Below are 72089 nucleotides of genomic sequence, written 5' to 3' on the forward strand. Positions count from 1 at the left end.
CAAACGTCTGAAGCGGTACTGGGCCTTCAACTGGGACCGTGTGCTTTGGTCAGATGAGACAAAGTTAGAGCTTTTTGGCAACAAACACTCTAAGTGGGTCTGGCGTAACAAAAAGGTGAGTATGCAGAACAGCACCTCATGCCCACTGTGAAGTATGGGGGAGGATCGGTGATGCTGTGGGCCTGTTTATCTTCCAAAGGGCCTGGGAACCTTGTTCGGGTGCATGGCATCATGAATGCTTTGAAATACCAGGACATTTTAAATCCAAATCTGGTGGCCTCTGCCCGAAAGCTGAAGATGGATCGTCACTGGGTCTTTCAGCAAGATAATGACCCTAAACATATGGCCAAGTCTACACAGAAATGGTTCACCAGACACCGTATCAAGCTCCTACCATGGCCATCTCAGTTCCCAGACCTCAACCCCATTGAAAACTTGTGTGGTGAGTTGAAGAGGAGAGTGCAGAGGAGAGAACCCAGGTCGTTGGATGATTTGGAGATTTTGTGCAAAGAGGAATGGTCGAAGAACCCTCTTTCTGTTTTCTCTAATCTTGTGAAACATTATAAGACAAGATTAGGTGCTGTTTTATTAGCAAAAGGGGGTTGTACAAAGCATTTACATCAGGGGTGCCAATAATTGTGGCACACATGATTTGATGTAAAATAATTATTTCTTAATGTGGGATTTTTTTCCTTCTAAATAAATGCACTTATATTAAAGGTTGGATTTTACGCTTTTATTCATTGTGGTCCTATATTATTTGGAAAAAAAAATAATTTATCAGAAGCTAAAGAACACATCTTAACCAGGGGTGCCAATAATTGTGGAGGGCGCTGTACATCTTGAACTTTTACAGAAGACATCCAAAAGAATAAGGCCACTATTACCCAATATTTACAGAACGTCGTGGTACTTGAGCGGAGGAGACTGCGAGCGAGCAGAGTTTTTACTAAAAATATGAACATAAGGCCATCTGTCAGGTCGCTGAGACAGATCAAGAGAGGATGTGCCAAGGAATGCTGGGAACGAGCAGGATTAGGGGCTGACCCCCTTCAACCTAATTCCCCCCTTACCCCCCTGCACTCCATCCCCATCCACCCCCCCTCCCCATCCATCCCTAATCGATCTCCATACCCTGAACGTGGACACTTTCTGAACCATGCAGGAGGGACACCAGTCACAAATTCCAGCTTTAACAGGGGCCAGTGCTTCCTAAAGCCCATGGAGCCGTCCCCCAGGCCCCTCGTGGGCATTGTTTCCTCCGGTTCCACCAGGACACACTGGCTGTGTGGGAACCAGGTTGAGCACACATGGGCAGACAAGAAGGCCTTGACCTGGGCTCAGGCAACTCATATAAATTCCTCATCCTTCTGCCTTCATCCTTCTTGAATAGGTGCTTCGAGTTAAACAGCACATGAAAAAAAAGGCCTGCAGAGCTGTGACCAAATGCTTCAGAAAAAAAACACGTCAAGTGAGGAAAATCTGAGGACTGAGACTGTTCATGGGTGACTGTCAGTCTGACTGAGTAACTACTGTATATCTAAAACTGGATTTCTGGTGAAATCTTAAAAATGTGTTGTTCAATCAGTTACACACAGATCATATGACCTTCATAGATGTATCTAAAAGAACTACAAAAGAAACCATATGGCAAATATGGTTCAGCTAAGGTTAAAGCCTACACTTAGAGGATTGCTTTGCTGTATCAAAAGACTGGGTGTACATACCGTAAACTAATGTGACCACACTAATTAACTAAAGAACAGGGGAAAAGATTTCACACATGAGAAAGGATAAAATAGTTCAAATTCCTTTAACTTTGCTGAAAAATAACAAATAATCCATTTCTGTGGTCATAAAAATCACACTGAGATTACACCAGTACTCACCAGTACTACAGCTTTTGAAGATGTAGATGCCAGGCTGACGTCAACAAGCAATTCGAGATCAAAGCCAACATGGCATCCCTCGCAAACAAAAACAAAACGAGCCCTCTCTTGGACAACCCCGGGCCTATCTGGAGGAAATGCACAGGGCCCAGATTATCAAAGTCACCAATGCTATCAAACATCTATAATAGGGCTTGTCAAAGAATGAGGAAGTTGGAAAAAAATATGAGGGAAAGATTGCTATAAACAGCAACACCAATAAACAAAAAGTGTAGCATCAACAGTGGATGACATGTAGAGGTTAAAAAAGGACATGCAGTTTGCAAGACCTGCTGTAACCTATGAGTGAGAGATTGAAGTGAGTGAGTGAAACATGGAGAGGATAATACATGTTTAACAGTCTGGCTTCAGTCCTATGCATTCCTTAACATTTGTGAAGGGGAAATTCTTCATTTCTTTAGCTGACCAAATATTGTTTGACATCCAAACGTAATGAGTTAGTCAACCAATTTACCCCCTCTCTGAAAACAGGCACAGAAAAGCATTACTCCCTAAAGGGAAAATCAAAATGCAAAGCAGAACGGCAAATTGATGGCTTGTGGTTTATGTTTCCCATTTCATGACAACGATTAACAGTAAATAAAGGGAGTATCAAGTTTATGATCAGCGAATGGGTCAAAAGTTTTGCTTTAATACAAGGCCCAGAAGAACTATGTTATGACCTTTCTTCCTGTGTTGGTAATGCGATTGAAAAACGTCAAAACAAAGACGACCCCTGTTAAAGCCAGAACCACCACTCTGAACTCTGACCCAGCAGTCAAGAGTAGCTGGAATCTATTCATGCGCAAAATGCTTAGAATAGCACTTCAAACTCCAAAACTCAGCCCAAGTACTTCAGTTTGCCAAACATATAACCGCTTATCAATTTCATCTGATTGTAGAACATTACAGAGAGATTCTTTTCTCTGATATTTTTTTTTCTCAGACGGACTGTCACACGTCTATAATAATCGAGTGTCAAACCTCATTGTAATTCTTGGTCATGAGTGAAAGCATTGTATTAGAGCACTTGCCAGACTTCAGCTGAAGTCTCCAAGTCCAGGGAGCCAAAGAGATGGAAAGTTATTATCTGCTCAAGGGTTCAGTGAAGAGAGCTTCCCTCTAACACTGCTTGGCCTGCTGGCATGGCACCTGAATAGACAGCAGCAGTGCCATGAAAAATCAATTAAGAATTTCAGCAGCTTACTTCACACTAATTACCCCTTCACATCCTAAAAAAACTCTGCTGAGTGACAGCAGTTGAGGGCGAATCCTATGACTATTATGCCCCTTCTTCACACAAATTAAGTCCAGTCTCATCAGAATGATGGCAGGAAAAGGCCGCATAATGTGACTTGCATCCCTAAGCATTCCGAAAAGCCCTTGATGAACTTGAGGATTGAGGTCGCAGAGAGACCCCCTGTGGATAGGAGCTCTCCAAATGACTTATTTACCCGTTGGATTCTCTGTTCAAAGACCTGTAGAACAATTAACTTGTCATCGGGATGGACCATTCCAGACAGGGTATTGAGCACATTACAGATATCAGCAAAGTAAATCATGAAGACCAACTTTAGCAAGATTTCATATCAGATATCTGGTATATATCAGTCCACTTCATGCATTGCCAAAGGCTACACTCTAAGAAAAAAAGGTGCTACATAGAACTAGAAATTGTTCTATTGCATGATTCATATGACACCCCTAAATGTTTTTTTAAAGCCTAAATGGTTATATATAGCACCCCCTTTTTAAGAGTGTGCATTAAGAGAATAAAATATTGCATTGCCATGTAGCCAAAATGTGTGGGCTAAACATAGACTACTGTAGTCTAGCTAGGCCCTAGATAGATAGATAGATAGATAGATAGATAGATAGATAGATAGATAGATAGATAGATAGATATAAATACACTGTAAAATATCATGATTTAAACTCGACCAGAGCCTGTCTGTGCCGCGAGAGTGCATCTCACATCTTCAGTGCGAAGCGCGCGCCCAATCCCCAGCCTACTTGTCGTCCCGAGTGTACCACATTGTATAAATAGTAAGAAGCGGCAACTGTTTCAGAACAGACCGGGTTGGTGAAAAAAACGAAGCGGAGGGGGAGGAGAACGAGTCTAGTGACACCGTGAAATTGTATTAAACATGCCATTCCTCCCTCAGAGCACTTTCACGCTGTCTAAACTTCGTGCTCTCTGGGTGTCTGGTGTTTCGGAAGTTTGAAGCAGGCGAGCAGGCACCTGAAAAGGAAACGCGCTAACATACCAGTAAGGAAGAGGCTTTTCATCAACGAACATCATCACTCTCCCGAATGATTCTTCTGGCCATCTTCAGCCTGAAGTCTCGGATAAAGTGATGCCTGTTTTTATCTTTGGGAGAAAGGGCATTTGAGAAAGTGCAACGGAACAACAAGCCTTGACGAGGAGACTATAAACAGACCGGCGTAGCTCCGGATTCTTACATTTTCCTAAAATGCACTTGTTTGGATTATCTGTCTTGTTCGCGTATTCAACATTCCTATACACAAACCTTGCTATTGACACAAGTCAAGACGATTATGATTATGACCAGGATCAAGGAGATGTCACGGTACGTTTCTTTTTATTCCTTGGCATATCATAATTATTGTAGCACAGAAAGTTATACAAGGATCTTTAAAGTTATCAAATGTGCAATTGAACTAAAACCAGCTGTGAAATACTGCATAGTCAGAATGCTCAGATGACAGATGGTTCCAGAAATGTCTCAGTTCAAGACAGTGTATATTTTCATCGTGAATTAATTTGTATTTTATTCCGTTCAGATCAAAGGTATAGGCTTATTAGAGGATAAAAGATGACATCAGAATAAGTCATATAAATGAGTGGACACAGGTGTCACTGGGTCAACAACTGTGTGTGTGTGTGTGTGTGTGTGTGTGTGTGTGTGTGTGTGTGTGTGTGTGTGTGTGTGTGTGTGTGAGAGAGATAAAGATAGAGGAGAGAGAGAGAGAGAGAGAGAGGGTGAGTGTGTGTGTGTGTGTGTGTGTGTTCTCTCTGGTGGAGGCACTGGAGTATGAGGGAGGGAGATGAAGAGTAATCTGAAACACGTGGCTATTTGATCATGCAATACACTTAATTGGTGGGATTAACACTGCTACTAGGTCCCTTTAGAAGGCCTGTGGTAACCTCCTGGAAGGTCAGAAGAGATACAAAGCCCTCTGCGCTCTCTCTCTCTCTCTCTCTCTCTCTCTCTCACACACACTCTCTCTCTCTCACTCACTCACTCACGCACACACACACACACACACACACACACACACACACACACACGAAAATAATTTTGAAATCCAGCTAACAATGAAATGGTAAGCAATGAAATTAAAGTTAATGAAATGATCCCACATACCATGAAGTTTAAAGCGATCCGGCAAACTGTTGATACATTTCCCAATTGTATACTTTGTCTTTATTACTCTGTTGCGCCAGCGGTTTAATCATGGACTTGGTCTAAAATTAGACTCACTTTTCATGTTTTCCTAGCTTTCTTAACCCCCCTGGAGTCTGAGTAAAATTCGATAGTAATTAAGATTAATTTGGTTGGAATTCAGGGAGTCAGAGCTAAAAAATGTCATACAATAATACAACAAAAAAATCTCATAAATTCATAATTGTTTCTTTTCAGTCCCTCCGAGACACATTTATCTTATGATCATGATGGGCTCGTGAAGATTTGTGCAGTAATTGGTGCAGGGGCCCAAAACATATGTGGTTGTTAAGAGCTTCCTGTGCAGGACCATTGACTCTCTTCTGGAGGCTGGAGACCAACTCCCATAACTCATCTCGTGTCATTCAGCGTCCGTCTCTGGCGTGTATTTCATTTGTCTCGCCTTAAGCGTCACGCTAGCGTTTGTCACTCCTCACCTCCATGAAATCAAGTCCTCTCTCTCTCTTAAAAGATGTGCCGGAACGAAGCATCCTCTTTGAAAAGCCCGCAATGAGGAAAAGTCAAGCAAGTCCTGAGCACTCCTGGGATTGGATGGAGACAAGGAGAGTAAAAGAACCCCCCCCATTACAAACAAGGGAAAGAGAGAGAGAGAGAGAAAGAGTAAGAGTAAGAGAGAGAGAGAGAGAGAGAGAGAGAGAGAGAGTCCCAATGGAATGATCTGTGTGATCAACAAGGCAGTAAATTGTAGTTAGCTCTCTGAGGTGTATGGTCCGACATCAGCCCTGCTATGGCAGTCGCAGAGAGACCCCTGTGTGTGGGGTGGGTGCATGCCTGTCACAGCCGTCTGGCCCGGACCTGAGATTTGTATTTAACACCAAAGTGTTGAGTGCTTTGTGGCTGTTTAGCTTCAAATGGCCTAGCAGGGTGAGGGAGGGAGCATGCTCGACTGTCTGTGGTTGAGGCTCTGGTAGCCCCCTGTGTTTGCGTTATGGTCGGCATAGACACGGCCCAGGCGCCGTGGTGACGGAGCGTGTCGCCATGGGATGTGCCTCATTTCTGTCATGCACCCTTAAACCACCCCAGCACAATAGAGCCGTGTCCTTATCGGGAGTCGATGCTGTACGAGTGCCCGGGGTGTCCAAACTAAATCCAGCCCTGTCTGAAACTTGTGGTGCCCCTTACTTCAGGTACATCTGCCATCATAGATGAAGCAGGAAGGAATGTTGCCTCTTGGTTAGCTGTTTGTGGAGAATGGTGAGAGGAGGGAAGGAGGGGGTGGTGTGAGTAGTCCTTCTCATCCCGTCCATCTCCCTCCATCTCAACACCACCCAGGTGAAGCCCAAGGAGAACAATCACAGGTGGAATGGATTACCTGACATCTGCGTACCTTATCTCTGTCCAATTGAATAGCCCATCCACCTGCAAAAAAAAGCCTTTCATCTGCCTAAGTGTGCGGACTTATCAGACAAGGTCCTATTTCACCAGAGCTTGCCTCCCAGACAGGTTGACCAAGAGAGGAATGAGGAGCAGTAGGGGGTTGGGGCTGGGGCTAGGGGGTGGGGGGCTAGGGGGTGGGGGGATCAGGGTGGGCACTCGAATGAGCTGATGACATAAGCCAGGGGGTGTGCGCTGCGCCGGAGCCTGTGAGAGGTCGACAGTTCAGGCGTCCGCTGAGGGAAGAAACTGTTGCAACTGTGGTATTTCAAGAGCTATTACGTCTGTGAGCAAACTGATATGTTACTTGCATTAGGAAACAACTAGAATTGCAAGTATGTGGGTAGAGTGTAACAGAAACATGCCCTTTTCTGGGTTTTTCTTCCATTAGGGTTATCTACTGTATCAAAGGACAGACTGGGTGGCCCTCATTATGTTCACGCTACTCAGTTTATGTGTAGGGCTGTTATTTCAGCAACGCTTGAGATTAGAACAGGGTAAAGTTTTAATACATACATTTAGGACAATTTACAGCAACTTACATGTTGTTCTCTGTTCCAACCTCTGGATTGGTCCCCTATGCTGACCCCACCACCCCCGCCCCATGTCTCTCCTCTCCCTCTGTATCTGAATGAATGGTGAGTGCCTCAAGCATGTGTTGTGTGTGTGTGTGTGTGTGTGTGTGTGTGTGTGTGTGTGTGTGTGTGTGTGTGTGTGTGTGTGTGTGTGTGTGTGTGTGTGTGTGTGTGTGTGTGTGTGTGTGTGTTTGTTGAGTGTGTGTGTGTGTGTGGTGTGTGTGTGTGTGTGTGTGTGTGTGTGTGTGTGTGTGTGTGTGTGTGTGTGTGTGTGTTTGTAGGTGTGTGTGTGTGTGTGTGTGTGTGTGTGTGTGTGTGTGTGTGTGTGTGTGTGCACGTGCACGTGTGTGTGTGCATGTGCTAGTGAATGATATCTATTCCCTGTCCTTTGAGTGATCTATGCATTGTGTGTAAACAAGCAGAGGACAGAGGAATGTGCCTCTGACAGTGTCCCAGCAGTGGGCCGGGGACAGCTGCAGAGTCTAGCTTCAGCACCAGTCCTCTCTCTCACACTCTGGCCAGCTCACTGCTCACACTGCCATCAGCAGGTGGTAGCGCACAGCAAAGCACAAGCTCTCTCTCTCAGACTCTCTCTCTCTCCCTCTCCCTCTCTTTCTCTCTCTCTCTCTCTCTATCCATCCTTCTATCTCTCTGGCCGACTCTGCCTCTTTCCCTCTTCCTCTCTCTCTCTCTCTCTCTCTCTCTTTCTTCTATCTCACTGGCCATCTCTCTGTCTGTCTGTTTGTCTCTCTCTCTCTCTCAGTAAGTTAATAGGGCCATTAATCCTATGCATAGTCCAGGGTGCCATACTTTTTCTCTCAAAAAACCCCTCTCCTATAGGATTTCTCTCCTTCACTTCTCTGTAAATGCCTTAATGCTTCCAGGAACGTGCTTGAGCACAGTGAACTCTCATGGTCTATTTGTGGGACTAATGGTTCTTGCTGGACACCTCATCACTGCTGCTAGTTCTGGAAAATCTAGCTCACTTCTTTGGGGCCACAGAGTTTCAGAGCTGAAGAATGTAGTTATGTTTTGCCATATTATGAAGGTGGCTGTGCAGAGAAAATTGTTGGATGCAATGTCTTTCTGTCTGTCTGTCATGCTCTTATTCACCATCAAAGGACAAAGCATGCATAACGTAGATGTCACAAGGCTTAGATAAGCTCTTGGACATGTTTATAGTTGTTGCAATGCATTACAGGGTGCATTTGCATTTCAAAGTCTCGTGGGCTTTTGGGGTCTGATTGATGCCATGCATCACATTGGGTCCAATCCTATCAGCATAATTTGGCAAGACTGCAGCTCTGTAATCTGCTTCTTTCACCACATTCTCTTCATTGTCTTCCTGAAAGAAACGGCATCACATGCTACAGGTTATCTGCCAATAAGTGAACTTTTCATTGTGTATGGAGTAATGCACAATAATGCACAAAAGACTGGCTGAAAAGATGCTTAGCAAACAGTGTGCTGTGTACAGAAAGTGCATTGCATGGTCTAGATGTCTGATTGAGCATTGCTGTGTCTCCAATCTAGCTTTAGTCTGATTCAGTCTTTCCTAAATCTTCCCTCAGATAAACATAGTGGTATGCTGAGGAGATGAGATAATGATAGGGAGAGTGAGAGAAAGACAGAGAGAATGACAGCAAGAGAGAGAGAGTGAGAGAGAAAGAGAGAGTGAGAGAGATCAGTGTTTTCCTTAATGATGCTGCTGGTTGAATAGAGATAAGACCGGCATGATTCATGCCCCACATATGCAGATGATTCCTTTTGTGGCATGGACCCATTTTGAGGTTTGTTGTTAGCGGGGAATAGTTCAGAGCAGAGAATCTCTGTGCTCCCAAGGCTGACTCTGATTAATCACAGACCACAGTGTAAAACCCTGTCTCCAACACTTCCCTTAGTCCACAGATGAGAAATTGTATCAAGACAGGGATGAACACAGCAGAGTGGATTGAGCGTCCCAAAGTGTGTACACACAAACACATGCACGCACCTACACACACACACACACACACACACACACACACACACACACACTCACATGCACATGCACACACACACACACACACACACACACACACACACTCACATGCACATGCACATGCACATGCACATGCACACACACACACACACACACACACACTCACACACACACACACACACACACACACACACACAGACACACAGACACAGTCACACACACACACACACACACACACACACACACACACACACACACACACACACACACACAGCCTCCTGGAGTGTGCAAAGACACCATCTCTGCTGCCCAGAGAGAGGCTGATGGGATGGCTGTATGATTTGGATTTGACCATCGTTGCATGTTTTCGCATGGGTCATTCTCAGTCAGCACATTTAGGTCTGACAATAACTATTAAAATAATGTTTTATAGTAAAGTCCACATGGTCCTTCAAAGCTGTGGAAATGTGTTTTTCTGGTGGTTCTTCTGGTTTCTACTAGTGGCTATTTTTACAGATGATGGTGGGCCACCATCCTCACGGCTGCTAGACAAGTTATGGACCTCTGGTAGAATGATTGGTGTGTGGTATATTTATGTGTGTGTGTGTGTGTGTGTGTGTGAGTGTGGTAGAGATGTATGGATAGTGGCTATTATACACAAAAATCATTCCATCTACTCTGATGCATTTATGAATGCCATCCTTCTCCACTGATATTTTGTGGGTCCATATCCATAATAAAAACACATGTTGGTGAGCTTTAGCATCTGGGAACAAGACCCTTACTCAATCTTGCAGTAAACAATAAACTCAGACGCTGTGAGCCCCTTCTTAAAATTCTGAGGTGGGAGTCCTCCTTTATTGAAAATGAGTGCATCAGGCATGGCAGTTTCACCATAAAATAGATGCCAAGTATCACCGCATTCTGCATTTGAAGACGAATGGCCCCAAAGCAGCAGCTATGACAGGATTTCGTGTCATAAGTACTTTACTACCTCTTCAGTGTGCTGCCAGCAGCTTCAGAGCCCCGCGCCACGCCGCGCGAGTTCACAGCCCAGAGAGTGCGCTACGCTATGCTACATTAAGATCTGTAGATCCCCGCGGCCCTGTGGAGGTACGCCACACTCCGGCCGCTTTACAGCTCCACAGCAACCCTACGCCGAGCCGGAAGGCTGCCACGCGCCTGGTTAATCACGCCGTAAACATGCCCTCTGTGCCTCGGAAAAGCCACGGGTACCAGAAGCAACAGAGCGTCCTGCGAAGAGGGTTTGGAGAGGAGGGGGATTCATATTCAAACTGTGCATTAGTGACTCTGAGAATAAGATAAAAAAAAAGCTGTCATAAACTCCTGACACTAGTCATGAACTCTTTTTTCTTTTTTTTCTCCCCTTCGTGCTTGTGGAAAGGCGCAGAATGAATCATGAAAGGCTGATTCAGTTTTTGGAAAACCTTTGGCAATGACATCCCCAGTCACAATTGTGGGGATTCTTCTTTTTTTGCAATATACTCATGTTTACTGGGTAATGGATATAGCAGCCATAACAAAGAATGGAAAAGCTATTTCCAGGAGCCTGGATTTAGGCCGCGAGAGGAGAGGAGAGGAGAGGAGAGGAGCAGAGGCAAGGAAAGGGAGGAGGTGGAAGTGGCGGTGAAGGATCATGACAGGATGAGCTGTAATGTAATGCTAACATCCACGGGGAGGGCGCTGGAGCCTGCCTCGATGCAAGACGTCTCAATCGTCACAGGACAGGGGTGGACAGTTGCTATCACAGTGTGATGGATGACAGCGACTCCTCCGACGCCACCACAGAGCGAGCGAGAGAGGAGAGAGTGAAATGAACTGACCACTCAGTTGGAGTTCAGGGGCAAAATGCACTTCTCTCTTTCTCTCTCTCCCTCTTCCTCTCCTTCACACACTTTTCTCACACTTTCTCTCTCTCTCTCTCTCTCTCTGTCTCACTCCCCCCCCCCCATCTCTCTCGCTGTTGACGGCAGTTCTTTTAAGGTCAGGGTCTTAGGGTCACCCTGCAGGCTCTCACATTTCAGATCGATGGGAGCCCTGGTGGCACCTTGCCTCCTCTGTATCCCATGTCTGAGACCCCCCCCCCCCCACACCCCCCTCCTCCAATCCCAGACAGACCCCCATGGAGCAGCTGTGTGCCTCCTCCTCCTCCTTCTTGTCCAGAGGCCTCGTGTCTCAGCCATCGTACTGTAGGTCGGTTAATGTGCTGTGGGCTGGTCTGCTGGGACAGATATTTAAAGATGAAAGGGACGCCTGGAGCACATGCGGGCTTGGACGGGCCCCCGCGTTTGCGCAGAAACAGCGAGGTGCACTCTGCTCGAACCGAGACCCCCCGCCCCCCCGCCCCCCATCTCCTCCTCATCTCAGCAAGACATTTTCCATCTTGTTCTGCTGACTTGCCTGTTGTCTTCAGAACACGGATCTGAGCGCTAAACGACCATGGCGCTCTCCTGACAGGCACCTACAGGCTTTCGAGCAGGAAGGTTTCCTTCTGTGAAAAAACCACGGCGACCACTCAGACTCCTCTTCCTGGTGCCTTTGAACTGAAGCGGGTATTTCCTACCATCCTCTGAAAAAAAACCATCATCCCCCGTTTATTTAATGTATCTGCAAAAACGATTGTGAGGCAAAACGGAAAGAACGGATGGAGTAAACAGAGAGATACGTCTGGCGGTGGAAGGGAGGGATAGAGAGGGATTAAGGCTGAGAGGTTTCCAATATGGCATGGCCTGCAGTGACAGAGGCAGAGTGATTTCCAGCGTGTGGTGGTTTTTACTTCTGTTTCCTCTTTCCTCTGTTTCAGCTGGTCCTCATTCAGTCTCGTTGGTTTTAGAAAACAAAGCTGATTGGTCTTGACTGGCCTTTTAGCTCAGGACTCTGTGCTCTCGGGGTTCCAGGTTGCGCTGACATCACCAGAATGCTAGCTTATTGTTATGACTCACGAGGTGACGGCAGTGATGCTTGGTCTGTTTTTGTTTGGCGCTACACTGTAAGAAAGTGGAAAAAATCCACTAGCTTGACTGAAAGCAAGTCATAATTGAACGGAAACAGTGATTTTGCCACGTGACAATCCAATGCAATGTGTCACTGCGCTTTCTAGTATCGTCGGGTTGACAGACATGCATGGGCTCAGGGGCACGAAGACGGAATTGGGATTCCCGTGGGAGAGTGATGAGGAATCGGTCCACTGCTGTTTAAGAGCATCTGGAATGCCAGTGATGCAGAGGATGCGTGATGGCTCCGTGCCCTTATCTCCTGTGCATGTCTCCTTCCTGTGTGTCAGAGGAAGTGAGAACAGCCACCTCAGTCTGATGTCTACTGACCCCTGCTGTCACTGGAAAGAGCCAATGATGTGGACACTGATGCAAGCCTTGCGTTTTCTCCATGAGATGAGTTTCCAAAATGTATCAGATGGGACCATTTAGGATAGTTTGCCCAGTCTTTGACTAAAAGCCTCAGTGGAGATCTCCCAGGGGTCAGCATTTGGATGGTTAGCTTCAACCAATTAGAATGCAGAATGGCAAAATGGCATCCCACTTTTGGCATTGGGCCAATTAGATGAAACACTGCTGGTGGACACAAAGGTGTGTTCTTCAGAGAATCGCCTCTAGATGTCATGTAGAAAAACCCCATGTATTTTGGACATTCAACGGCAATTTACAATAGAATAGGCTAGACAGTGCAAGTGAGACACTGCCTCGTCCGCTCAGTGCACCTCACCTTTTAGTAGTTATAATTTAAAGCAATGCATATAGCTCTTTTATTTTAAGTGCAAACATTTCAGTGCTTCACTGAGAATGAATCTTTGACATTGCTGATGAGTGCCTGGAACACCTGGAGTTGTGCTGTATAACATTGTTGGTTTTTTTAGACCAGTTGGGTACCCCCTTAGCGCTAAATAGGTACCCAGTACATCAAAAAATAGACAAAAAGGGGAATTCCTACTTTGTGTTGTTTGAATAAATGTTGTTGCTTTTTTAAATCATGCTACTACTTACTTATTTGTAAGTTGTTGCACGCAAGAGTAACAACTTTGCAAGTGTTGTGTGGGGTGTGTAGGGAGTGTGGATGTCTCATGGATTTCAATCATGAAACAGAGGACTTGCTGTTTTAAGTCAAAGTCAGATCAGGCAAACTAGTTCGGCAATTACATTTAACATATTCCAGAGCACTATAATATATCCTGTCTGTATTTACACCATGTATACGTCTGCTCAGGTCTTTAACTGTGCACCTGGTCGCTTAACATGTTAACATTGGATCGTAATGTTTTTCCAACTTGTGGTAGGTGGTAATTCTTGTCTGGCACACTTGCCACGAAGCCCAGGGGCCCACTTGGGGCTGTGGCTGATGAATTCATCCTGAGTGTCACCAGTGATAGAGCAGTGAACATTTCCTGTGTTGCACAGCTGCTGTCATATCTTTCCTCCCTGAGTCATTGTCCTGTCATGATGGGTCTCCCAGAGAGCATACTCATGGACAGAGAGGGCTTTTCTAATGCTTTTTATATGTCCCAAAATGGTAAATTATAGCTGTATTTGGTCACGAACGCATCCTGTTTGCTTGATAGTCAGGACCCAGGTTTAATCGTATCGTAGACCGCTGTCATGTCATCAGAGAGTCAGCTATGACTCACTCACATCCAAATGCCATGTTGTATATATTGGATAAAAAAAACGGTTTATGTTTCCTCAGAGTATTGATGAAATGTTTGTTTGCATTGTTTCTCTATGTGCTGAGTTCAGAAACCCTGATGTCAATAATTTTTTAGTGAATGATGAGTGTGTTTTAGTGAGTGATGAGTTTGTTTGTCCTTTCAGGTGGTAGCCCTTCAACTTGTTAGGTCCATAGTTGGTTGGAAAAATGTGCGCTGTTCATGTTTTCAAGGTTATTCGACCATATATGGCACCATGATTATCTCAATTTAATGCTATAGTTAATCAGTAAAAATAACACATTGTGTTGAAAATACAATGAGATCTTGGACTATGTAATGTCTGATTGCACAAGCCACACACACAGATGTAGAAACTGAGGTGCACATGTAAAACAGGCATCCATGCACACTCTCTCAGCCACACACACACACACACACACACACGGATACACACTCACACACCAGACACCCCATTGTTTCTGGCGGGAAACCGACTGGTTATCTCAGGAACCACTGTAAACAAAGTCATGGAAGAGGCCCAACACAATAGGCGCATTACAGTTTCTCTCTCGCTCTGTATAGTTTGAGTTTCCTGCGCGAAATAGAGGGGAGTGCATGTGGGAAGCAATGCCTGCTTCCTACAACGAGTGGATTCCTCCCTTTAATGTGAGTTTTTGTTGAGAACCGTTTTCTTGGAAGCCAGAGATTTCCATGTCAATCCCACACAACACCCCAAATAAATACAGCACTAGGCTTGGGAACATTTTTCTTTTTTTCCTCAGAAAGTGATTGGTTCAATAGTTTAAGGCCCTCTGTACTGTGCAATGCCATAAAAGGCAGGATTTGTCTCCGGGCATCAACATGAAGTGAGGGTGCTAGTGGAGATGACATAGGAGAAGAAGCTAAGCTGGTCACAGCAAACACATCTATATTTGAGACCCCTGTCCCCGGTCTTTTGGGAAATATGTGTATGATGTGACTGGCATGGGATTGGTTTTACTGATTCCATGCGCCAGATGAAAGGATCTGCTGAGGTGAAAGCCAGCCTGACCTTCTCAAAGTATGTGATTGCCGTTATGTTTAGCAGAGTGCCAGATCGCTGTTCTCATTCCTCTCTGGGGATTGTCTGTTGGTGAACGACGGATTACTGCTAATACACTGTTCTTTGTATTTCCTCTTGAGGCCCTCAGTGAAGCACTGTATATGTTCTTACTCCATGGTCTGGTGGCATATTTATTATTTTTCATAAAGAGAAGATTTTTACTCAATGTTTTTTTTTCTTCTTTAAGTCCGTGTTGAGGTTTTAGAATTTAGTTTTACATTTTCTGTGATCCGACTCTAAAGCCTTGTGACCTCTGTTTTCCATGTACTAACTCTTGATGTACGACATACAGTAAGTTGCACAAAAAAGATCATTATTCGTGCTGCATGCAGGGTAAGGGTCTCTTTGCAGTATGTGCCATTTGCAGCTCACATCGAAGATTACGGTCGGTAGATGTGGTAATACTAAGAAAAATGCAATTGCCTGTTGTTCGCTGGTTAAACAGCCCAACAAAAGTCATTTTCAGTGACTGTTATTTTTGCGGTTTGTCTCACTCTCATTGTTCAGTGAATGTTCAGTGGGCCAAGCGCTGTTTTGCCACCGTCGTTGGACGGGGCCATCGAAGTGAAAGGAATCGGCCCAGAGGTCTTGTTTGAAGATCACTGCACTAGACCATTCATAGGGGTCACATGTAATTGCAGTGAATTATGGCCTCAGGGAAACCTGACACTACTCTTTAACCGCAGTGTCAAGGACCATGTCACAGTCTCACAGACAATAAATATACATGGTTAGCTGTGCTGAAGTTGGATATTGAGAGTCAATGCTGAACATGTTGAATTGGATACCCTTCAGCACATGCTTCTTAAAGTAATGCAATACATCCTACTTCTTTTAACAAAGTGTAAATGTGATCACTGCAATTCATCGGTGTTCTCACTTAACAAGCACATTCATTTTCAAAAAAGAAAGAAAAAAGTGGACATCGTACTTCTTCTCTACTGTGGTATCATTGCTATTTGCTGATTACTGTAAGAGAGAGGTGTCTTGTGCTTGGCTAGAGAAGAGAGCTGTCAGATGCCTTTTAGGTCAGATGGTGTCAAGTGTGGATTGACTTTTGTGCTGCCTTGGCTCGAAATGAGAATGAGGCTCAAGCACTGTCGTTCCTAGTATTCCTCATAAACAAAGACTCAAACATGTGTAACTTCTCAGAGGACCTGGCGTTTGATGTTGCGGTACGCAACAGATTGCAGGCTTCAGACTCCTAGACAAAGCCAAGAGCTTTATCAATGTATGCTGCTCATTGAGTGTTTGTGTCTTTAGGCTATGGTTTGAAGAGGCACTTCCAAACACTTTTGATATATCATGAGTAAACACAGTGGTCCCAGCAGCAGGAGATTATCCCGTAGGGGAGGTAATAGTAGTGTATTCATCTCTCTGTGGTCTTCAGCGGTCAAGAATAATAAAAAGTGATGAACCGCTCTGATAAAGATTGTTTCACCAAGACCTCTCTGGGAGGTATGTTATAATTTCTCTCTCCTTTTCTACATCTTTCTGACCTCCTTGTTGATTTTTCGACACCTAAGAGACAAATTAGGAGAGGAGCCCTTTTTATCGTAGGGGGGGATCAGTCACAGAGGTAACTGGGCATGCTTCCTGGAATGTTCCACACAGCAGTATCGCTTTTCACCGGCGACTCCTGGCTGATCGCACTCAGCACTCGTGTTTTCACACTTTATTTATTCCTATCCCCGAGAGATGGGTGCGTGTGTTTGTGTGTGTGTGTGTGTGTGTGTGTGTGTGTGTGTGTCTGCATGTATCCTCAAGAGATGCTGTGCAAGTGTGTGTGTATGTGTGTGTGTATCCCCAAGAGATGCTCTGTGAGTGAGTGTGTCCGTATGTGCGTTTGTGTGTGTGTGTGTGTGTGTGTGTGTGTGTGTGTGTGTGTGTGTGTGTGTGTGTGTGTGTGTGTGTGTGTGTGTGTGTGTGTGTGTGTGTGTCTGTGTCTGTGTCTGTGTGTTTGTGTGTGTGTGTAAATGTTTGTGAATGTGTGTGAGTGAGCGGTTGAGTGAGAGTTCATGCATTAGCAATGCTTCAGACAGTTCCATGTTAGCTCCCTGGCAGGGACCCATGACCTCCTCCTTGGCTTTCCCTCTGAGTAAAGCAGATCTGACTGAGAGAAAGAGAGAGAGAGAGAGAGAGAGAGAGAGAGAGAGATAGAGAAAGAAAGAGATAGAGAGAGACAGAGAAAGAGGAGAGAGAGAGAGAGAGAGGAGGCCGTCCACCCCGGAGTATTTGGCTCCAGCTGCCTCTGCTGCGCTCTGTTCTGCGCTCACCAGGGATTAGCCAATGGCACCAGCACGGAATGGAACATTATGGCTACAACATTATTTAGGTGTAAACACATCACAGGCGCATCCTGATTTGGGTGGAAGGTGGTCGAACCTAATGACTCTGGAGGAGCTCCGTAGTTTGAGTTACTGGAAACTGGCATTTGTTGACCACACTGATTCCTACACACTGCTGATTCCACGACTACTGATTCGTACTCCCTTATTCCACTACTCAGCTACTCTTATTTCACATGACTTTATTATGTAAATGCTCTGCCAATTTGTAACGGGCAGGTATAAGAACCAAGTTGCTGACAGGAAAATGTATAACAACTCAGCACAACATTAAAGTACAGTATGTATTAATTTCAGCACACATATTATGACAGACGAGATCATGTCTATGAAATACATCTGTCACACCAAATACTCTCTGAAAGAGTGCAGCAGCTCTCTAAAATGCATATGCCTTTGTGTGCTGCCTTATCTCATGTTTAAAGTCCATCCTTCAAGGTAGCCTGGCCAGGTCAGTTCAGGTTCCCCCTACAAACCCTAGGTGATGTTTTATTGCCTAATGACAGACTGTGTGGCTGGTTGTAAGTATGCCAAACTGGGGAGGGGTGTGTGTGTGTGTGGGGGGGGGGGGGGGGTGTCTCCATAACACATATGGCATTAGCAGCGCGGGGCCCTCACCTAGGCTGGGTGCCTGACCGTTGGCTGTTGTCTCACAAGCTGTTTCCTGTCCCCGCAGGACTACCCCGAGCCCGACATGGAGGAGAGGTTACGGTCTGTGTCCAGCGTGGATGAGCTCATGCGGATTGTTTACCCGAGCTACTGGAGCATGCTCAAGTGCCGCTCCAAACGGGCCGCAGCCCGCTACCCGCTCAAGGACCACGTCTCCGCCGAGACCCGCTCGGACGAGCCACTCACATTTGCGGCAGCTTACTTCAACTTTGACATTCTCAAAAGTGAGTAACCATCCATCTTTGTTTGCCTTCTTGCCTCATTTATCACATTAAGGATGAGGCTAGTTTAATGTTTAGAGGAGACCCTGGACCCTTGGTGTAATTTGTTGGCTTAATGTGGATTGTTGTTATACATGAGATGGACACGTATTTGGATAAAGTCTTGAAGTCGTCTCCAAAAAGACTTAGATAGTTTAAATGCATGTCAGCATTTTAAACACAATGATGTATCACAATATTTATCTAAACTGCTAAAAATATGTCTAAGACTCAAGGAAAAATGTGCAAGTCATTACATTTGCTGTTTAAATATAGTGTTTGCCCTTTTGATTCTTGCCGTTTTAATGCATCTTCTATCTTCCTGTCTTGATTTCTCAAAATGCGCCCATACAGGTATTGAGACAGAGTGGAGAAAGACCCTGTGCATGCCACGCGAAGTTTGTTTAGATGTGGGGAAAGAGTTTGGGGCGGCTACAAACACCTTCTATAAACCCCCCTGCGTGTCTGTCTACAGATGTGGTGGCTGCTGCAACAGTGAGGAGCACCAGTGCATGAACATCAGCACCTCCTACATCAGCAAGACAGTGAGTCTCACACTGGACCACACGCACAGCACGTACACCATGCACACACACACACACTCACTAATGAGCACGCACATATGCATTTGTGTGTGTGTGTGTGTATGTTTCATTTCATGTGTGTAGGTGTGTGTGTGTTTGTGTGTGTGTTCATCAGTTGTACCACTATGAACATCATTCAGCATGTGAAGATAAAGACATATCTCATGCACCATATGCCATGTATGAGAAGATATATGTGGAAAGCCCGACGCGTGCAAACAGACACATGTGGCCCTTGCGCTGCTTACCCCTGCCCTATTGATTGCCGTGGTAGTCTTCACAGCAGGCCAGTCGAGCCCCGCATGTGTGTTTATCGAAGGAGTTCACCCAGAGTTCTATTGATTTACAGGGTCGCGCACACACTCGGTGGCGGGCCTGTGTGGCGAGGTCAAATCTCTGAGTTATTACCCACCAGGCATCTCCTAATTGGCGTCCCTCTTTTGGGTGGGCTGACCCCAGGAGGCCAGTGCTGCCCCCCCCCCCTCCGCCCCAGTGCTCTCTGGGTGATTTAGAGCACGGCGCCCCCCCGCCAGTGCAGGGTCCCCACAGGAAGTGCTCCCCTGGCCAAGGTCTTGCCATTGACATTGTTGGTTTTTGTCTAAGCCAGGTCCGGATTTATCGAAATCTCCTTTTGCCCGTGCAAAGGTTGCCTCGCGTGTGTGTGTGAGCAGCACAACAATGGGAAATGTGGTGCTGGTTTTTGCATATGATATAAGTCCTCTACAGTATGTCTAACATTCCTAAATAATTCAATAAAACATACTGCCCAACTCAAGTCACTAGAATAGGCCATGTCAGCCTGTGTTGTTTTAAAAGGTACTTTTTGTAAAGGGCATAGCAGACCAAAAGCTCTGTTTTCTATTTACTTGAGCCATACAATAAATACACATCATAAAGTAAACACAGAAAGCACAGATGCCCGGTGAGATATCACTCATACACAGCAAAACATTTCTGCTCGGTATTTCATTTGCATTGATAAAACATATGGACTACATCAGTTGTATTTTTCAAAACGGCCCTTTTTCAGTGGATGAGGTCACTAGTATTTTGAGACCAGTTTCCAAGGACAAAAGCACAAACCCATTCTCCAAGCCCAACAGGATAAGGTCTCTCCTGACACAATAGATGCCAGTGTCTGCAGCTTTAGCCCAGAAGATTCTGACAGGCATGAAGTTAATCTTCATTTTAGTCACTTGGTTCCCCCATTTCTTTTACAAATACACACACTCACACAAAGACACGCACAAACACACACACACACACACACACACACACACACACACACACACACACACACACACACACACACACAGGCATGCACACACACACACACACACACACACACACACACACACACACACACACACACACACACACACACACACACACACACACACAGACACACACACACACACACACACGCACACACACACACACACACACACACACACACACACAAGCACAAGCACACACACACACAAGCACACACACATCACGCCTGTGATTGTTCGACATCCTGAAACGGGTGTGATAAAACACGTTTTGCGACGGGAGGGTTATTCCTGTGCTCTGCTGATCTTCTCAGCAGTCACCTACATTGTAACTTAACTCTTATAGGCCGACCCATAAATCAGGTTACCTGTCCAAGCCTTTCCCCCCCTGTTCTTGGACCGGGGCAGAGCAGCCTCAGATCCGCCGCACCAGGCCAGTTTTTACGAGCCTCCTGAGTCCAGTCTCAGCGGGAGGATGCGCGGGCCCTGCTGGGCCGACAGTAAATGTCCGCATGAGGTCCGTTTTTTACAGCGCCGTCCACTCCGCAGCCCCGTCAACACACTCACTCACTCACTCACTCAACACTCCGGGTGAATCTGAGAGGGCATGGCCCGTCAGGACACAAGCAGTGAAACAACTCGTGCTCCTCACCAGTCAAGACACACCAGACCAGACACAAATAAACAGATAAACAGATAAACAGCACCACAGGGTGGCTCACTGACCCCCTCCAGGCCGGTGTGAAATATGTAACCTATTGTGCACCTTTGTACAATTCAGATTTCCTGTCTTGTACCCAGACACCTCCCTACACACAGGTCTTTGATGGCGTGAGTTTAGCTGTTTGCTTTTCTATTGTTCTTGATTAGCCGTGTAGGTGTAAACTAGCGGTCAGCAGCTGATGGGGGCTACTGTGCCGTCCGGGCGGTTTGCACAGCCTGTCTGATGGAGGCCATTTCTTTTCATGTGTGCAGCGGCGGTGAACGAGAGGGTGTTGCCTGTAGATGGATGTGTGATTAGCCTCTTGTGACGCACCTTGTGCGTAAATGTTGCCTGTTGGCAGAGACGAAGAAAGAGAGAACGGCAGGCAGAGAGAGAGGCAGAAAGAGAAAGTCAGGGAGTGTGTGTGTGTGTGTGAGAGAGAGAGGCAGTGATAGAGAATGAGAGAGAGAGAGAGAGAGAGAGAGAAATGGCCAGGAAAGCTCCCCCACTTCCCCTCCCCCGCCCAAAAGGAAGAATGGATTCTGGATGTGGAATTGTGGAATTAGAATGCCAGATCTTTCTCTTCAAGAGCCCTCAGACTCTTAACCTTGAACACGCATGCATGCACACTCAAACACACGCCAAAGTCACCAGTGTGTGCCTCGATCCACACACACTCAGAGAAACACACACACACACACACACACACACACACACACACACACACACACACACACACACACGCACGCGCACACACACACACACACACACACACACACACACACACACACACACACACACAGAGAGACAAATGCCCAATGAGATGAAGGAGTTCTGACTTTGGGAATTGGAGTGGGATGGCGTGTGCCAGGTCTTTGGGGCTAAATATTAAATCCAAACCTAAAAGGCACTGCTCTTGTGCCAGGGCATGCCAAGCTGTGCAAGCTCTGAGGCCGTGCTGCCGTGGTACAGGAGTCGCCCGGACAGGGTGGCACAGACAGATGGCATAATCACACCCGGGCACTGGGACATCAAGCTACTGAGAGAGGAACCGTTGCCTCTGCTGTAATATTAGAGGAGCACAAGACAAGATGTTACATTCCTAGTCCAAGTGGTTAGGGGACCTGACAAACTGGCCAGATTTCCCATGTCACATGCCGTAATTTCACTGAAGATTAGAAAAGGCACAGTTTTAAATGGAAAAACTTTTTTTTCCCGATAGCTTAAACACTAAAATCAAAAGTATTCCAGTTAGCAAGACCTCACACTCAAGGAGCAAAACATCAGCCCAGATTTGCATAACTATAAGCAAAGTGCCTCACACTTTTTGCAGAACACTAAAAACATTCATTTGCAAAACACTAAAAACATTTTTCTATTTTAGACACATCAATCTGTGTAGATGTATTGAGTATATTTTATAACATGAAGAGAAAGAACAGGTCTGGTCTTGTGTGTTGTGTTTGGTCAGTATGCATTCACGTACTCAGCTAATCCGACTTGAACAGTATTTCATATTTCTGAAAGCAAAATCAATTGTACATTATACCCAAAGAAAGCATATTTTGCCAAATGTGTTTAGCATTGAATATATTAGTGTGTAACTGAATCAGACAGACTCCAATCATATGATGGATGGTTTGATACGACCACAAAAAAGATTTTGTTTAAATACTTTTGACTTTATAAATAGTTTTGACTGAACGGTTTTATTTTGCAAAAGGACTCTGCTTCTTGGGTGTGGTGTGTTACTGTAAGAACCCATTGAAAACTGGCAGTTAGATACTGTTAATCGCGTGTAGTGTTTCTAAACAACAGGCCCTGTTTTCAAAGTTGTGCCTAAGCAGTAGATCAAGGCAGCTCTTTTGTGTCAGTAAGAAAACAATGTTTTTAATGAAGACTCTCTGCCTCAGTGGAGATTCTTGGACAGAACCCCACAAGTATTTCTCCTCACAAGTACACGCCTGTGTCTGCTCCTGTCTTTAACAAGTGACTGAATGTTTTCGTAATAAATCGCACTGCCGAAAGCACAATCTATCAGTATAAATCCTCTCCACTGGCGTCATGTGTTATTTTTAACCAATAAAAAACACTTATCTGTGATGAAATAAAAGTTATGATTTGTGTTTTATGGACACTACCCCCCCTGTGGAGCAAGTGGAGCCAGCTCCATCCCAGCCGAGTGGAGCCGTGTAGAGGTTAAGATAACCTGTCAGTGAGGGACTAATGAAGGCAGATGAGACACTCCCTCTGGCCAGCGTGGGCCTTTCATCAGCCCAGCCCACAGCACACTGAGTGACCCTCCACTGGCACAGAGCTGCCACTTCTCCTCCAAAACAGACCTGCTCTCAACCGCCCAACACCCCCCCCCCCCCCCCCCCCCCACCCCCCAAACTACCTGCCCCCCCCCCCCCCCTCAAAACTGCCCCCCCCCCCTTCAAGGCTAGCTTGATGTCTGAAGGGCTTGACGATGTTGAAAAATAAAAACAAGATCTGTTGCCGTTGCTGCATCGCTCTGTTGCCGTGCGTGTAAAAAACAAACGGCCGATGTTAGTGTGCTGGCTGCCGCTGCTGTTGTTTTTTTCCCCCCCAAGCACACAGGCCTGCTAGGAGCTGTGGCTAAGTGTTTGTATACACAGTGGTTTTATGAGTGGGGCCTGTGAGTTTGCAGTTTCACAACATGTAGTGCTTAGGCCCTCTTATCGCGTGGCTTTTGGATCGAATCTGCAGCCCACAAGTCAGCCTTATTAGCATGCTGCGGTGGCGCAAGGGAAAGCCATGGAGTCTGCGAAACCTTTTTTGGTTGGTTTGCTTGATAAAGAAAAGAAAGGGGATTTTCTTTTGCAATTATTGTAATCATTCAAGAATTGTTTTCTGTCTGTAACCTTTTCTCTCTCTTTTTCCTCTCCCTCTCTCTCTCTCTCTCTTTATCTCTATCTCTCTCCACTTCCCCCTCTCTCCCAGCTGTTTGAAATCACAGTGCCGATAAAGCAAGGTACTAAGCCAGTGACCATCAGCTTTGCCAATCACACAATGTGCCGGTGCCTCTCAAAGCTGGACGTGTACAGACAAGTGCATTCCATCATACGACGGGCTCTGCCAGAGTAAGTGTGTCTATTTTTTTTAATCTGACTGTTATTCACCGCTGCAGAGTTGAAAGACTCGTTACCTCTTTGACTAGTTTTATCACCCCTGCCCTGCCATCACCCCACGAGAAGCTTGTGGAAAAAAAGTGGGAACGTTCTCTGTACTGTCAGAAATGGGCAGAGCAGCACACAGACCACTCAGCGAGACGTGCCGCCCACACATCATCTGGGGGTCAACTCACGCTGCGAAACCAAATAAGTGGTGCTCCATTTCGACACCCTCAAGCCAAAAAAATCTACCGTTTTCCTTCCAAGACCCCCCCCCCCTCCTCCCCCTCCCTCCTCTATGGTTTTCCAGTGACGCCTGGATGCTAGTATCCTCCCAATCCCAGTGCTGCGTGTGAGTCTTGGACACGGTGACCCTAATGGCATACAGTAGCACTGCTCTGGTCTCACAGGGATATGGGGTTTCGTCTTGGCCAATTTGAAGCCGACACCTTTTTTTTTATTCCCTGTCCTGCGAGAGGGCTTCCCGGTCGTGTGTTATTATGGGATGCTGTACAGCAGGAATTCCCAGCGAGGGACTGTGGGGCGGTTGATGAACTTACCATCCTGCGCTCAGCAGAGCCTGATGAACTGACTTTAGTCATTAGTGGTGCTGAGGGACACCATAGGAGCATTGTGCATTGTGTTCATTTGTTTATAGTCACACACTGATGATGGGCCATTTCACACCACCCCCCCCTCGCTCTCTCACTCTCTTTCTCTCCCTCCCTCCCTCCCTCTTTTGCTCTCTCTCTCTCTCTCTCTCACACACACACACACTTCTCTCAAGTATTATAGACTGAATCACCGCTGCCAAAGAGGAAGTAACAGCCCAGAAGCATAATCCTTTTCGCTTTCTTTGAGCAACTGTTTATGTGCAACTAGTAGCCATTTCCCTGCCCTGCTCTCAATGTCTCTTGGTCCCTCTATGTCTAACCAACAGAGCCACATGTACACAGACACACACACACACACACACACACACACACACAAACACACACACACACACACACAAACAGAGCCACACACACACGGCCCTTACATATTTGGCCCACGTCGCTGCCTTGTGTAGCCTGCCTATAAATTAAGCTGCTTACAGTAGTCCACGAAGTCTGTGTGTGAGTGTTTACTGTTTCCGCAACCAGAACAAGAGTGGCAGAAACATCACTTCAGGCAGGCCCCGTGGAATCTAAGCACAGCGGAGTTTACCCCAAACAGCTGCGGCAAAGATGGATGTGGCGGAGCCACCACTCCTGTCAGCAGTGCAGCCCCCGGAGCAGGTCCTTAGCTAAACAGGTTCAGGAGCGCCGCGCAATAAACAGTTACCAAAACGATGATGAGGTCATGGACCAGCTATGCACAGGCATTCAAAGAGACAGTGTGTGTGTGTGTGAGAGAGAGTGGAGAGTGTTCCCTAGGGTTCAGAGGTGTCTGCTTTGATGTGCAATCTACACTGAAGCACTGGACGAGTGTTTTCAGTGGAGAGAGAGATGGGCTTTGCGAAAACAATGTGCCGTCCAGTTGAGTGCCGCCCAGAGCACATATCTGCTGCATGGCGTGCATGTGACTTAGATGGAGCCTGACTCTGTTATGAAATATCAGTCTGTTTCCTATCAGTGAGGCTACTTTTACATCCACCCAACTTGCCTCTGCATCCCATGTGCCGGGATTTGTGGCGGCATGTGTTGAGTAAATGTTTACTGACGCTTGTACGGGATTAGCCTATTTTGTGTCCGTTCGTGACACGCGCGAGCATTCCTGGACGTGACTCACCTTGTAAATATCGTGAAAAAGCCCCAAAAGTTGTCATCGAAAAAAAAGAAGGAAGGAGGAAAGCGGAAACTTTGATGCGTAGCGCTCTTTTGTGTCGCGCACAACAAAAAAGCCTCCCCTGCAGTGGCGAGGACAGCAGTGTGAGCGGAGGCCAGTCAGCGCAGCGATCGATCCCAGATGGGCTCTGTTGAGCGCCGGCCAGGTGATTACCGCATCGCTCAGAGATCCACATCACATCGCAGGGCCAATGCAGAGTCGGCTATCTGACCGGCTTTACTATCTGTGTATCGGAGGGCTGGAGGACGGCATTTACAGGGGAGGTGTTTACTCCCCGTTGCGTCTCGTTTTGGGCTATTTTCCGTTTGGATTTTTCTTTGACTGTTTGTTTTTTTTTCTTGTTCGACTTTTGCGGGGCGTGCCAATTTCGTGTCCGGGTATTTGTTTTCTCGTAACACTTGCCGCCAACCCCCTCGCCTTCCTAGATGTTAAGATTTACACTCACATGCTGCACATCTGCATGCACAAGAGTTGTTGTCTCATTTTTCGGCTCGTCTTTGACACTTGAGCACAACATTTTGTGTTATGTGAATGGACGCACCAGTGGGAGTGAGACTTAGGCTATATGGGCTTGACCCTCCATGACTCTTATTCATCACCGGTCCTCATTTCAGGCGAGGGAGCTGCGTCAGGGTGAGGGGGGAAACGGGGGTCTGTTTGATATTTATTTCATATTTCAGTATCATATGTTCCCACCCACCCCCCCCCCCCAAACTGTCTCCCGTCATAGTGATTTGCAATAACAGAAGTGAGGGCGTCTCGGCATCATCTCTCGGCGAGAGCTCGTGTAGCCAGTCCTCGCTTAAGACGAAGCAGATGTGTTCCTGCTCAGAACAACGCAGTGAAAACAGCCCCCTTTTTAAATTGTGTTTTTCTTTGGTCGACACTCCAACTGACTTAGCTTCTCTCGTGTTCCTTTTCCTTCGCGGGCCGTCAGGGGAGAGAGAGAGTCTCAGGAATGGCTCTCTTGGACTTTTGTTTTGTTTTGTTTCCATGAAGAGCTTAAATCAGGGCTCCCTTACATCCTGCTTTGCATATTGAAAATGTTGTTGAAAATGTTATTGAAAATACCACCTGCACCAATTTACACCAGATCGGCTATAAATGGCTTACAGGACTCTTACAGGCACTTACCTGCCTTAGTAGAACTCCACTCTCTTTGATTGTGCTGCTGTATGTCCATCGCTTGCAGTGTAACTCAGGCCATTTGGACAAAGGTCTTGACCATTTTTTTTATTCCCAGCCCAAATAGATCAGACTGTTTCTCAATGGGACAGTGGTGCTCAATGAGGCAGAAGGTCATGCTTGTACCACTACACTGAAACAGGATACACACAACCTATTGATGTAATCAGCCAGTGTTGAGTTTGGAGTTTTATACATTACACTGTTAAATACTTAAATAGTGAGTTTTTTTATTTTAACTTAACTCATTGACACTGACAACCTTTTTCAGCAAGGCATTAACTGATAATTCATCCTTCGACGAAAGAAAAGAAAGAAGCAGAAAGAAGCAGACATGTCACCACTTTGTGTAGGCCAGCCGACCAATCAGTCCTGTGGAAAATTCTGCCCTCGTATAAACTGTACCATTTGATTACGGCATAGAAAGGCCTGCCAGGCCCTCACCAGGGTGGTCCACATCTATGCCGACTGGTTAGATGCCAATGAAATTCTACACAAACTCTTTCTCCCCCCTACACACACATGCATGCACACACAGACACACACGCGCGCGCGCGCACACACACACACACACACACACACACACACACACACACACAGTGTATTGTCATTAACGTATGCACATATGCGTGCTCACGAGCAAACCCATACATAAGCGTTTTCACCCTTATTTTGCCCCAACTCTGAAGCCCAAAATGATAATGCTGTTCTAATGGGCCGCGAGGTTTATCTCCGCCAGACTAAGGGTATGTCTTTGAACCAGTGCCTTTGGGCAGCCAGGGTCATATTCTGGGAATGGGGAGCTGGTAATAATTAGAAGGAGCTGGCTGGGACTTTCACACCCTCTGCTCTTTGGAAATCACTGTAGTCTCACACCGCATAAAACAGAGCCTCCCTCCCGAGGATAAACAGCGAGTCATTATCCTGGCTGCGCATGCCATCTGTTACCTAAGATGGCGTTTGGCCCGCTCGACAGCTCCAAGCTCTAGGTGGAGGGCTTTTGACCCGGGAGAGACATGGCTTCGTGTGTGGAGCTACACGACCCACGGTGGCCCTGTTCCTGCTGCCAGGAGTTTGTTTGGCCTCAGTGAGATCACATGGTGCGTAGTTACTTAGTACAAGTGGATGGAAGTGCTCTCGAAGTCAAAGCTCCCCACCCCTGGCAAATTTGGAATGAAGTAGTATTTCCTTTTTGAGTCCGAATGCAAATTAAAGTCATGCTCTTTTCCTTACAAAATGCATCCTTCCACACAACACAAGCGGGAAATGAAAGATAAGGATCGAAAGGAGTTTTGTTCCTCCTAACATAAACACAAACAGTTGAGTAATGTTTTTTTTTATCATATATTTTTCCACTGAGGCATCTGATTGATCTGCTGGTTACAGGCCACAGTCTGCCAAATCCAGTTTAGAGTCACAAATTCATTCAAAGTTTGTGTTCTGTCAGCACCTCTGACTCATAAATCAAAGCACAAGGTGCTCCTGAAATGCGCCATGCCCATCCTTTACCATTCGGACACCTTGTCTGTCCGACCGGACACGTCTGTTTCAGGTTAGGGGAGGTGCAGCTTCACGTGTTACTCATCAGGTAACTTGTCTTCCTCAAATCAGGGAACATGTCAGAAGGGTCTTTTTTTCCCCCGACTATTTTTGACTCTTTTTTTTTTTCTTCTGCCAAGTAGGAATGCGTTGTCTATTGGAGCCACTGAAAATGTATGGTAATTGAAAACACATTGACAATCCCCCACATGTGTAGCTCGCCACTGAACCATTTCGGGACGACTTTGGCAATTTGTTTTATTTCATGGTGCCAATATACCATGTGCCTGGTTCTGCTTTTCTAGATAAACAACCCCAAACATTAATTATGCTCACATCTGCTAGCGCTGGAGAATTCGGGAAATGACTGCACTCCAAAGGCATAGCAATGCATAGTAAATGCAGTTTCTACCCCGCGGCTGGAGGGGGACACGAATGCTATCAGGTATGAGGGGGCTTTTGCAGTGAGTGCTTAGGGGCACAAACACCTCTGCTTATAACACACACACACACACACACACACACACACACACACACACACATACACACATATATGCAAACAAACAACAAACATACACACACACACACACACACACACCACACACACACATATATGCAAACACACACACACACACACACACACACACACAGAGAAAACCTGATTAGCAGTGTTTCTCATTCTCTCAGGAGCGCTGGCTTGAAGTAATGCATGTTTCTGCAGTTACGACAATAGCAGCACAAGTTGCAGTCCCCCTTGTTTTGCACCCTCACATGACAGAACATGGATCTAAGTTTCATGTTGGAGCCGGGGTGGGTGGGTGGGGTGGCGGGGCAGTGAAAGGGGAGCAGCTACCCCCTGGGGAATAGCCACTAATGCCCCATGCCAATGACCTCACCTTTAACCCCCACAACAAAGGCAGCTAATGGTGCAGAAGTGGTAAGCCTAGCTGCCACATCCGTCCTGCCTCTCAGCAGGGACTATTCCCTGTACAGTGTGAGGGCCAAAGGGCACAGTCTCCACTCCCCCACTAACGTGTGCTACAACAACAGGCGCAGTAGCAGAGCAGAGGCTGGCGCGAGGCTGGGCATCAGGGAGGTGGGTAGGAGGTGGGTGGGGTGGGGGTCGGGGGGTAGATGGAGGTACATAGGGGCAGATATTCTGGGACAATGAGTAGAATGGCGATGGGACAATGAGTAGAATGGCGATGTAGGGGATACTCAAAATATGAAGGGAACAGAGTATGAGAGAGAGAGAGAGAGAGAGGGAGAAAAAGAAAAGGGGCATAGAGGACAAGAGAGGGAAGGAGGGAGGGAGGGAGAGAGGGTGAGGTCATAAATCACCAGCAGAATGGGAAAGACCTGCTCTTTGGTTTCCACAAGGAAACTGCCCACCTTTCCCCTCCACCCCTCCCCTCCTTTCTTTGAGAAAATCTCAGTCAGGTCTCCGAGGGCTTTCTCATGATTGGCATTTCCTCAGGATAGAGTCTGCGCAAGAGGATATAGCCAGAGGCCCATGTCTACTGTAGGTTTAAGCAACAGGGGCCATTTTCAACTGCCCGGCCCACTGCCGCCGCTTACACAAGGTGAATGCAGCGCGGCTGAGCTGAACTGAGCCATAGATGGATTAGAGTGTGTGTGTGTGTGTGTGTGTGTGTGTGTGTGTGTGTGTGTGTGTGTGTGCGCTACTGTGAGTGTGTGAATTCTTTTTTCCTCCTCTCTCATCTTTGTACCTAAGCACCATGTCGGAGAGGAAGTTGTAGCTCAGGCTCCTATGTCTTTTCTGGTGTGTGCGACACACTCAAGAGTCGCTGCTGTAATTAATTTTAGACAAATATGTTTTCATTACTGTAAACCTCTCACCCCGACCGATCTTCCCTGACAGTTTTTGGGGCCATCTCCACATCTCTCTCTCTCTCTCTCTCTCTCTCTCTCTCTCTCTCTCTCTCTCTCTCTCTTCCTTCTTATCCCTCTCTTTTGTGGAAGCAGACCAAATTATCTTTTGGCCTGGATTCTCAGAAAGGACATGAATGTAGCTTTCCTTTCATTCCCTCCCTACACAGAACCCCCCTTCCCCCCACCACACACACACACACACACACACACACACACACACCTTTTTTCGTACTTTTCTTTTCCTCTTTCTTTCTTTCTTTCCTTACTTCTCTCTTCCTTTCTTTCGTTCTATGACTTCTTTCTTTTCATTGGCTGTAATGAGTGTGGTCTGGCAGAGATTACTCAGGCTGTGGAATAAAGCTTATCGCTCATCCTCTGCGGTTTTTCATCTGGAGAAAAACTCCAGAAGGAGAGAGAATGAGGATATACATACTGGACATGGATGTATAACGATTAGCTAATCATTTTCGCTAATGAACTCCACACTCGGATGGCAAATTTTCCCTCCCAGAGTTGTTGTAGATTATGGCTTACCGCAAGAAGTTGCTGGGGTCGTTCTCTTCGTGTCCAACCACCAGCTGGACATCAGTCTTGACAGCGCTCCAAATTAGAGGTAGGGAACAGATATTAGTGAAGGAAAATGTTTAGCGTAATCTGTCAATGTCTGATGGATGTACTGGTAAGCCACAGTTCGGAATGATCCCAAGCACGCAGTGCCTTATCCAGCTCCTCTCTACCTCCATTGAAGTTAAGTCCTAAAGAACGCCACACATGGGCCTTTGCTTTGGCGAGCCAAAGAAATAGAGCCATTTTGGAGCTCTTACGTTTGTGTGATGGAAGGACGGCCAGAATAAAGTTTTTCTTGGTGTTGTGCTGCGACGGGGGAGTGCCCAGCGGCTGCAAACGGCTGCAGCGGCAGTAGTGTTAGGCCTGCTGTGCGATGGATCAATGGAAAAGACCTGACTGATATTGATCAAGTCATCCCGGTCATGTAGTAGTGCGTGACCTAATCACTATGCCGGCGCCACGTCCAAGACTTCTTACTCAATCTGAGAGAAGAGAAACAAGAGTTCTGATCTGCTTACATAAGCAAAGCTCAGGGGAGAAATAGCCCTAGCGTGGTGTGTGTGTAAATGGGTGTGTGACTTAACTTTACGTGTGCGAAACTGCTTTTATAAGATACCACAAAAACATTTAGCACTACATTTAAGAGAGCGAATTAGTGCTATTAAATACCCTAATGGGTCAGACAAGGTTTAAAAAAAAAAGGCTGTGATGTTTTCTCTGGCAAAGCCACGTGGGCTAGTCACTCCAGGGCTCTTACGAAAAAACCCCTGGGCCCACGCCGGCCTCAGGAGCGGACTACACGGAACCTGGATGAGGCGATGGAGTGCCTGTGGCCTGCGGTTTTATTGGAGGTTGACCCGTATGCCAGCACTAGCATGTGCTTTGTGTTAGGCTAAGGGTGGGGGTGTACAGGGCCGGTCTCCGAGCGCATCAAGCCCACTTCCTCCTGCTCAGGGGTGATGCCCAGAGACAGGTCCAGCAGAGACAGGCCAAAACCTCAAAACAGAGTCCTCCTCCCTGGGTGAGAGTCATGGAAGTGTTTCATAACAACGTGTCTCTGACCGTAAAATGTATCAGATGAGGTACGAGGTACGTTCAAGGTGAAATGGTTATTAGGGCGGGTGTCAGACTCTGAAAAGAAAAATGAGGCGAGAAGATGAAGTCTGAAGTGAAGATTCCCACGTTTTGAGAGCCTAGAGATAATCCCATGCTTTGGCTTGCGATACATTCTCTCATAGAGATGTGCTGTTTTCAATTTCCGTTCGAGAACCCCTGTCTGTTGACTTGCAACCGCAAGCAGCAGACCTGCTCTGTCTTCGACTGATAAAACTAATTGAGATGCTAACTGATTTGTTTGTTTTTTAAATGGCACCCTGCGCCAGCTACCGTTTGTCTCCTGACTAATGGCCTGTTTCCTCCGCAGATGTCATGTGGCCAATAAAACATGCCCCAAGAATCACAGCTGGAGCCATCGCCTGTGCAGATGTGTGCCCCAACAAGGAGCTCCCCTCCATTCCCCTCAATCTGGTGAGAGACGCACATGTGCGAATGTCTAGCGTGCTGCATATGTCTGCGTGTGTGTGTGTGTGTGTGTGTGTGTGTGTGTGTGTGTGTGTGTGTGTGTGTGTGTGTGTGTGTATGTGTGATTGTATGTGTGATTGTTTAACTATGGGAATGTTTTGTATGCATCTGTCTGTATTTATTTGTTATGGAGTCTCCTACCGCTCCAGCCCTTGTGTTTATTACCAAGCTAAGTTGTGAGTGGAGCTCTAATTGAAGGTGCAGGAAAACGCACTCTGTCGGCTGATGAGAGTATTTGTCATGTTCAGCATGTGATGACATGGCTGTTTATTGTGGCTTGGCGAAGCGGAACGCCTGATAGGAGAGCATATGAAACAGCAGCGGGCGATCGGGTCCCTTCCGTCGGCAAGCATATGCCAGATTCTTGGCGTGTTAAATACTCTCCGAGCCTCAGTTCAATCAGCCGTCCTCCATCCGCTAAGTAGGACAACAAGAGCAGATGAGTCCAAATGGCTGTCTCTACGGGGGCCTGCGTTTTTACACACGGCTGCAGCCAAACAGCCTTTTTGTGTGCGAGCAGATGTGGAGACGTCCCCACTCCCCCAGCGGGTTCCCTGGGCTGCCGTGACCAGAAACACAGCAGGCCCACGCTTTCACAGTGGACGTGGCTCTGAGAGTGCTGTGTAAACAACCCTGGGACAGAGAAGGGGAGAGAAAGAAATACAAATCCCAGAACTCCACATTCCCCATTCCAAATTCTGAAGTCCTTGGCTCCCTCAGTCCGGAAACCCAGTGTTTACCAAGCACTTAAAACCAAATAGCCAATCAACTGCAGCCATTGTTTTGGGTTTTTTTTTGTCATGGGGACGTTGGGGGGGATGCAGAAGGTGAATCTCTCTCTGGAATGTTGATTCAGCGCTACAGCAATCCGGCTTGGAGGTAACCAGTTACTTTTTTTCTTCGCCGTCCGTTAAAGTAATAAAACATCCTGGCCCCTCCGAAACAGATGTCTTTAAATCAAACCATTCCTTTCCGGCTCTTTGACAGGCTACAAAGAGAGAGAGAGAGAGAGAGAGAGAGAGAGAGGGAAAGAGAGAGAGAGAGAGAGAGTATGGTTCAGGTGAGTGAGGGGAAGGTCTGTGTTCGGCCCAGTCGTCCAACAGGCCTTATCTGAGTGGCCCCTCAGCCTAACTGCTTGTGACGTGGAAAATAGGGGTGCAGTGGAGGAGTCTGGAGGTGCGGCCCCAGAGGGACACACAGGGCACCCCAGACAGGGAACATAAGCCCTGACTCTTACAAACACACACGCCAACACACGCACTATATATATTATAGGCCTATGAACAGACTGTACGGGAGATGTATAGCGCGCGTGTGTGTGTGTGTGTGTGTGTGTGTGTGTGTGTGTGTGTGTGTGTGTGTGTGTGTGTGTGTGTGTGTGTGTGTGTGTGTGTGTGTGTGTGTGTGTGTGTGTGTGTGTGACTTTGGGAGACAGCTTGTGTGTGTGTGAGACGGAAAGAGAAAGGGGAGTTCGGTAAGGAGGTGAAGGGGATTTGTGCATGCTGATTTCCAGAGATAGGAACGTAAGTGCTGATGGCTGTGGCATCCCAGTGCTGTGCGGAGGCTCTCGCCACAATACATCACACGGGTCACACAAAATATTTCGAGCGAGGTAATGCGAGAAGGGAAAACAGTGGTGAAATTAATCATTGTCAGCGCTGGAATGGACACGGGGAGACGAATACTGGACTCGTTTGTCTTTTTTTTGGATGCTGCAATTCACTGGATCGTCTTACTGGACTAATTAGTATTCTGATTCTCCCACGTGAAGCGAAAAGCTGTCTGCACATGCTTGATTTTGTCTTTTCAATTGGTGATAGACACACACACACAAACACACAGACACACACACACAAACTCACGCTCACACACACAATCCAGCGTAGTCCCCAAGTTTCTATCTCTCGATGACCTCAGTGCTGCCTCCCTGTAGCCCTGTGGGAGTGAGGGGAGTGTGATCTGCCTCCCAAGCCCTCGGTGTAAAGCCAGAGGTGCAGAACAGAGGCTCCAGTGGAGTGGAGAACAGGCCCGGGCGAGACAACCACAGCTCAGCTCAGCTCAGCTCAGCTCAGCGCCGGGCGCCCATCGCCCCCGTAAATTAGCCAGCGCACCCTCAGACTCCCTGGGGACGTCAGCTGCAGTGGCTCAGCTTCTCAATTCTGACAGGGAATGCGCACACTCTTTCTTTCTCTCACTCTGTCTCTCTTTCTCTATCTCTCTCTCACACACACACACAGACATGATGGACAGAACATATGTAGTGAATGCCAGGGACAACACTTCTATATAAAACGCAGGGAAACATAACAATCCCTCTTTCTCACACTGTCACACACACTTAGCACAGTTTCAGTGATTCATTGTAGGGTACAGTATATACCCAGGCTTTGACATCTCCCATGATGGGAAAGCCATCAAGGCCCCTGTTTTGAGATGGCCATGCAAACATGGGTCAAGGCCAGGAAAAACCAACCTGCGCCGCGTTAATTTACAGTAAGTCGGCCACGGCTCGCCCCAAACACAATATTCACACAAAGTCCTTCAAAACCACGGTGTGTGATCAAGCATAGACCATGCTCATTAAATATATGAAGGATGACATCTCGACCTCTTTACAAGATGCTGCGCTACCGCTGCAATAACGATGAATCAACAGGTTGAGCATGAAGCGGTATTTTTTTTGTTTCAGTTTGAGGGCCCACACTAGCCACCAGGGATAGGGAAAGGGCCCACTGCTGCATTTGCTGAGCCCTCGGAGGTGAAACCGCACGTTCGTATCCGGAGTTAGCACGGTCTCAGTTTGCTTGTCATGAAAAGGGATAAGCAAAGTCATGGCAACTTGCAAGTCATGCGGGGTGATCTGTGAACAATTATTATTCAGGAACATGGGAATAAACAATCAGAGGAGAGAAGAAAAACTACGGCACAAAACTGTTTTTTTTTTCGAAGACTAAATTAGCCGTCACATTCAATTGTTTGGCAACGATGAAAACAATAACATCTGTTTGTGCCACGGGGGGGGGGGGGGGGGGGGCTGGGGACGTGCTTCACCAGGAATTCGGATCAGGAATGTTGTACTCCAATAACTGTTTATCATGATGTCAAACAACTGTTGCCCTGGATGCGTTGGCTGTGTTGGTCCACTTACATAAGTGCTTAGAAACGCCAAAAATTCCGTACTTTTTTTTTGAAGAGTGGATGACAGATCCTAAGCTCTCTCTAGAGCGAAGAGTGGACATTACGCAAGATATGTGTGAATATTTTGAAGATGTGACCAAATGCTGACAACACTAGCTATACAAGTACATTTTGTAATCTAAGAAGATGACGATAAGATGATAGCTTGCCTCTGCTGGTTGTCTCATTTAAAAAAAAAAGAAAAACAAGGACAAGCAAACACAGATGGGATATGAGCCTCCATTCAAAAACACTCTGTCTCTCTCTCACTCTCTCTCTCTCACTCACTCTCTCTCTCTCTCTCTCTCTCTCTCTCTCTCTGTCTCTCTCTTCTCCCCCAGAGCCCTTTGAGCCAGACATCTGTGGTCCAGACAAGGAGCTGGACGAGGACACATGCCAGTGCGTCTGCAAGAAGCCACTGCGTCTGGCCGGCTGCGGCCCTCACCACTACCTGGACAAGAACACCTGCCAGTGCGCCTGCAAAGCCCAGCCCGCGTCCTGCGGCCCAAACCAGGCCTTCAACAAGGACACCTGCCAGTGCTCCTGCGCCAAGGTGTGCCCCAAGAGCCAGCCGCTGAACCGCACCAAGTGCGTCTGCGAGTGCACCGAGTCCCCCAACAGGTGTTTCCTCAAAGGCCGGAGGTTTCACCAGGGCACATGCAGGTAAGACTCGAACAAAATGTTTTGTTCGTCAGAGTATGGAAACACCATACTGCATAGACATCTGTACACATACATCTGGAGGGGGGGGGGGGGGGGGGGGGGGGGGGGCACACATACACATGCGCACACACACACAAAAAAAAAGGCACCATTCATAAGGAAAGTAATGTTGAGCAAGCCTAGATGTTAACCTTCCCCCTGGAGTGAGATGTAACCCAAGTGTTTGTAACTGTAATGAATGTCTCTCGGCATGAGAGAAGAGCGTGTGGAGGAAGGCTGGTGTATTACGTAGCTCAGGGGGCATCATGAGTTTGCTATCATTATTACTGGTCAGATTTCTTGAGAAGAGATGGCTTAATCCTCTGGAATCCTTAAGGATCAAATGTTGTCAGTGCTTTGCCAAGCCACAGAGAGAGAGGGAGAGAAAGAGAGAGAGCGAGAGAGAGAGAGAGAGAGACAGAGAGAGAGAGAGAAAGAGAAAGAGAGAGATGTGTTGCGCCAAATATTGACAGCACATGACACTGTCCATTTCAGATAGAAATCCATAGCAGCTGTTTTTGATAAGTTTTCACTTTAACATGCAGCCAGAGTCAGTAGAAAGCCATGCACGCAGCCACAACTCCCAAAAATAAAAGAATACATTCTTCCTCTATAATTAGCTGCTCTCCAAAGACATGACTGACTGTGGGGGTCCTGGAAAGCCATTATGTCCAAATTAAAATCAGACAGATAAGACAAACGTGTGTGATTCCATGACAACCAGGCTTTGTATTTGAAGTAATGTGCAGATTTGTTTGCCAAGTGAAGCGTGGTTTCCACTGACTCTTTCAAACTTCAGACTACCTGTGATGGTAGTTTAACCTACATATCTCTACAGATAGGAGATGGTTTTGCAGCTTTTAACCTCAAATTATCTTTTTAGAAAAAATCTTTTAAAGGTGCCACAGGCCCAGAGGTTGCAAATTGCTCAGAGAGGCTTATGTGTGATTCATATTTGAGAATCACTGATGTCTCCTTAGTCACAGTAATGCAAGCTCCACTACAGGAGTATATCTGCATCCAACTGAAATGGAAAACCACACCAAAGCATGCCAGACTCGTAGTTAGATGAGACGATCATGAACGTGGCCCTGCTGTAAAAACTCTCACTCTCAACACAATGGTGTGAAATCAATCCAAGAGGGAGCGTTCGGTAATCACCGCTGAGATCACCCCACCTTTTCCTCTGCCAGCGTGTGGGGCTGCCCCAGCTCCTAGGTGATCTACAAAACACCTTAGTCTATACAAATACCCCCCCCCCTCTCTTGCGCTCTCTCTCTCTCTTTTTACCCCCCTCTCTCTCTGCCCTTGTCTCCGTGCTGACCTGTGTAAGTGATACAGGCGCTATTAACCTTCTCCCTGTGGCTCTTTCACTGCTGCTCTGCTCTTTTGTCCTCTCCTCTCCTCTGTGCTTTTCTTTACACCACTCCTCTTTCTTCTCCTTTCCTCTCCTCTCATCTCCTGTCCTGTCTTCTCTTCTCCTGTCCTTTCCTCTCCAGGCCTCTTGTCTTCTCTTCTTCTCCACTCTTCCTTTTTCCTCTCCTCTGTTCTGTACTCCTCTCCTCTGCTCTCCTCCTCTCTTCTCTGTTCTCTTCTTTTTTCTCCTGGACTCTCCTCTCCTTTCCTCTCTCCTCTCCTCTCCTCTCCTCTGCCACTTCCATCCCACAGGCCAGGAGCCCTCCGCCTCATTAAAGCTGATTTATGTCGTGCACACCGCTCTGTGGATCGGATATCGAAAAGAGGGAGAGCTAATAATGGCAGACGGGGTTCAGATTCGGACTGTTTTATTGGGTCCCCTGTATCAAATACAAGCTGCGCGGCAAGGGCTAGAGTGGGAAAGCAGGGACGAGCAGGCCAACCGCTCACTCCAAGCCCCAAAGTTATTGCCGTTTCAAAGAGTAATTACTTTAACTTTAAGACGTAATAAAAAATCAATGACATTGCCCAAGAACTCTGCTTTGAAGAAAGTGCTTTGGTATGCCTGAGCACGACATATTGGCAATTGAAACCGCACACAAGGTTTGCGGGGGTATTAAACGATGCTGTAACGTTTCTGTTCCTTCCGTGGCCCCCATAGCGGCTATACAGGTCGTGTGTGAGGTGCGGGCTGGAGATGAGGGTTGGGGGTATTTAACTGTACAGTGTGCAGCAGTAAGGTTTCCTTTTCTTTTTGCGCTCCCCCACAGCTGCTATAGGCCATGTGTAAGTAGCGGGTTGGAGATGGGGTTAGGGGTTATTAAGCAATGTAACGTGCAGCAGTAACGTTTCTTTTCCTTCTGTGTCCCCCCAGCTGCTACAGGCCGCCGTGTGAGGTGCGGAAGCGGAGGTGCGATGCGGGCTTGTACTTCAGCGAGGAGGTGTGCCGATGCATACCCGCGTACTGGGGAAGGCTGAACTGAGGCTGGCGCTGAGGGCTGGCGCTGAGGGCAAGGCTGGCGCTGAGGCTGCCCATGCTGCAGTGCCCGCGCCCGCTACTGCCACAGGCAGCCAATCACACACAGGGACACTGCCACCATGGATTAGTGCGTGTGCCGCCACCCGGCTGTTGAATGGACATGTATTCATGTTTGGAATATGGAGCGGGCCAACAGAGACTGAACTCAGAGTTTCAGAGACCAGAGGACACTAATACTAAAGACTTGAGAATGTCAAGCCCGAGCCATGGTCTTTTTTTATGTTGTCAATCGATTTATTATGCGTATGTGTCAGATATTGATTATATAATTTATTGCCACTAAATATTATTACTTTCTGTGTTTATAGCTATGCCAATCTTTACAAGAAAATACACTGTGATCAATATTTTTGTATCATGTGATGCCCCTTAAAATAAAATCTAAAGTTGTATTATATATAAATATGGTTAACTTCTTTCTATGCCAGTTTATCCCATTGGAAAGTCGTGCTGAATAGTAAATAATGTGCCCATCATATTAACTTTTTGGGACGTATACCTACAGTAGATGTTTGATTTTCTGCCTATTGTCACCCCAAATCAGAGTGTGTGTGTAGTGAGTGATGTTGGTGCCGTAGACTCAGAATAGAGGTGTGGAGGTGCCATTGCTTGTGCTGGCTCCACAGCGAGTGCTGTGTGCCCTGCAGCAGACCCGTCAGCACTCCACACAGCGCGGCAGAGCTGTGATAGAACGTTCCGGGGACTCTGCCAACATAACGCGCCTTGACAGGCCCACCGCTTGGACGGTCCTGCGGTCCAACTTGTCTCTGCTGTGGACGCGCTGAAAACATGTAATGGCCGAAACAGACGGAACCCCCCCCCCTGAGTGAGTCGGCCGGCCGGCGTGCGGGCGAGAGAGCGAGCCAGACGGTGACGCTTCATGTGAAAATGGGCTTCAACACCAAAGGAAAGCTCGTCTTCGGGCCTGGACATAAATAGCAGAGCTGCGACAGCATGGAGAAGAGCCTGCCAGGACCCCCAGAGGAGCGCAGAGGGGAGGAGGGCAGCAGAACAGCCCGCGCTACGGAGGAGCAGGAGCTCTGGCCAGGGCAGGGGACGGAGTGCAATGTTATGGGGCCGTTAAGGCCTGATTCAGACGCGTGGCATACGCAGCAGTGTGTGTGCGTGTGTGTGAGTGTGTGTGTGTGCATATGTGTGTGTGTGTGTGTGTGTGTGTGTGTGTGTGTGTGCGTGTGTATGTTTGTGTTTGTGTTTGTGTGTGTGTGTGTGTGTGTCTGTGTACATGTTTTCCGCGCACACTTCCTTCTACCTCTGGACTCCCATCCATTCCATTGAGCGCTCCCATCCAGCCATGACAGCAGGGACCTCATAAATTCCTTGCACCCAACACAGAGTGAAAGAGACACGTCTTCAGTCAGCCCTAAAGCTGCAGATCCTTTGTTCAGATCAATATTTACCCACCTTATGGCCCCTTTCCTATACCCTCTTAACCCCTCAAACAGCGTACCCCCCCCCCCCCCTCTCCTCCATCCACCTCAGACATTCTAACATTGTACCCTTCCTTTCCCTCAGTGCCACGCCAGGGCCAGTTCACGTGCCGGGTCACACCGTCGGCTCTGAAGTCGGCCGCATCTGGAACACGTTACCTGCTTTACCTATCCTCCCCATCCTTCTTCATTTCCACACGTCCTGTCACGGTACAGCAACACACACACACACACACAGACACACACACGTGGCGCGGGAATCTGTCTGAGCGCCGCGTGTTGGCTGCACGGCTCTCCACCGCGCGTGTTCACCCCTGTGAGGCGTCTGATAGAAAGTAAATGCGAAAGGCATGCGTGCACCGTGAAGCGTGCTGCGATAACCCAAAACAGTCTCTCCAAACCTTCTAGAAGACGGTGCACATTGTCTGGGCAGCGGGGGGAGGTCGGGGGGGTGGGGGGTGAGGCGACCGTATGGTTCGCTACGCTCCAGACGACCTGCTAGCGAGGTCTGTCGGTACTCCTTTCTGGTCACGTCGGAGGACAAAGTTTACATTGTACCAGATTAAAACTCGACAAGGGTCCCAGGTTGTGTTTTGTGTTTGTGTGCTTTAGCGAATAGGAAACAAAAACACTTCTGCAAACAGAACAGGCAGACGTCAAAATAAATGAGTATCCTGTTTCTCCCATTTGACCTGCTGTAACTTCAGACTTCCAGGCAGCGTTTGTTTAGACAAAATCTAAATAAGCACTGGCTGAGGTACAAACGAATGGCAGAGACTGGGGTAAAAAAAAAAAAGGAACACGATCAATTTCACCGCTGGCCAAAACCATGCATTTGGCAGAGACAAATTAATAAAGGCTATAAGCAAAGTTTGCAGGACGGTCTGAGTGTGTGGTCTCTGTAGACATAGCCTGAGGTCATCATTGAAAACGTATGGAAATAGTCTCGTCTCCGAGCAGGTTACCACACCCGGGAACTGTACACTCCAGTCCACCTGGGGAGCGTTAGGGTTTGTATCTGCCCGCCCGCCCACCTTCCTACCCGCCTTCTGCGAGCGCAACCTGGGCCCTGCCATGGTCAGTATTTATAGTTCTGCACTTAACCCCACCAAATGTAGCCAGTGGGGCTCTCGGGCCAGGCAGGTGTGCATTAAAGCGGGCCTTGCACGGATCAAGGGGGAAATGCAGGAGTTATAGCGATGAGAGTACTCTCTCTAAAGGCTACACTGTTGGGGCTTTTTAAAAAAAAAAAAAAAAAAAAAAACACTCCAAGCAAGAGGGATTGAATAGAATACAGACTGTTTATTTTACTCAGAACACAAAACAGTCTGTCCCTCATCCTCATATGAGGCCTTGCTCAAGTTGCAAGCAGAGGCAGCCTGATGGATGAGATCGAGTGGCAGTATAAGACCTATTTCAAAAGTGTTCTCCAAATGACACATTACAATTTACTCCTGAGAATAAACCCATCCAAAAGCATGATAATCATAATTCTCCATGCTTTCATCTCCTGGTGCGTAAGTCTTTGCACATAACAAGATCACTGGAACTCACCAGTGCTTCACAGACCAGACGCAGGAGTTAGACCACACGTACTGTACACTGACACAACGTGTTTGTGCGACGGCCATTGAGCGGCTGCTTGCTCGGTGTGAGCTGACGAGTGTGGATTGGTCTGTGAGGCTGGTCGCTGTAGACTGTGTTGCGCCTGTAAACGCCTCCTTATTTTCACAGCTGATTGCTCCGTCTGGCTCTTCTCCTCTCTGCCATAGACCAGTGTTGGCAGCCACCTTAGCCCTCCACTTTGTGTGGTTTCTCTCTCTCTGACTCTCTCCCTCTCTCACACACACACAGGCTCTCTCTCTCTCTCTCTCTCTCTCTCTGCCTTTTCCTTTCCTTTCTTCCATCCTCTGTGGGCATCAGTCCATCCACATCTTGCTGAATATTTCAGGGGAAACCTCACCGGACTGCAGTGATCTGCACTGCACTGCGTTGCTCACCACAAAATGCGGCCTGATAAAAGTTTGGCGCTTCTCTACTCGATCAGCTCCAAGAAGTGCGTACCTGGAAAGGAGTATTGGGGTGTGGGGTGTGTGTGCGGTGTGTGCGGTGTGTGTGTGTGTGTGTGTGTGGGGGGGGGTGATTGGCTCACACAGGCCTGGGAAACTGACACGCTCTCTCTGTTCTCCAAGGCTATAAATCAGAGTCCGGGCTGACAGTTATGTGCTGGAGAGGTCATTGCTTTTGGCCCCTCTCGGAGCTTTATGGATCTGGCTTCGCTGGAGAGCACAGTTCATCATTTTTCATTCACTTTGTCATTCACAGCAACGTTTAAGAGGGTGACTGACAACGTTGCCCTCTGGGAGCTTTTAATAAACATTATTAAATTGATGATTGCCCCATTGTACTGACAACATTATAGTTGTAACAAAATGTTTGTCTACATGTGGCTACGTGCCTGTTTCTATCCCCACAGCTCAATAACCAACATCCACATTGGTGAAACTACCCGTGTTTTCATCAGTGTGATTAACCTCTCTTCATTGCAGAAAGCCCATCTGTTAATTCAGCATCAGAACATTAAAACTGACTGTCAGAATTGACATAAAGCATCATTCGTGCTGGTCACATCACTCTTCCACGCATTTCAAAACTCTCGCCATAGTGAAATGTAAGTGGGTTTAGGAAGACAACAAACCATGATGAAGTTACATATGGGTGAGAGGATTACAGAACTGGTGAACATTATGAACTTCGTTTGCTCCCATCTCCAGGAAGAGACTATCCAGATGGGGTCTAAAAGTGTCAAATGATGTAATGGACAGGTGGTTTGGGAAGTTCTGTGATTTTGAAAAATATAATTTCATTGTCATTCAATCAGCCCTGTGTGTATTGTGGAAAAATATCACACCACATATGCGAATGTTATTTCCATTCCTTTATTTATCATTGAACAAATGATATTCATTAACCAAGATCCAATTATTTCTAAGGAGGAAAAACATATCATTGTACAATTTATAATATATAAGTCACCGTTGGCTATGTGTACACAGCATTCACACACTGCTTTGTTTCTTTAAATGTGATTGATTTCACACCTCTTTGCACTATTATGATTTCTAACTTGTTTAATTTCAGGGTCACTATGGTCACACCTTAATACAACAATAAACACTCGAGCCTAACTGAATTCTTAAAGGGATATTCCGCCATTTTTGGAAATACGCTCATTTTCCACCTCCCCTCGAGCAAAACAATCGATATTTACCTTGTTCCCGTTCATCCAGCCATTCTGTGAGTCTGGCGATACAACTTTTAGCTTCAGCCTAGCATAGATCATTGAATCGGATTAGACCATTAGCTTCTCGCCTGCTAGCTTCATGTTTAAAAGTGACCAAGATTTCTGGTAATTTTCCCATTTAAAACGTGTCTCCTCTCAAGTTAGAAAGTGCAATAAGACCAACTGAAAATGAAACCTGGCGTTTTTCTAGGCTGATTTGACATGGAACTACACTCTCATCTGGCGTAATAATCAAGGCAACTTGCAAACGTACCATAGGCGCAGTGATATCGTACGCAGCTTCTGAAAATAGTCCCCATAGACAACAAGCAGTAGTAGTGCCAGTAGCTGCAAGTTGCCTTGATTATTACGCCAGATGAGAGTGTAGTTCCATGTCAAATCAGCCTAGAAAAACGCCAGGTTTCATTTTCAGTTGGTCTTATTGCACTTTCTAACTTGAGAGGAGACACGTTTTAAATGGGAAAATTACCAGAAATCTTAGTCACTTTTAAACATGAAGCTAGCAGGCGAGAAGCTAATGGTCTAATCCGATTCAATGATCTATGCTAGGCTGAAGCTAAAAGTTGTATCGCCAGACTCACAGAATGGCTGGATGAACGGGAACAAGGTAAATATCGATTGTTTTGCTCGAGGGGAGGTGGAAAATGAGCGTATTTCCAAAAATGGCGGAATATCCCTTTAAGTCTGATTTGAATCAAGATCCGTGCCAGTTTCATCACCTGGTGGTTGGAACAGGGTGAACTTTCGCCGGCGATGGTGGGCGGGGACGCACAGCCCCCCCCCCCCCCCCCCCCCCTGACGGCTCTGTTTGTTTAGCCTGTGGGAAGAGGAAACCATTAAGGGCTAATGAAAAATTAATCTAGAGGGGCAAGAAAAGGAGGATGTGGACTTTGGCAAGTGGGAGTGTGTTATTCTCAGCGCAATAAGGAAAAATGCCCATACATCCACCTTTAAAGAAAATAACTCAACACAAACTCCAACGTCTGTGTGTTTTTTTCTTCTTACTGCAAATGCATACACTATACACATACACTAAAATAGGCCACTGCTTTGCTGATCCTTTTTATATGTTTCCAAATCCTTGTGTCTCACTTTTGTGTTTTCAACACAGATACTTTATAAACTGGTCACGAAATGGAACTGGCCACAGCTGGAGATTGAGTCCTCACTGTGGCAGTAAAGGGCATGACTGTGGTGGACAGATGATTTAGTTGTAGCATCCACACAAAGATGTGTTTCATATAAATGTGATATTGTCCAATAGGATCTAAATAGATAAGTTCCTCCTCTATAAAAGGTTCTAATGCAGTGGTGCATGTCTTCTTATTGACATTTGCATTAGGTTAAAACAGTATATGGTTTCTATTTAAACTCGTTTGGATATTTTAAGCACATTCGAGAACATTTAGCGAAAGGAAATGTGTATCTTTTTATGTTGTGTATGAATTCGAAATGGGCTTGCTCCCTCAGAAGAGTTTTGAGATCAAAACCAGAGCTTATTAAGGCTTTAACAGGCAATACAATAATGCAAATAAATCTGTTTCCATTGTCCTCAGACCCATGTTTGTCTATGTGAATCGGGAGTTAATCCACTCCCCATTAGCAGCTAGTTCAAGTTCAAATATTTCCATTCATTATTATATTGCTCAAATGAGCAGTAAAAAGTTGCTATTGTCTGTTGCATAAAATTCTTGAATTTCCCCTTGGGGATCAATAAAGTATCTATCTATCTATCTATGAGAAACAAAAACTTAGGAAACAGGATACCACACAGTGAAAAGTCGTTATTAACCATGAAAAGTCACGCCAACACGTTAAAAGCTAAAAGGAGACACATGGGGAGGATTGGTATGACTTTATGACAGGGTACATTATTTTTCCTGTCATAGACAGACAGACAGCTTATTTGACCCGACATCAGAGGAATCTGTCATAGCGTGCTGGTGGTCCAAAAAAAAATCCCTATCTAAATATGAGTGCACATAGCCAAACCAAACGGAACAAAGCTAAACGCACCCACCCCCCCCAACACACACACACACACACACACACACACACACACACACACACACACCCACACGCACACACACACACACACACACACACACACACACACACACACACAAACAGGCTTTCCATTTACAGTAAATATGTGGGGGCCGCTGCACTGACAGCTCTTACCCCCCACAGGCATCCCTGTTGCGTTGTTTCTCCAGCCAGTTGGAAAATATACTTCAGCTATCAAATTCAGATATACAATAGTGTTATTCCCAGTGATACGGGTCTCCGTCCGACTCAATAGATTGGATTTTTTTTTTTCGGAATGCACATGCAGTATGTATGGGACAAAGGACACGGTGGGGTATGTCGCTTTTTACCTTGAAGCTGAAAAGCAGAAAATAATCTTGCAGACTTGGTTTGGACATTTAGCATGTGTGTTTCAGGATGTGGTGATTATGTGTTCAATTAAGATTTTTAGTGTGTTCGTTGTTCACAAACACTGTGGGGAAAAGTATTGGGAGGCCTGCCACTACACCCACAGGGAAATCAGTGACATCCCATTTTAAATCAATCTTCACTTCTGCAACAGCTTGCACAATATGACATTTTTGCCCATTCATTCAGAGGAGTTTTTGTGAGGTCAGGTACAGATGTTGCACAAGAAGGCCTGGCTCGCAATCTCTGTTCTACATCATGCCAAGGGTGTTTGATGGCATAAAGAAATGTATTCTGTTATAATGGCAAGCGTCCCAATACTTTTGTCAATACAGTGTATACTGTACAATGTCTATGTAATCATTTTGATCATTGATGGGCCATTAGTTTCCATTAGATGAGAGACAGTTCACTTTTCTTAAAGGCTTGAATCTTAAATGACATCATATGCTCATACATGGATATTTTCAGAAGATGTAAGATATCATTTCAATAAGTGTATATCTTACAAGTCTATGTACAGCAAGTATATTTTCTGACCACACTCATCATTAGCCAATCAGCCTGTGTCCAAACCATAACTGAATTGCTGTGGTAATTGAATTGTCCTGTGGAGTAGTCCCTGGACCCTCTTACCGGCCAGAGTCAAAAGGAGCCACACAATCGTCTGTATATAGATCCATGCTGACTTTTATGCTTTACTGACCACAGCTTGGGAAATGACACCATGAATAAACACACCTCAGCTCCAAGTTAAACATTGGCCAGGTCTGTTATTTACATGCACTTACTAGCTTTATTCGAGTTGATCCAAAAAGCAGCCACCAGTAACCAGTAGGATCTATTATTGTGTGTAGGCTATGTGGCAGCACTTTGGCAGTCCAGCCCAGCCAGAGAGTCTTTTGTGTGGTTCCGTGTTCCGTACCAATGGCGACGTGACAGTGATTGTGTTCCAAGTGCTCCACTTAGGCCTAAATGTTCTTTATACAGTATATGGAAGCAGAAATCAGCTATCAGTCCCATGATACAATAATGTTGCATTTACACAGTACTTTATTATGAACGTCTAAAACATCTGTGAATTGTTGAGCTAATACATTGTGCTGTTTTATTTCATCCATTTTATATGACAGTGCTGACAGTCTGTCCATTTGAAGACAACAAGCGAAATTATTTGATTTACAATCTCCTTCTCTTGAATAGACAAACATACATTGGCACACCACATTTTGTCCTGGAGCACCAGTTTTTGTGCAATCAGATGACTGGATTTTGAGAGTCAGTACTCTTAAGCATTAAGCAACAAGGTCAACCAAGGTCAACCAAATCCCCTCTATTACAGTTTTTTTTGATTGCTTTGACGCAGTAGTCGACTCAAAAAACCATGTTTCAAAACTCTTAACGCAAAGGCCTAAACAGTGGCACCAATGGTCACAATGACTCATTTTGCCTGCAAAAAGCTCTAACTCCTCCAAAACATTTAAAATATGGACCAAAAGCAAATTTTGCCCCCAAACAACACAACTTGCACACAAGTGCATAAGCGCTTCCAATCAGTCATTAGACAAGGGGCATCAAAATACAAAATTCAGCTCTCAATGTGAATCAGTGCTGCATTACTGGTCAGCAGCTTACATATCAGTGCCAATTTGCTATCTTGCAAAAACTAGATCCAGAATCATATACAATGATTTTTCAAATGTTATTGAATGCAGTATTCATTCTTTTTCTTTTTTTTTTTTGAGATTGTGGCTAAGAAATGAAATATTCCAACAGAAACCACATATAGTAGGCCGGGAGCCAGGTCCACCCCTCAGGATGTTTTTTGCTACCTTTTTTTCACTATTATTTCCTATTATCTTATACCTTGAGCCATCACAAGATGGTAATGACCACCCCCAACTCGGCCCCGTTTGGTCTCAGGAGCCAAAAAACACCCTTTTTGGGAAAAGCTTTTGGCGGAATGACATAATAGTGAATATTAAGGTACTGGAGCTACATAAATGGTCATATAACCCTATAATTTAGCATGGTGTATCCTGACACATAGGGGAAACTACCAAAAAAAGATTTTGGGGATTGCTGCCTTTTTGCTGTCAAATATCACCCTCAACATACCCCAAAAGACAAAAAAAAAATCTGTCCGCCTGACAATTGTCATCAAAAGTGATCATTTTCAAGCATTTTATTATACATATCACTGCCTCAAATGTATATGAAAAACTTCCCAAGTTTATAAGCTTCAATTTAAGTCCAAGATGACCTTTCTATCTAGAGGAGTTCAGCTGGTATGATCAAAGTTCTCCACTATACATCAAATCGCAGAAAAACAGAACTTTGAAGCATTACCATTCCAAATGGGATTAAGCATATTTTCTTGCATATAAACAATAAACAACCTTTCTAACTAGAGGATTACAGCTGGTATAATCAAAGTTCTCCATTATAGCATAAGTCAAGAAGTCTAATTGCTCCGTTTTGAAACGGACTGGCAGAAAAGACTACAGGCACCCAGGGCCGGCCATAATAAATCTGACCTGGACTAAATGTCGTCCTGAGCTAGGTATTACAGTAGGTGCACTAAAGTGTAGCTTATAGCTACATATCAACACAACTTGTATGCTTAAATAGTGTAACAACCATTTTAAAACTGTTTTGTTAAACTATTCAACCTTTATACTTGCCTATAGTCATCACGCATGCACCTTCCTCTCCCTCTCTCATGCACTCACATGCACCATGGCAAAGCATCCACATTGTGACAACAACAACACAGCCCATTGTGTAATCTATGAAAATAATTGCGGGCCACAGCTCACTCAGCTTTTGGATTAACATGATACACATGATTTACACTTGTGATACAAGTTGATAGACAATTGTGTAACAAAAGAAGAGAGAAATGTTTGCATAATTAAATGCAAAAAAGAAAATGTGTGCTGCATATCACCTTTACTATCTACCTCCCTTTTTTGACAACTGACATATCAGTTGTTCATATCAGTTATTGGACTCTTTTTGTGGTAATAATTGATATCGGTATCGACCCTGAAAAAAACATATCGGTCGAGATCTAGTGAAGAGGCCATGGAGTCTCTTACAGTGGCTCTTTGGAGCAGCGTGCAATCAAAGGCACCACGCACTGATGCATGTGGTCAGGACACTCTCTATAGTTCCCCTATAAAAGGAATAGAGAATGGTGTTGGGAGATGGACTATCTTCAGCCGTCGGAGAAAGTGCAGAGGCTGCTGGGCTTTTTTTGGCCAGGTAGTTGTTGGTGGACCAGGATAGATTGTCTTCAGTGTGGACACCAAGGAACTCGGTGGCCTTCACCTGTTCCTGTTTCCAGTAGTCAACGAGCACCTCTTTGGTCTTTTGGACGTTGAGAAAGAGATCGTCTGCAAACTTGATGATGTGGTTTGAGAGAGAGCTGGAAGTTGTGTGTCAGGAGAGTAAAGAGTAGAGGACTGAGCACGCACCAGGGTTCAGTGTGATGGTTCTGGAGCTGGTGCTGACAATCTGAACTGAACTGTCTGGGGCCTCTCCATCAGGACATCCAGGATGCAGTTGCAAATGGAGGTGTTGAGACCCAGCAAGCCAAGCTGCCCAATCAGCTTCATCGGGATGATTGTGTTAACCCTCCTGTTGTGTTCGCATGTGACTGATTGACAATCATTTTCTTTAAAAAATATTGATAACTTATTCTGACTCCCATGAGGCTCCATGACTTGCAGGGCATCTGAACACATAAAACAAATTTTGATCATTTGCATTACAATTTGCGTGTTTAATTAAACTTTAGAACACCCGTGTGTATTCCCGGTCAAAAATGACCAGCTATTAGAAATGAATGGGTGAGAAAATGGTCAGTGTATAAAATTGAATCCAGGCGCATGTCTATTGATCAGATGGTCTGTTTGTGTGCTTCTGTACATTAAAACACACACAAACACACCATCACTCCCCCCCTTCGCTTCTCTGCCAGCCCCCACTGGAACCTTTCCCCAATATAATGTTCTGCTTTCTGACTTGCATGAGCTCAGGTCAAGTTCAAAACAGGTACTATTCAACAGAATATAAGTTGATACAAAGAGCTATCACAACATTAGATGATAATATATGTAGCCTATCACTATGGATTTATAACAAGTTACAGTATAATGCAGCAGCCATTTATGACGGATGCATAAAAATAGTAAACATGAAACGAACACAACAGGAGGGTTAAACGCAGAGCCAAAGTCAATGAACAGCATCCTCACATGGGTGTTGCATTCAGTGCCGCTGCTGGCCATTTTGGTGCCTATGTGAGTTGCTTTGTGTTTCAAATAAAAAGTGAAGCCTGGTGGTAGCCACCTAGCTATTTGAATGGAAGTGCGAAACTCATCAATTCCATTCTTCAAAGGAAAAGTAGTAGACTAGTCTTTATATTCTTGTCCATGTCCCAAATCACATTGATTGCAGCCTATGTTAAAGAGCCCTTTCACCAATCTGAGTTTAAAAATGATCAGTAGGCCTATCAGTAGGACCTAGGACCCAAATAACCTCACAAACAACAATCTCTCTTTGTTGACTTCATGATTTCCTTATTTAAAAGGAGATACACAATGATAATTCAGCTGGAGTCTGCCACTCTCGTTGCCTCTCTCCTGCATTTAAGTGAAGTAAGTAAAGTTAGATCTGCTATATGTGGTGGAGATTGAGAGAACCCCAAAAGTACAGCATCATCCTTGAATGTACCATGGTGTTGGTGTATTTTGACATTGTAAACGTTATCGAGGAGGAGAGAAGCACAGTTTGCAGTAAAGCTAGGCTACTATTTATTGGCTATATTTGGATGGCCCCTCTGTCCTTTGGTGCCTTAAGCACAGTGCATGATGCGCATGGTGGGAGTGACGGCACTGGTTCCATTGTTCCAGGTGTTTAGGAGCAAAGTGGAGGGCAGATGAAATTGCATCACCCATGGACCTGTTCTTGCAATAGGCACACTGGTAGGGAGGGTGGTGGGGAGCCGGCGTCTGATTAGGACTAGCTTAGGACTGCCCGCTCCAAGCACTTCATGATGACTGAAGTGAGTGCCAACGGTCGGTAGTTGTTGAGCTCCATCACTGTTGGCTTCTTATGTAGCTTAGGACTGCCCGCTACAAGCACTTGGATCTAAAAAGTTATTTTGGTTTCATTTCTACTCAGAAAATCTAAGAGACTGCTTTATAGAATCCCTGAATTTTGCTTACTTGCCCTGACTGTGCTTGTTTGTGACTTTCAGCTAAACGACCCTTTAACTTTTAAGACCACCACAGGATTCTGCAAGGAGTACAGTATAAGGATTCTACAAGGAAAGTAAATTTACTGAAACGTTCATTAATAAGCCTTTATGCATGGGGAAACTTACTCATTCATACTTATATACTAATTTTTACACTTTTACTGTACATATTATTACAAGGGATAGTCTCCCCAGAGCAACTAATAGGTTAAGTGCCCTGCTCAAGGGCACAATGGTGGCAGGCCTGATTTTAACCCACAACTTGTCTTGATGCTTAGCCTGACGTTGTCATACTCAAAATTCTAGTCAGAATTTGAGTCTGATACTGCTCCACTGGGCTGTTAGCCTGACGAGCCAGACCCACATCAAGATGTAGGGTCTGGACACTCACCGTAGACAGGGCTCAATCGGAGGGGTGGGATAAACAGTTGTCTTTCAAATTCCCTCCCCGCAATAGGATAACGCTAAACGAATCATCTTCTTGTTTTCAAGTAGCAGGATGCGTAACCTTCCCTCTCCACGCAATAGGATAACGCTAAACGAATCATCTTCTTGTTTTCAAATAACAGGATGCGTTACCATCGCAACTTCTGATCGATTGTCAGTCACCATAATGTTAAGCCCACCCACCGACTCTATACACGCTGTGATTGGCCCGCTGGTGCTTCGGGTTCTCAGCTCCCTGGCTCAATGGATCGTGCCTAGACTGCCCCGCCAGCCAAATTACATTTGCTGCCGCTAGGGGCATCTAGATTTCTAGGCTACTGGGCTGTAATTATGGGGTATGTTTCAACTGAACCAGGAAAAAAAATGCCTCTTCACTCAATTGGATAGACCTACAACCAAGTCAACCAAAGCGCTCTTTGGTGAAGTGGTTGAGTACGTTACTGTTAATCATTTCTCTATCGTCATATAAGGCCCACCCTGACAATTTGATTGGTCTGCACAGCTCTGGTTCAAGCATAGTTGCGCCACAATGGAGCAATGCCAGACCGAACTTCCAAACCTTAAATGTTGTGGCCGGGGCTAAGTTCGGCTGGCACCCAGGCTACTTGCTGCTGCATGTTAGCCCATAGCCAGACAACCACCACATCAGGTTCTAAAGCTCGTAAGAGGATTCTCAACTGTCTTAATCAAGCGTCACTGAACAACCATCATCATTAACTGATCACACGGCTGACTAGCGTATTGAATACTCTCTCTTTCTGACTTCCATGGTAGCCACTATACAGTGTTGTCATTTCTGGTGATCCAAAGAGGTCAGAGGTGAGCAAGCAGCCATCAGTGAAAATGGACGTGGCTGTAAACAGGTCATCAGAGATACAGCCGGACTGCATGCCCAGAGCATAACTACACTGGACACACACACACACACACACACACACACACACACACACACACACACACACACACACAGATGCTCTGACCAGTGCTCATATGTACTAGAGTAGAACTCACATTTGTTGACTCTTTTAAAAATATGTTTAATATATGCTTAATCCCATTTGGAATGGTAATGCTAGAAAGTTCTGTTTTCTCCGATTTTATGCATAGTGGAGAACTTTGGTCATACCAGCTGTAATCCTCTAGATAGAAAGGTCAACTTGGATTTAAATTGAAGCTTATAAACTTGGGAAGTTTTTTGTGTACATTTGAGGCAGTGATATGTATAATAAAATGCTTGAAAATGATCACTTTTGATGACAATTTGTCAGGCGGACAGACATATTTTTGTCTTTTGGGGTATGTTGAGGGTGATATTTGACAGCAAAAAGGCAGCAATCCCCACAATCTTTTTTTGGTAGTTTCCCCTATGTGTCAGGATACACCATGCTAAATTATAGGGTTATATGACCATTTATGTAGCTCCAGTACCTTAATATTCACAATAATGTCATTCCGCCAAAAGCTTTTCCCAAAAAGGGTGTTTTTTGGCTCCTGAGACCAAACGGGGCCGAGTTGGGGGTGGTCATTACCATCTTGTGATGGCTCAAGGTATAAGATAATAGGAAATAATAGTGAAAAAAAGGTAGCAAAAAACATCCTGAGGGGTGGACCTGGCTCCCGGCCTATAGTATGAAAGAAAAAAATCCAGTAAAATCCATCACTGTGTAAGACATAAGGAAAATAAAAATACAAATTCTGTACAATACTGTAAAGAAAAAATCTCTTCTAGTCAATTCTTACTCTCACTCTCAACTGACTTGATCATCCATGCTTGCAAGTTACAACACACAACATGGCACCTTTTACTGTAAGCCTGCAGACTGATTGCAAATTGAAAAGTTTTGTGAGGCAGTGTCAAACAGGTGCTTCAGTGATTTCATACTGGGCAAGAAGTTTCTAAGAGATGGGAACATATAGTTTCTGTTTGGTTACCACAGCTAAAGCAATGGAGTTTGGACTGCTTGAATGACATCTGCGTTAACTGATTTGCAAAAGGGTGCGGGAAGTGTGTCAAAACAATGACAATGGGTTAACTCATTTGCAAGAGGTGTCTTTTGCTCTGCTGAGAGAGTGATGATGAAGACTGAGAGGTCACCAGTTTCTTCAACCAGGTCAAAGCAATCAAAAAAAACTGTAATAGTTTGGGAGGGATATGCAGGTGTTAGGGGTGAATGAGTTAGCACCGGCCTCTGACTCATATATGCACCTGACCCTCTCTCCCACACATCAGTGTCCGCAACCAATATGAGTCAGGCCCAGCCTCCCCCGTCTGAAGACAAGAACATGCTCAGAGACTTTAACGGATTTCCTGTCGAGTGGGATAATTATCCTTTTAAGTCGTTGCTTTGTTAACATTTCACACATTTAATACCCTAGCTGGAAGTTTGTGACTTTGTTTCATCTCAGCTGTAATTGTTTCTGAAATGGTGTGAGAACCTCCATCTCTGTTTGGACAATCAGCCTAACTGGGCCCATAATCCAAGAGTCTTTCCCCCTCTCTATATCATTCTTTCTCTACTTCTTTCCTTCTCTCTCTGTCATTCTTTCTCTACTTCTTTCCTTCTCTCTATCATTCTTTCTCCACTTCCATCCATCTCTTCATTTATTTGTGTGTAGGGCCGCCGCACAACACAAAAGTCATAAAAAACGGCATTTTATTTACAAATGCATGGCCTTTTGATGTGTTTGTGTTTAAGCTTTAAAACATGCCGGGGAGCTTAAAAGAGTTCCGTCTCTCTCACACGGGGGCATTGCCTAAGTCTGAAAGTCGTATAGTCGGATCTCAGAGACCTTTACTGTTAAATAACACCCAAGTTGCTTACATAAACCTGAGGAGATTTGCGGCAAATCCTTTTTATATGGTTCACTGGCGCACAGGCCTTTAGAACAAGCGTTTCTAAAACATTACAGGGAGTTTATGAACACCCATTAACATACCGGCATTACAGCTCACATAAATGTAGTCCACTGGGAAACTGTACAAAAGTACGTAAGCAACAAAGGATGCAAAAGTGCTGAAACACACAAGCTTCTTCTCTTCAGCCAGCAGTCATACGATGAATAATGCTGGCGGTACTGGGTGAAGACACCATTCTCCCATCCCATGCTTGATACATGTGTTTCCTAAGGGGAGAGTTGCTCTGCCAGTGTTCGATTTCAAGAGGAGATAAGTCTCGGAGCAAGCAAGTTCATGTAAGGGGAGATCCCTTTCTTCACGGGATGATCTATGACATTCGTGTGATGTACAGTCTGGAGTGAGCGCTGCCTTTGAATGTTTATCATAAGACGGCAGGTTCAATGACCTGTTTCACATTTTCCATGCTGAATGCTTACAGTACAAGATTTCACACACACACTCACACACAAATATATATATACACACACACACACACACACACACACACACACACACACACACACAGGAACCCCACACTTCAGCAACTATTCATTCTAATCAAGCTCTGGACTGGTTTTGTTTGGGAGAACATCTTGACAAGTGCATGACTCAGACCTCGTCTCTCTCTCTCTCTCCAGTGTCAAGCCTAGAGCCACTCAGGCTACGAGTCAGGCCCTCTCAGTGGGTCAGGATTACAAAAGCACTCAGGGACTGACTGTCTTCACAACAGATCCAGCCTCCCATTCGGAGGCAATTAACCAGAGAGACCCACAGAGACGTGGATGGAAATCCCTGGTGTGATATTTCATTCCGATAGCGAAGGTGTCGTTTACCCGAACTGCCCTGAAATCTTTAAGGGAATGTCATTACTACACAAGCTTTCCCCCATTTAGTAGTCTCCATTCATATTATGAGCAAAGAAAATGATTGCGTTTGGGGATTACTAAAACAATGAAACCAAAATGTTTTGATTTATGGATGAATGACCTGAGGCTCTATGAATGAATGACCTGAATCTACATTATGCATTTTATTGTACAGTTCAACATCAATTTATTTTTCAATTAGGTCATGTTTGTTCAGAGTAGAATTTCAAATTGCGGAAATACGTGCAAGTGTTGTCCTCCAATTTAGGGCGTGCAGATGGTGTGCACCAGTCTTGTTTTTAATTTATATCTGAATTTAAATCAATATTGAAATAATATTTGTTTCTCCCCATTTCGGCTTTTTTTTCCTGACCAGAGTCCAAACCTTTCCTCCAACAAAAGACTGCTTCAACAATAGTTTCTTGAAAATGGTTTGTTGTTAGCCGGTATCCTGGATACGCTCTGACAATAACAAACGTCTAAAGTACCCAAAAGGTTCTTTAAAGGATGGCCAATATCCTCCAACCCAGGGAAGGAAACTGTGTCAATTGCCTTGGACTCCAAGATTGTGCGATAATCTCTCACAGCACAGCAACGTGTTCACACCGTATATTACATCAGTGGGGCCATTATTTACTATCATGTGCTCTTCCTGCCATTGAAACAGTGCAAGACTTATGACCTCTGTGTGTGTGTGTGTGTGTGTGTGTGTGTGTGTGTGTGTGTGTGTGTGTGTGTGTGTGTGTGTGTGTGTGTGTGTGTGTGTGTGTGTGTGTGTGTTTGTGTGTGTGTGTGTGTGTGTGTGTGTGCGTGTGTGTGTGTGTGTGTGTGTCTGTGTGTGTGTGTGTCTGTGTGTCTATGTGTGGTGCATGCGTGCATGTGTGTCTGTGTGTTGTGTGTGTGTGTGTGGTGCGTGCGTGCGTGCGTGCGTGCGTGCGTGGCGTATGTGGCATATGTGTGTGTGTGTGTGTATGTGTGGCGTGTGTGTGTATGTGTGGCGTGTGTGTGTCTGTTGGGGGGGGGGGGGTCATGAGTGGAAGGTGGGGTGGAAGGACTGCTCACTGAGATTGCCATTATAGGTGTGTATCCCTCCCTGTACTAGTGCAGGGCGTGGCTGATTCACTTCACAACAATGGCGATGGAGAGGGCTTGGGGGGGGGGGGGTCAGAAGAGAGAAAAAGAGGGATGGGAGAGTACGGAACCTGCAAGAGTCATCAGAGGTGTGGGTGGTTGAGTGCGGGTGAAGTCCCCTCCTAGAACAACAGTACCAAACATATCATGGCACTGGTGTACTTCCCCCCAGAAGAGAGCCAAGTTAAGAACAAGATGTGAGTCAATGGTTATCTAGCGCAGTATGGGTAGTCCCTCATATACTATGCCTGACAGGCCTCCAGAAACATGACGTCACTGCTGTGGAGGGAATCATCAGGTAAGAGCCCAGTGAAGTACTCTGTGGTTAGGTTACTGCAACTCCGCTAATGGAAACAGCCAAACCACTAAAACCACAAATGAGGTGGCCTTGAATTTCAAAACAGATGAGTGATTTGCTGTTGATACTGAGCAATACATTATTTTCACTCAATTACCCAATCAATCTGGCAAACAAAGCTGTCATTGGTTGAAATTAAGCAGTGTTCCAAATCACTATCATGTTCTGGGGAAATGAAATAAAACCTTGTTTTTCAAAAAAGCTGAGACGCTGACTAAAAAGACTAGAATAATCTTCAAGTGCAAACATGTTTAGTTGCAAAAACGAAATAGACAAGTTGAATGATGAAACTGATAAAGGTGAAAATTTCACGGAAAACATCAACTAATTTTTTTCTTTTTTTCCCCAAGATGGACGGAGGTAAAGTGAAAAACTGTACTGTGGTTAAACCACATTTTTCACATCATTGAAAAAAGCCAACTAATCAGATATGGCCTAAACAAGACTAAATATAGACCTACTGTACCAGAATGTTCAGCAGAATCCGATTGCAGAAACGTTACCAAACCTGACAGATATCATTAACCCCTCACAGATGCTGTTGACTTGTTAACCCATTTATTGTCCAGTGGTATTACTGTTAGTTCAAATATTATTGCCTGTTAACCCATTTTTTGTCCAGTTACATGCTGTAGAATGCTAAAATGTAAAAAATATAATTCTTCAGGATCACATTTTCGAGACCAACGAAAATATTTTAGATGTCTTGCAAACTGTGCTCCAATAACTATACACTAAGAAATACTTATAGAGCACACTGAAGTTTGAATTGAGTGTGCGGTCTTGCCTCTTTGCCTCTTAGACATTTGTCTACTCCGCTTCTCCATTGGCAGACTTCAGATCAGGTGACGCTATATGAAGTTTTGATTGTTTCGCAGTATCCATGGCTCTGAGTAATCCATACCATATGCCTAGTCAGTTTATGAAACACAAGTTTATTTTTTGTGAATATATGATCGAGTCAATATGCCAACAAACAAAAATGTGTTCAGAAGAAAAATATTTAGTTGACATGAAAAAAACAACAACTCTATCGCTGGGGATCGATGTTCTCAAAAACTACAGTATATCAGATGATAACCTTCGGCCCAATATTTACAACGGGCAAGATTAGGACTAAACTCCAGCAATTGGCCACCCCAGTTTCCAGACATGTACAGACTGTTGTTAAAAGAAGAGTGAAGCAGCACAGTCATAAACATGCCATCAACATGCATCACATTCAAAATGAACATACATTTTCCCAAAAACACTAATGTTTCTCTATATCACACAAAAAAATCTCTAAAAGTCTCAAAAATGTCTCTGTTTCAACAATTGATGTGTTGCTTTTTCACTGAATTCAAGGCTTTAAGTGGTTTGAATCATATAGCATTGCTTTCTTTACATTTAGTCCTAACAGAGTGGTCCAATGTTTTGTTTTTTGTAAACGGGATTGTAGGAAAAAAAAACATAGTAAATTGTCAGGGACTGAGGTGCACAGCCCCCAGGCCAGGAGAGTTAGCAGACTTATAGTGGTGACTCCAGGAGGAACTGGAATAGAAGCACATCCTTAAGGGTAGTTGTATAATGAATAATATTGATCTGGAGCAGATGCTCAGGCATGGTTGGAATGCAACCGAATTGCAAGAGATTGTTTATCCTCGCCTGTTCAGATGTAAATCCACTCTCGTTGTGTCACTCACATACTCAAGACCTTCAAAGTAACTTAACACAACTGAGATCTGCAGTGGTTTCTTGGAAACAGTAGTCGCATTTACTCTTGGATGCATCCACCCGTTTGGAGGGTGAAGCGATGAGAGGAACGAGAGGGTGTCGGAGGGTCCAATGGACCAGGCCTCTCATGATTGGGCCAGATAATAACCCTCTTCATGTCGGCGAGCCCAACCGAGCGCAGAGGGGAGAGGCCAGAGCGGAAATGAACGCCAACACTAGGCAGAGCGATGAATTCTACAGTGGGTGCTGCTAATGAGAACCATGCCACACCATTTTCCAAGGGAAGGATGTGAGTAAGTAGCCTACCTTGGAGTTAATACTGTCAACACTGTCAACGCAACAATTGCTTCGTAGAAAATGACTTGTGAAAATGACCGAAATGTTTGCTGTTGTAGACATATACCAAATTGGCGGGCCATGAAGCTACATTCTGTGGTGGAAGAGCAAAAGACATGTTGTCAACATTCCTGCCTTTGGAATGTCTGAAAAGCACAACTGCACCGAAATGATGTCACAGAAATCTTTATGACAACTGTCTCTGGATCGCAGTGGCAAATATAGACGTGACTAAAACAGGCTAAAAACTGAGCGGAAAGGTGACCAAGAGCAAAGGAAAGAGGCTGAAATTCCTGAAATTCCTTTGATTGATGGCATGCGTGAAGGCCCTCGGATGACTCAATGTGTGGCACTGGGGCACTCCGAAACCCATGGGAAAAGCTAAAGGTGACAGGGCCACACAAAAACACCAGCTGCGGCATTGTGTCTGAAGGATTTCTGAACAATGGTCGTCCCGTGTGTCTCAGCCTGTGAGGTACGAAACCCCACAGCTGAGCAGGACCTCAGGAACGGGATCGTCATCTGAAGGCCTTTAGGAGAACACACCATGTTTGTCACATTGCAGGTGTTTCAAAAGTTATGTTTGTCATGTCAAGAGCACAGAATATATACCCCTTCATGTCGGCCTGTGTGTGTGTGTTTGTGTGTGTGTGTGTGTGTGTGTCTCATACATTATTTGTGTATGTTTGTTGTGTGTGTTTGGGTGGCGATGCTGCAAGTCCACTGCGTGTTCCTGAAATCCAAAGCTGGGCTATGTGAGCATGAGACAGACTAGAGGAGATGTACAACAGTGTATTGCGTGTGTGGGCTGGTGGAGGTGCTGGAGTAGGGGTCGGCCTGCCGTAATCTTGGCCGCGGATAAGCTAAATGAAAGCCGCCTTCACGGCCTCTCTGTGGGAGGAAGAGCAATCTGTCTCTGAACATGGCTCAGAACTGACGCCTTTCATGCCGAACTTAATTAGGCGATGAATGAATAGCTGCTCAAAGGCCTGACACAGGGCAATTCATCTGGCAGAACTTGGAGTGGGATCCTGTTTTAAGTTATGCTAATAATGACCCAGCGTTGTACACCACAAATTCCCTGTGCTAATGCCAACTCTCATATTCAAAGTCCATTGCAGCCCACAAATAAATCTGACCATACTTGCTGTAGTATCAAGAGGGATACAGTCCCATTACATGCTGAACAAATGGCACGATGGTCTTCATCATAAACGCTCTATTTAAAATTGGCTTGCATGTTTTGCATTGCACTTTTGTCACTTTTGGTCACATCGTTTAACGTTTATTCAGTTGGCCTGACTACAGTATATCTGATGAAAGACTTGTCACTGTTACATTTCAGTTCATTTGAAATGTCATCCTTTGTTAAATTCTCATGATGAAATTCTCAAGTATGAGAACTTCCCTTAATAATGAGGCTGCTTTTTTGTGTCATTTCTGAGTTGTTGCAAGCATCTTCCGCACAGTGGAATAGCTCTACTGCTATTGAGGTATGCAAATGCATGGGCAGACAAGGTGATCCCTGACCTCGCTGTCTCCTGTGCCTTGCCACACTGATTCCACCAAAGGTGTGTGCTAATTGTGTCCATGTGCTCGTATTAACACAAGTCCTCATGGGTGAGATCTGAGATGAGATTGAATGGCTGCGGGCAAAGCTTTACGCCGAGACCTGTATCACTTTCCACTTTCAAAAAGGTCATGGAATTACACGGTTCAAGGACAGACCTACCATCTGTGACAACTGCTCTAGGACATGAATACTGTACATTACCGCTCTTCTAGACTATTTACAATAGAAAAAATATCAGCAGAATGAACTGAATGTCAGCACAGATGTCTTCTGGTGTGAGCTGGCAATCGTAGCCTCTCTCTCTACAGGTAAATCGAGTAAATAAATTCTATAGAAATCACTCCTTTGGGGATTACTATGGGATGTATACTGTGAATTTTAGTGCAGTGGAGATTGTTGCTTCATCTGCTGTGGAGATGTGTATGCATGTAGAACTCCAAGCTTGGCAATTTCAAATCTGCTAGCCCTCTAGAGATTTGTGCAGTTTGGTTTTCACTGCTACATTTGCAATTACAAAATACTAGTCCACTAAGTCTACGACATAATAATAATAATGATAATTCCTCCTAATAAAACAAAGTAATCAGGTGAAAGGAGCAAACGTTTGCTCCGTTCACCTAATTTCTTTGTTACCCCGATCTTCCCAGCAGTGGTAAGGCCTTGTGCACACCTCAACAGGTGGATTGTATCTGCTCTTATCCGCATGGCAAAGTGCTCGCACATCGAAGGCAGCCAAGCGCCTCGGCACAGCACAGGGAAGGGAGGAGGACGAGGAGGAGGACAAGGGGTTGGGGTCGGGGTTGGTGTCGGTGTTGAAAGGCATCAGTGGGTGCATCTGTGAGAGGAAACAGGAGCCCCGTGTGTCCAGAGGCGTCCCGCTAAAGTGGACCAGGGCTCCCACATCTGCACAACATCACTAAATGGCAAACACACCATTGTGGTCTGTGCCGCCTGTTTACAGTCAGAAAAAAAAAAACACACAGAGACCCTGGCTCTAATAGTGGGGGAGCAGAGGGGCGGCCAGTAAAGAAATAAAGGCCCTAAGGGTCATTTACAATTGGACTGCTGTTGTTGAAATATCTATTATGCTCCATGTTTGTCTACTTACACACAGAGTCTACAGAAAGCATCAACAGCATGTTTAGTTTAAGGAGAGCGCTGAAGGACTGGGGGGTTGGGGGTCTCTGACATGCCTTCCCCATAGTGTTTCTCTCTCCTACCCTGATGTTGATTTGTAACTCACTTTGGGTTTAGTGTCTGGAACATTTTCTTCAGTTCCTTTGTCTAAATAGCAGAGCTTGTGCAGAGATGTTTTTCTCCCCTCACTGCTCTTGTTTGGTACCCCCTGCATACCACAGATGTTCACATCACAGGCTTGCTTCTAAGGCCTTGTTATTTTCCCTAAGTTATTTTCCAAGATTAAAATCTGCCTTTTGAATGCAAATATTTGTTCTGTTGTAATTGTAGTTCCCACTTCAACTGAGGCTTAAATGGCAACAACCTTGAGCTTTACAGTTGCTATTGTCTGTCAGATACAATAGATTGTTTTTTACCCCAAAAAACTCCACAAGGTCTTCTATTAATGTTCAAAGTCACCCATAACACTGACTGGTTCACACAAAAAAAAGACTGAGCTATTTTCGAAAAAACCTGTCACAGCGTTACAAGATCACGCATCCTCTACAGGTGTCTTTTCACATTTTTCTTTAAGAGGAAACGCATTTTTTGATGGTCTGAATTGAATTTCTTGTCTGTTTCCTCCAGGTGATGTATGGTTGTCCCCTGTGACTGTCATAAAAGACGCGCGCAGCTGGAATTTCTTAGACAGAAAGTCCACAGCGCTCCATGGGCAAAGCATTACGATCAGAACACGCAACTAGACCTGTGAGGGAGAGTTCTGATGGTTGAAAAATGATATGCATCGTTGACAGCCTTTAAGAAGTCTACTGTACATTCCACCTTGGACTCCTCAAAGACAACCTATTCCCTGTGTTAAGGGCTTGCAGCACAGCAGATCTCCAGGACTCCACTTTAATTACTGCCATGTATCGAGTGCTGGAATCTCAGACCAGACGTTGAGACCAGGCCAGGCTACTGATCTTAGACAACCTTAAACATGCTGTTGTTTTTATGTCTGATCTATTGTTAAACTACACTTTGGCCTCCATTCGAGTTGAGTCACATGAGTCACTTGAACCCATGAGTGGCTTTTTCAACTTCTCAGAGATACATATCTGTCTGAAAATGTTACTGAAAACAAACACTGATTAAATTTCCATAGGCCTCAGTGTCAGAGGTCTATAAAAGTTCAACATTGTTTTCCAACATTAAGTACAAACAATACTTCTATAGGAAATCATTTGTATTGTTAGGAATAAATTACATTAGTCAATTTAGCAAAATGCTGATATCTAGGCTATGAAAGGTCAAACAGCCTTTGCTGCTGTAGACAAAATATCCTTTGTAATTTAAATTGTATGTTAGGACCAAAGACCTCATATTTTCACTACGCCAAGGACACCATTCCTTTTGGACACATATTCTGACTTTTTTTGAAGCCTTTAGTTAGCGTGTGGAATTCCTACTTTAAAAAGAGTCTGGAGAGTATCTTTTTGACTTTTGAATAGTACTGCAGAACTATGCCAAGCTAGCAGAACTGTGTTATGTGGACAAAATTGAAATGGCAAAAACAAGGAATATGATCAGTTTTACGCATTTTGCATTGTGCAGCCTATGTTCTCCCTATATCGATGCTCTATCTTGCATATTACCGTAGTTTATTGTAGCCACAAAATGAGGCATTCAACAATTAGTCCACAAAATGAAAAATGTTCTGTGATTAATGATCACAAGGATACTGTTTTGTTCAAGTATAGGGAAGAATGGGCTCTCTTCAATACTCACTAATTTGTGTTTTTCATGGATAGAGTAATATGGTATTGCAGGGTTTTATATTAAAGCAACACTTAAGAGTTTTTAGTACCTTAAAATAATGTTTCCAAAATCATTTCAGTGTTTAATCAACTTGTAACAGGGTAAACGGTAGGCTACTTACGCATTCACTTCGCGGCCCTTTATCGCCTGTAACCACACTATGTAAGTTTACCAGATCGGGTAGCGGATCTGTAGTTAGATGGAATGAGACATATTTTTTTTTTTACAAATTTGACTTCTTGCCATGTTGCAATACATCATACTTTCATAAAATCATGCAACATACTCTAACTTCTGTGGACATTGTAATTTGCTGGATACAAATAGCGACTGTTACTTTAAATAAATGTAGGCCTATAGCACATAAGTTGTCCAGTGAAAAGGCCTGTTAGATGTGGCACCCAATTAGCTTGTTGTTGTGTGTAACTAATTCCACATAAACTACACACTATGTTTACATACCACCATTTAAAGGCAGGGTTCACACTAACACACAGCATGGTTTTTTTAACAACAACAACAACAAAGTTTTTTTAAAGTAAGGGTTGAAATTCTTACGGCTTATTCGTGTGTGGAATATGTTACAGTTTTTGCCTATTGCTTACACACTAAAATCAAATGCTTACACCAAAGCCTCAATACCTAAAGTTCTTGTATTATACTTTACACACAGTGTAACCATAGCTTAAACACATTCTCTGCTTTGCACATTGTTTGCAATTCTGCAAAACACTTTTTGCGTAACACTACACACATTTTCTTTCTGCAAAACACTTTTTGCGAAACACTACACACATTTTCTTTCTGCAAAACACTTTTTGCAGAACACTACACACTTTTTCTTACATTAAACACTTTGTGCAAATACAAAATCCCCTGGTATCATTGGGAAAACACTTTGCTCAAAATGCTAAACTCATCTGGCAATTGCAAGCACTTACTTATACACCTGAAAACACGTGCACAGAAAACATAACACCAATCGGTCTGAACCTTAGCACTACAAATAGGCCTCAGGTAAGCCATTTTGAGAACTATGGGTGCCTCTCAACATCTCTCCTCGATCCTCGATGCTTGATCCTCGAGGGGCGTTCCCACTGATCTATAACTAGCACTGGATAGACTATCCCATTGTTGTCACCCCATCATTCTTTATCTAGATCAGTGAGGATGAGGATCGAGGAAGGAAGGGAGGGTGTATACAGTAAAAAAACAAATGAGAGGCACCCAATGAGAGTAAGAAGTATAGGAGGACAAGGAGAGAGAGCTGTCGGACGTGGAAGAGGACAAAGACAAGGACCAGTGCAGAGATGTGTCTCAGATGACATCAGGGCTGCTCTGGTCTGAGATTGGTTCAACAACCAACAATTTCATATATCAAAAGTTGTATACCTGCCCCCTTACAGCCCATTTCTAAATGCAATTGAGGAATTACAGTATTTTCTGCATGGCAGTGGAAAGTTCCTGTGAAGACATTGGGGATCCACCCCCCCCCCCCCCCCCCCCCAGCCCCCACCACATACACATTACAGTAACCTGCACATACTGTTTACACACTCACATGCACATACACACTCAAAGACACACACACACACACACACACACACACACACACACACACACACACACACACACACACACACACACACACACACACACACACACACAAAACAAATATGTATGTTGGGTTTTTTTTCAATCGCAAACGATCCAGTAATCGTTTTTTGTCTTTTGTTTTGTTGCTATATTTGATGTTTCTATTTCTCTTTATTTCTGTAAGAATGTTAGTTTTTTGTAAAAACTCTTGATTGATTGCAACTTTTGAGTTTTACAGAAGATGAGGTCTGAGAAAATGACCAAAAAAGATTTTAAAAGAAAATACAAAGACGGCAGTGTTTCATGTAAAGCACATCAGTGTGCTACTGGTGATATGTAGGATAATTCAAATGGTGCTTGTGTGTTTAGTTTTGTTGCAAGAATTTAGTTTTTAGAAAGGAGTGTTATGTTTTGATTGCAGTGTTTCATTTTGGCATAGATGTGAGTTGTTTATCCCCAAGTGCTATGTCTTATATAGCTGTGTGTAGAGTTTTGACATAATGAGCCAAATGCTGCAAAACGTGTGTAAGCAATAGGCAAAAACTGTAACTGAAGTTTCTTGACCGCAGCACCCACTTGTACACCACATGTAATCTTCCAGGCGTTCACTGCCATCTGGTGGCACAGCTAGGAACTCCACTTTTCATACCTTCCTCTAGTCATTACGGGTTTATTGTACCATTTAATCACAGGGATCTAGCAGACTCAAAGCAATCTAATGTGCTAACTTCTAATTTGCATAGGGTATAATACAAGCAAGGTTGATGGAAACAAGTTAGAATTTCAATATATAAACCATAGTGTTCAAAAATGGCATTGTGATTCATTTTTTCATCTCAACTTCTTGTAATCTTTTACAAATTTGTTTAGATTTCTTAGCCAACTCACTGTTACATCCCTAATTGTGAACCCTTAACTGTTTCCAATTCATCACTCACCCTCAAAGGGGTACTCACTACACTATGCAAGATTTTCACCCAAGGCAATTTCATGGTAAACAAGCTTTTAATGTAAGTGAATCATTCACCTAGCATTGCTATATAAAGCATAGTCGTAGCGAGTCCCTACAGAAAAAAACATCCATGCAACTTCCAAGAGCAGTGTCCCGCCAAATCTCGCGAGGATCGTGAAACATCACCCATCATAAATACATTGTGACTCAAGAGTCTAGAGCTCTAGAGTCGTCAAAAATACCTAAACCTGCATAGTGTTGCTTTAACTCCTTGCAGTAAATGGAAAAGGCAATATGATTGCCCTGAGGAAGACTCAGTAGCCTAGAGTCGAAACGCGTAGTAGGCGCTTTCTTTATCCAATGAAATAAAGGATTTTTAATGTTCACTCAATCGGTGTGCCTCGGACCTCTGACAGCCTTCTACAAACTTTATCACCAAGAAATTTACATACAGGACAGTCGCAGTTTGTTTAAATTCCATTTTTGTCCGTTGCCAAAGAGCACCTGATTTTTTCTTTACCGTAATTTCCCGACTATTAGCCGCAGCTTATACATTGATTTTGCAAAATTTCTTCACAACTATAAGGTTAATACAGGGGGGCAGTTAATATGGTGTTAATGTGGTTTTGTTTCTTTTAACTAGCATAAAACACTGTCCTGCAGCTTATAGCCTACACAATTAGGGTTGCAAAGGGGCGGAAAATTTCCGGTAAATTTCCGGAAACTTTCTGGAAATTTCCCATGGGAAGTTAAGCTGGGGAATTTTGGAAATATTCAAAATTGGAAACTTTTAGAGAATTAATGGGAATTTACGGGAATTTTGTTTTTTTACTAGCAGCTTACATTAGCTAGCCAAGACTGCCGTGAACACTGACTGACCTCGACTTGTTACAAAAATGTTTAATGAATTTATTTTAATCCTCGGTTGGCCAAAAAATACCGACATTACATACATGTATGACCCCAAACCTCACAGATTGTGATTATTTTAAAAGTGCCAAGCTAAATCAGACCAGTAATATGACCATATGATTATTAACCATCCCATTAGAGCTTATGCAAAATCATGTTCTTCCATTTGCATGAGGACAACAGTGATGACACGCCAAGAACTGGGCGACTCTGTTCGCAAACTTCCCCCAGTTTCCCACCAGTTATTCCCACGAGATAACGTTTGCAATCACCGGGAAAATTAGGTTTCCTATATGTCTAGAAGCCTATTTGATTGTTGTGTGCATGTAATTGACCTGTGTGCAGGGTAGAAATTCAACTGAATTTGCATTAAATCAGGGTTTTTTCTAACTACATTAAGGTCTCTGTTATATACTAACTTGCCAGATACAAAATGTCCAGTTTATTCCCATTAATTCCCGTTAATTCCCGTATATTCCCATTAATTCCCATGGAAAGTTTCCAACTTTGAAAATTCCCGGAATTTTGCAACCCTATACACAATGCAGCTTATATGCGGGAAATTACTGTAATTACGTGACACAACAGAGCACTCTCCCGCTCTCTCTCTATCCCCATTTTAAAATATGTTGGATGGAAGCACAGCTAGTTTCACCCAATCGACATCTTGTCTAATGGTAATTAGAAAGTTCTCTGGATGTTCAGTGTACAGCTCAACTGAACGGAAATAATTTAGACTAAGCCAAACTACACCAAAGTCAACTCACCCATGGCATCCCCTTTTATTAAAAGTGTCAACTGTAAAAGACCACACAACATTAACAAACAACTTATTTCGATCACTCTCAGTAGCTCTTGGTAGTTTCGTACGCATCGGGGAAGGGGAGAGACATATGTCCAGAGCCCATGACCAGAGGCAGGATCCCTGCATTCGGCACAACATTCCAGGACAGCGTGAGGGTGATGTTCTTGTTGGACCTGTCACAAGAGTCACACAAATATGTCCACATGAGGAAAGCAGAAAAACGTAAGGACAGAGTGACAAAGGCAGGCCTACATTGCTCCATGCAAAATAATAATAATAAGAAGAAGATTATTCAATGACTATTTTGCTTAAAGCAACACAAAAGAAGATTTTCAGGGTCCCCCTAAGAAGCGTAATAATAAATGAACTCATCACTATAATACATCTGCGGAGGCAGTGCTCCAACCTGTGGGGTATACTACAAAGCATGCTGAACATACCCAGGCTATCTTTGGATAACTTTGACCGACAAACAAAAACTCGCAAATACAGTTAAATGGTCACTTACAAGTCAATTTGTTCCCATGCAAAGGGAATATTGCGTCATTTTACTTGATACAAAATGGATAGATCTAGAGCGGTGTATTTCACCTAAGAGGAACAGGTTATAATAAGAAAAAAAACTCCTATGAGGAGTTCAAGCAGCAGATCACTGCAAGGGGCAACAAAGTTGTGCATAATAAGGCTAGAAAGGCATGCTGGTTGAAAATAGCACATTGTGTAAATTCGCAAGTGAAAAGATTGTCTGAAAAATAAATATGGCACAGGCTGAATTGTTTGCCATCAATCCCAAAAGAGTGCAAAAGCAATGTTCAACCCAATTTATTTTATTCTATAATTCAGAAAATTCCCTTTAACTACACCCTATGCATATATTTACAGCGTTGAGAACATGGGCTCAAGTCAGAAATGAGCTCAAAAATATGATTCACTCTGGCACTGCAGGTCACTGTAGCCTGTAGCCTGTCACACAGACACACTGCACAACAGTAAGTACATGGCTTCTTTTTGTGGCATTGCCTACATAAGGTCAAACAAGGATGATCAAATAGCAAATACCCTCTGATGAGAACCTCTCTCATAAAGAACATTCTCAAGCAATGTCAAGGGGTCTACAGGAATACCCACAAAAGGTGTCAAAGAAAGGGCTAGGAAGCAGAGCTTGCTTAGTGCTTTAAGTAGCGATCTAACCCAAAAGTCTAAGCTGATAACCTCCTCCCAACCAGGTTTGGTTGGCAACATTATAAGAAACCATGGTGATACAGCGACGCTTCAACAGAGCCACTTTCGGGTCACATCATACCCTGGCTTTGAGCGCAACATACCTTACAAACCCACTAACCGAGGTTTGTAGAATACCCCAACAAACACAGCAAACCTACTTAGTCTGTATAGAAGCAATACAACCTGCTAAGAGTGCAGTAGAAGTGCTGTTCGCCCTATTAAGAGTTTACAATCAAAATTATTTTGGAAACGGTAAAGGAAAGGTAAACAAAACTTTTTAGGGCCCCTCTAAGACTTATTGTCAGATGATTATGCCACAGAGGAATAAACAGAGCATCACAATGAGTAATAATAATAATAATAATGATAATAATAATAATAATAATAAATGCATACCTAAGACCATTTCCATCATCAAAGAAGAAATATTTGGATTTGGTTTCCCTCAGCCTCAGTTTGGTGCTCTCACCCCTCTGGACTATTTTGTCCCAAAGGACGACCTGGTTAAGGGCCTGAAGGGAAACACAATACAACACGACATTGGCACTGACATCATGCATAGAAATGATGTATTACTGTATCACTTGCTCCAAGTTATTCAAGGAAGTGGAGGCACGCTGTGGAGCAGTGTGTGTGTGTGTGTTTATTGTGTCTGTCTTTGTGTGTGTGTGTGTGTGTGTGTGTGTGTGTGTGTGTGAGAGAGAGGGAGTGAGAGAGTGAGAGTGAGATTGTTTGTGTGTTGGTCTACTTATGTCCACCTTGTGTATATTATGTGGATGGAACATGAAGAGTTCAGATCATCCCCAAAAATACTTTGAATACCATCTCTGATGCACTAAATTAAATCATGTTCACTACCAAATACATGCAATGCTGGTGAGTAGACCTACATAATCTAAATAAATGTAATGACTTTATGGCAATTGCATTCATGACTTTTTTTTTACGCACAGCCTGAGTGGTCAAAAAGGTGCTATTATCAGTTATTAATTTAATGTGTGTGGAGTATGTAAACTAGACAAAACAAATGCATTAAAAAAAACACAGAAATGATACATAGCAGTTAGTGACTGTGAGCGAAACTTACATTATTCCTAGTAGCATACTCTGCTGAAAGGTACAGGAAGAGCTGCTTTACGTTCCAATCAAATATTGGCTGCAAATGTGATTTGCATTAAGGAAAACATGAACACAAAATGCTGGCAATAATAATCAATCAATCATTCAATCAACCAATATCATCATTGATGATTGAGATGATTTTGTGAAGTGACCTTGGGTGTCATGAAAGGCACTTTAAATAAAATGTATCATCATCATCATCATCATCATCATCATCACTAAAACAAGTTCCACCGAGTAAAAAGATATCAGCATGGACGTCGAATGTGATGAAGCCCAGATCACTTCTCTCCCTGGGCCCAGTGAAGTCGTCTACATTCTTCCTGCGATATAAGAGACCAAAACGGTATGATCAGGAAAAACAAATGCATGAGTCAAGTGTATGTGTTTGACAAAGCCCACACATTCATAGACAGGGATGGAAATCAGTCAAACTCAACACCTACAAAATAATCACTTTAGGTCCTAATTTAAAAGGCGGAGAGATTGCAAAGCGTCAACAATCACAAGTTCTAGTCACTAGTGTATGAACACCGTATTGCATCTCATTGGATGTGAGAATTGAGCAAACTCATCTGTTGCACTTCCACCAATCAATGGTGTTGAACTAGCAAATTGATTATATAGAAATTGATTTTACCTACTTTTTAGCTTTAGCTAAACGTGAGACTTAACACTTTGCCCCTCAAATTAGGATCCCAGGTGTGCGAGATCTATCTAATTTCAATCAGTCCATCCAAGAAAGAATAGTGATAGCCTACTGTAAAAGTCTACAATGCATCAAAACATCTTAGTAGTCAAGCATATGCGTAGACCAGGCCATGATTCCCAGTAGCAGCTAGGCATTTAGTGGCAAACCTAGGCAAGATAACCAAGAGGAAGATAACCAAGAGGGGCTTCTATCTCCAAACCAAAGCAAGCCAAAGGGCTCTTCTATTCATGGGTTTCATCAGGTCCCTTTCCACAGCTAGGTTAATCAAGCACCTGCATGCAAGTCTGCATTCATAATAGGTGTTTGATTTCATACACCTGTGGAAATGGACACGATGAAACCCATGGATTAATTTACCACTTCTGTTGGGTTCATTTAACCATATCTGCCACTTAACCACCTATTTGGAATACACCCAAGACCAGTCGCTGGAAGCTCTAGTCTAAACATTACAAATCTCTCATAACAAAATACCCTAGGCCTGTAATTGTTCAAGCAAAACGTCTACTAAGCCATCAGCGCTGATTTTGGCGGAGGTATAATAAACATCTACATAATATGCCAGTAGGTGGCTGATCTGATCTCTGGCATGTGAGAGGTACAACTTTGGCGCTCATACACTTCACCTGGGTTGAATGTTGCGCACCGTTATGCATGACGTGCAGCGTTTCCATTGGACGGTTTTGAGCTACCGCTAAATCTTGCAGAAATGTACCAACCATTCCCTTTAAATGCCAATTGGACTCTCGTCAGCAATTAATCAAGGGTTATAATTTCTTTATGAGGGGAAAAAGATACATAATCTGTTTCACCTCCAAACGGACAAATGCATACAGGTTCAGTAGCCTACTCTCATTGAAAACAGGAAGCCAGTTTTACCATATGCTGGACATATGATCAATATCCAGAAAATAACATCTAGAAAATAACTGTAAAAATAATCAATGCGTTGAATAAATGTACGGCTTTCTAACTATAAGCACGTATGTATTGCATTAGCACAGGTTGTATAGTTTTAAGACACTTACAGC

At 44.6% G+C, this 72089-nt stretch overlaps 2 protein-coding genes across 2 annotated transcripts in view; one reads left to right on the plus strand and one right to left on the minus strand.

Moving 5' to 3' along the window:
• The first annotated feature begins 4020 nt into the window (after positions 1-4020).
• Positions 4021-39405, plus strand: vegfc (vascular endothelial growth factor c). Its single transcript, XM_062554730.1, has 7 exons — positions 4021-4519; positions 18151-18367; positions 18758-18948; positions 23929-24068; positions 32533-32636; positions 36209-36530; positions 38860-39405. The coding sequence occupies exons 1-7, from the start codon at positions 4403-4405 to the stop codon at positions 38966-38968; spliced, it is 1200 nt and encodes a 399-aa protein (XP_062410714.1). The 5' UTR covers positions 4021-4402; the 3' UTR covers positions 38969-39405.
• A 28548-nt stretch (positions 39406-67953) lies between these two features.
• The window catches only part of spcs3 (signal peptidase complex subunit 3), a 4372-nt gene continuing 236 nt past the window's right edge, over positions 67954-72089 (minus strand). The window contains exons 1-5 of the mRNA XM_062520549.1: positions 72087-72089; positions 70594-70669; positions 70312-70386; positions 69621-69736; positions 67954-68173 (exon numbers count right to left, since the gene is read on the minus strand). The exon at positions 72087-72089 is cut by the window's right edge and continues 236 nt beyond it. Of these exons, the coding sequence (XP_062376533.1) occupies positions 68041-68173; positions 69621-69736; positions 70312-70386; positions 70594-70669; positions 72087-72089 (403 nt within the window). The 3' untranslated portion in view covers positions 67954-68040. The remainder of the gene's footprint in view (positions 68174-69620; positions 69737-70311; positions 70387-70593; positions 70670-72086) is intronic.

Source organism: Sardina pilchardus, chromosome 2 (genome assembly GCF_963854185.1).
Source record: "Sardina pilchardus chromosome 2, fSarPil1.1, whole genome shotgun sequence".
In the NCBI taxonomy this organism is placed as follows: domain Eukaryota; kingdom Metazoa; phylum Chordata; class Actinopteri; order Clupeiformes; family Clupeidae; genus Sardina; species Sardina pilchardus.

Coding starts and splice junctions, on each gene's coding strand:
- vegfc (XM_062554730.1), top strand. CDS start 4,403: ATGCACTTGTTTGGATTATCTGTCTTGTTCGCGTATTCAACATTCCTA. Junction 4,520..18,150: donor AGGATCAAGGAGATGTCACG/GTACGTTTCTTT, acceptor CTGTCCCCGCAG/GACTACCCCGAGCCCGACAT. Junction 36,531..38,859: donor TTTCACCAGGGCACATGCAG/GTAAGACTCGAA, acceptor GTGTCCCCCCAG/CTGCTACAGGCCGCCGTGTG.